This window comes from Diabrotica undecimpunctata, chromosome 1, assembly GCF_040954645.1.
Source record: "Diabrotica undecimpunctata isolate CICGRU chromosome 1, icDiaUnde3, whole genome shotgun sequence".
In the NCBI taxonomy this organism is placed as follows: domain Eukaryota; kingdom Metazoa; phylum Arthropoda; class Insecta; order Coleoptera; family Chrysomelidae; genus Diabrotica; species Diabrotica undecimpunctata.
In genome coordinates this window covers 188,231,628-188,303,716 of record NC_092803.1, presented here as the reverse complement: position 1 = coordinate 188,303,716, position 72,089 = coordinate 188,231,628, and the positions used below count along the sequence as shown (strand labels likewise).

The 72,089-nt window shown below is 32.9% G+C and overlaps 2 protein-coding genes across 6 annotated transcripts in view; one reads left to right on the top strand and one right to left on the bottom strand.

Moving 5' to 3' along the window:
• Window positions 1-7,055, top strand: part of LOC140432737 (epoxide hydrolase 4-like) — an 11,228-nt gene extending 4,173 nt beyond the window's left edge. Inside the window, exon 2 of the mRNA XM_072520818.1 lies at window positions 5,223-7,055. Within this exon, the coding sequence (XP_072376919.1) occupies window positions 5,223-6,221 (999 nt within the window). The 3' untranslated portion in view covers window positions 6,222-7,055. The remainder of the gene's footprint in view (window positions 1-5,222) is intronic.
• A 27,949-nt stretch (window positions 7,056-35,004) lies between these two features.
• LOC140432735 (death-associated inhibitor of apoptosis 1-like) lies at window positions 35,005-67,084 on the bottom strand. 5 transcript variants are annotated; one of them, XM_072520814.1, is made up of 3 exons: window positions 49,777-50,058; window positions 47,643-47,811; window positions 35,005-36,480 (listed from the first exon to the last, which is right to left on the bottom strand). In XM_072520814.1, exons 2-3 carry the CDS (start codon window positions 47,669-47,671, stop codon window positions 35,430-35,432), a joined length of 1,080 nt encoding a protein of 359 aa, XP_072376915.1. In that variant the 5' UTR covers window positions 47,672-47,811; window positions 49,777-50,058; the 3' UTR covers window positions 35,005-35,429. The 5 variants fall into 5 exon arrangements, with proteins under 5 accessions (XP_072376915.1, XP_072376918.1, XP_072376917.1 ...); XM_072520817.1 differs by lacking the exons at window positions 47,643-47,811; window positions 49,777-50,058 and adding an exon at window positions 66,940-67,084; XM_072520816.1 differs by lacking the exons at window positions 47,643-47,811; window positions 49,777-50,058 and adding an exon at window positions 61,284-61,443.
• Between the last annotated feature and the right edge of the window lie 5,005 nt (window positions 67,085-72,089).

Genomic DNA, 72,089 nt, shown 5'->3' with positions numbered 1-72,089 from the left:
GGATTCTGGAGTATTTGATGTTTTGTTCTTCGTGTAGGCCTCTCGTTTCTCTTTACATTTCTCTTTTATTCCTTTTCTGAACCATGGTGTTTTGTTGTTGTTTCTTTTGTTCACTATGACTTTGCGTTTTCCTAGAGCTTCTGTTGCTGCTTCTACAATATTGTTTTTAATTTTCTAATAGCTCGCGTTTATATCTTCGATGTCGTCTATTTGTTTCAGCTATATCTTCTGCGCTAGCCTCCTTTAGTACAGTTCTCTTGTAGAGCTGTTCCACAGTGATTCTACATTGAATTTTTCCTCGGTGATTTCCTGTAGAAAATGTTTTGGTGTTATTTTTATTCTTATTTTTGCTAGTACTAGTTTATGTTCACTACCTGCGTCTGCTGAGTGTAAATTTCGTATATTTAAAATCTGCTTTGGGTGGATTTTTCTATTAGTGACTATAAAATCAACCATAAATTTGTGCCCCTGGAGTTTTTAAATATATATTTATACTGGAAAAAAGAGGTAAAAGAAATAAATTAGACTTACTCACAATCAATTTAATTTTACTACCTAAGACGACCGGTTTCGCTTTCTAAAATTTGCAAAGCATCATCACGTCAGTAGTACAAAGTAAATTAAATGCTGAAATTATAAACAGCCCATATTAGGGTGCTGTCTTATAAGGATATAGATCAAAAAAGTTATAGATCAAAAAAAAGGTTTTAGTAATTATGCCAATATTACATGTCTGTGTTTATTAATATGCATAAAATTGCTTTAGCAGACAAAGTAACAACCCACAAATTGGTAAGAGAAAAAAATCTGTTGAATTGTAATAAATTAGAAATAAACTCCGGTACAAGAGTTTTTGTATAGTGATTGGTGATACATAGTTCAAACTATCCCGTATTACTGATAATGAGTGATCTTCGGTCAATGTTGTAACTGTCTGACAACTTAGGAGGAAGTTTCTTGAGGGGAGGGATGTTAACAGATGATATAGGAGTAAGGTATATGTTATTGTTTGTTGAAAGAAAATATGATGTTTTATATTATTTAAATTATTAAAGTTATTTATATTTATTAAAGAGATATATTTTGAAATGTGTGTTAAATTATTGAAAATTTTTATACAGAAAGAGGACAGCTATATGACAATGAATGAAAGTACTTGTACTATTTTGAGGGTGTGCAATTTCTTTGACTTTTAATTATCAACTTTTGAATAAAAGCATTTAATTTCTGCTAGGCAGAGAATTGTGATGTCAAATGTTAAAATAATAAACTAAAACACAATTAGGGACAAACAGAACACAATTAACAGGACAAAACAAACATAAAACTTTAAAAAAGGGGGCTTAAAGGCACTACATTACTTGCTAAGAGAGGAATTGGGTTTTTTGTTGTCTACTAGTATTTTAAGAGGTAAATTTGACAAGCTAATGTAGGTTAAAGTGTGACAGTTATTCTTCTATTTCTAAAGTAAACTAGTTTTTGAAGCTGTTAAACAATTAACTGAAATTGAAAATGTAAGCTAATGTGTATAATATTGGCATACTTTTAACAATCACTTGCTGAATTAAATTTAAATTTAAAATTTAAGTGTGACAGTGAAATTAATTGAAATAATTTTTATATAACAAAATTTGAAAATTTTTAAAGAACCAGAATTACAAAATAAATTTAAGATGAGCATTTGGTAACAAATAATAATCCAAATGTGTAATAAATATACAAAATTTTTTGAAAAAGATTTTGAAAATACTTATTGTAGAAATTAAATGCTTTTATTCAAAAGTTGATAATTGCAAGTCAGAGAAATTGCACACCCACAAAACAGTACAAGTACTTTCATTCATTGCCATATAACTGTCCTCTTTCTGTATAAAAATGTTCAATAATTTAACACACATTTCAAAATATATCTCTTTAATAACTATAAATAACTTTAATAATTTAAATAATATAAAGCATCACATTTTCTTTCAACAAACAATAACATATACCTTACTCCTATATCATCTGTTAACATCGTTTCCCTCAAGAAACTTCCTCCTAAGTTGTCAGTTACAACATTGACCGAAGATCACTCATTATCAGTAATACGGGATAGTTTGAACTATGTATCACCAATCACTATACAAAAACTCTTGTACCGGAATGTAAGTAGTATTTTGTTTATTTCTAATTTATTACAATTCAACAAATTTTTTTCTCTTACCAATTTGTGGGTTGTTACTTTGTCTGCTAAAGCAATTTTATGCATATTAATAAACACAGACATGTAATATTGGCATAATTACTAAAACCTTTTTTTGATCTATAACTTTTTTGATCTATATCCTTATAAGACAGCACCCTAAAATGGGCGTTTTATAATTTCAGCATTTAATTTACTTTGTACCACTGACCTGATGATGCTTTGCAAATTTTAGAAAGCGAAACCGGTCGTCTTGAGTAGTAAAATTAAATTGATTGTAAGTAAGTCTAATTTATTTCTTTTACCTCTTTTTAAAATGGACTCTAAAATGGACACAAGCAACACATTCATGATTTATACTGGAGCTTATGGTCGAAAAATATATTAAAAGCACAGAGATTAGCCATGAGTTCTCCCTTTGCGTTGACATGGTTTTCATTAAATCTTTGTTTTACGCCTGGAAGTATTTCATTTCCGATGCGTGCATTAAAGTCACCTATAAGAATTAAGTTTTCTTCATTTCATACAGGATGGTTTACAATTGTTCGTAGAATGCCTCTCGTTCCTCCTTAGGATTGCAGTCCTCGGGGCTACAGATAGATATGACATTTAATTTTTGGTAGTCCATTGTGATATTCATATGTATTATTCTTTCGGAGATATAATGGCAGTTATTTATGTTGTCTTTATGGACAAGTATACCTACGTCTGCTCGTGCTCGTTCTTCTTTCTTCACTCCACTGTATGCTAGAAAATATTGGTTATAATCTCTTTGGCCTTTACCTTTCTTCTTGGTTTCTTGGATTGTACAAATGTCTCTGTTTTTATTTATCAGTTCTTCTATTATCTCTTGGTCTTTATTGTTGAAAGAAGTAACGTTCCATGTTGCTAATCCGATTCTGGGCTTTTTTTTCCTTCTCGTTTTCCTTTTCTTTGCGTGGTTCGTCATCTTAGGTTCAGTTTAGTTTCGAGGCTTTATATCGGTTCTTTGAGCCTTGTTTTCTTTTACAATGGGTAGGATGCTAACCTGGCCCATCAACCCTCCTCTTTTATCCGGGGATGATGAATCCAATGAACGCGGCTTCTGAGCTCTCAATCCACCCAGTCCTCGCGCTCATAACATCCAGGCCGAGTTAATCTCTTAATAATTTTAAGACCAAGTTGTCTTAATAATTTTAAAGTTAAATGTTTTTCTACAAAGGGAACACTATGATTTAATAAACATTTCTTATGAACAATCATTCTGTCTACATTTGCTAATTTGTCAAATTTCTTACTTGTTTTGTACATGTCGTAAATAACATCACGAATACCACTGACATTCAACTCTTCTGTATTAAAATCGTAGACTAATTTTCGAAACCAAATTGAAGCGAAAACCTAAGAATTTCAAGGCAAAACAGACGTTGATAAAGACGTTATGAGAGACATGGGGAATCTAAAAATTGCATTCCACAACATATCTCCTCAACTAAGCAAAATTCTTAGCGAATTGGTTTCTAGTACTCGTACAGAGTATATCGGAATAAAAAGGAAAAGACAATTAAGATTTGATTTCACGTACAGGGCGCTTGCGCATCCGCTTATACGAAGGGCGCTATACGAAGCCATGTTAGAGTTGCTTCCTAAGACAGAAAAGATTTATTTCACGTTCAGAGTAATTGCGAAAGCCGTTTTGATGAGGCCTATTAGGCCGAAATACGTATAAGCGGATGCGCAAGCGCCCTGTACGTGAAATCAAATCTTAACTGTCTTTTCCTTCTTCTGTATTAGTTTGTCTTTTTCCAATACCGTTTATACGAGGTGATTTTAAAGTTAATTATTTTTAACAGCTTGAGAAATATTATTAACAGTAAATTAGTTTTAAGACTACTGCAACACACTTCTTCTTCTTCTTCTTCTAATGGCGCTACAACCCTTTGTGAGTCTTGGCCTGCTTAAAAATGTTCTTCCATTCTGCCCTGTCGGTTACTTTCCTTCGCCACTGCCTGATATTCTGCAACACACTAAAATACATAAAACATTTTAATACAAAATTATATATTCTAAATTCTTTAACTCTCTTTTATAGCATTTAAAAGTAAAAACATCCCGCCATTATTTCTTGTTCAAAATAATCTACGAAAGCTTATTAGCTATTATTAGCTTTCTACAGACTATTCAGTTGTTTTTGACACAGCACAATCACAATACACAGCAATAATTAATTTTAAAGCTATTAAGTTAAATTCAATATGTATTTATAAATACAATTTATAATATATAACATATTGTGAATCAAATTGTGTCAGAAATCAAAACATAAACAAAATTCTTACTCTAAAAAAGCGGTAACACTGCAAACAAATTTGCCAAATGCTGAACTGTCATTGAAATTTTAAGTATTTCCATAATAGTGGCATACGATTGTCTAATCTATTTGATTAAAATTATTTAACTTAAAGAGTATTAAACTTAAACAGTTATTTCATAAAATTTATATTATTAATAATAACAAATGTTTTTGGTTATTTAATTAATATAATTCTAAAATTCTCAATATAATCGTGATTACATTTTTCTGATTATTATACCATGTTGACGCCTATGAAAGATCGAGCAGTTCCCTATGGGTGTCGTATTATTGGCTGTCTTGGGGAAATTTTAACTCTAAGGTTGATGTTCTGGAAATTTTAAATACAAGTGACGTCACTTTGTATAAATTGTGACATACAACGTTTTTACTTTGAAAAATAGTATAAGAAACGTATAGGCAAAAAACGATATTTTCACTTTTGATGATGGTCTAAAAAAAACCAAGCAAAATCAGCTGTAGGTCTACAAGGATTTGTCATCAATCAAAGTATATGTCTATCCCCCATATACTTTTTAGAACATTCAAATATCTGTATGATATTTACTTAAAATCAATGATTTTTCAATGTTTTTGGCAGTTTCGGTATTTAATCGACGTACGGGTGTTGACTGATTGTTTAATGAACTGTTGATTTATTTACCTTTTAATTTAATTACGTTTCTTAATTTATTTATGTTTTAGGGAATAAAACTCCATTATGTGGAGGCAGGACCACGGGATCAACCATTGGTACTCCTGCTACATGGCTTCCCGGATTGCTGGCTTAGCTGGCGGTACCAACTACCTGCTCTTAGTCAGCATTTTAGAGTTGTAGCCTTGGATTTGAAAGGCTTTGGAGATTCAGATAAACCAGCATGGCGAAGCAGCTACAGAATCAAAATAATTCTTGAGGAAATTAAAGATTTTATACATGCACTAGGTGTCAGTGAATGTGATGTGATTGGACACGATTTGGGTGGTTTAATAGGTTGGTATTTGGTTCACCAGCATCCAGGTTTGGTGAAGAAGTTTATAGCAGTTTCTTGTCCTCACCCCAATGTGTACTGGAATAATTTGATTAGTGCCAGCAAGGTAGCCTATCAATGGCTAAATTTTGTTCAAATTCCATATTTACCAGAAATCGATGCTCTTAAAGAAGATGTTAAGATTATCAATCAATACCACAAGCATCTTCCACAAAACGATATATACCTAGAGGCTTATAAATATGTTTTTTCAAGGCAAGAAGACTGGACTGGGCCCATAAACTACTACAGAAATCTTCCATTCCTTAAAATTCAAGAAAATGGAGCACACATAACCAATACAGTTGTACTAATTACGGGAGCAAAAGATCATTTGGTAAAATTAGAGGGTATAGTGGATTCTACAGAGTATTGTGAGAAGTTCTTCATGAAAATAACAGAAAATGCTGGGCATTTTCCTCACCAAGAAAACCCTAGCAGCTTCAACCGGACTGTATTGAAATATTTAATTGAAAAAAGTGAGGTGAAAAGCGATAAAGAACTTGAGGGATCAAGGAAAAATCTCATGAAAGGTATTTTAGGAGCTGTAACTAATACAGTGAAGTATGGAAACTCTGTGTTTGATTCAGTTCACAAACGGACCACTGATGTCGTGAGTAGTATACCCACGATGGGTTTGTCTTTAAATTATATGCAGAGCAATGGGGGAGAGTAGCAGTCTTACGAGTTATTTTGTAAAAAACATCGTGTCATAGAAATTCTTCTTTTTAAGAAGTTTGTGCAAGTTTGTCGGTTATTTTAGATTATTCAGGTACTTAGATATGTTTTAGGTGACATATTACAGCTATTTTCAAACTAAATATTATATATTAGTTTATAACATATATTGCTGTCAATTATCCAGAATATACTGAATGTATAGAAAATTATGAAATCGAGATATATTTAAACATGTTTATGTTAAGATAATTGTTCTTCTCTTTTTCTTTGACTGGTCTCTACGCACTTTTGTTCATTTACATTATTCCAGCATGTTTTCGGCATTGTCAGCCCATTTCATCTAAGGTTTTTTTCCTACTGTATTCCCATGGGGGGTAACAATTTGTCTATTACATCTCTTACCAGATTGTCGATTTTTTTTTGCATAGGAAGCTGTATTTATGCATATTTTTGATAAATAAACCCAAGAATTTCTGCTGTCAATGTTTTCTTTTTTCTTTAAGTTGTTTAAGGTTTCTTTACTAACTAATACCAGAGGATTTTGATTTTTTACTGTTCTAGTTCTTTACTAGTTCTCAGATCTATCAGTTCTGCAATTCATTACGTCTATCCCGTGTTCTTAAATATTTTAAGGTGGTCAATCTGATTTGTTTTTTTTTTGTCACAGCAGATCCAGATTGCATTGTGAATGTTCAAAATAGATGTTAGCTGCTATCATATTTAGTGGTGCTGCACTATTAAGTTAAACATAGATTATCGCTAACATTATCGCTACTCGCTACTGTCGTCGTTATGTCTTTCTATTGTAGGAACGAAAACCTTTTTTCGATTTATTTTCTCGGCAGTCAGAGACGAATTTTATACTCATCTGGCAGTAATTAGGATATAGGAATGTAGTATTCAAAATATCATTTATTGACAAATTTGAAGACTGAATTTTATTGTAAGCCTAATATATTTATGTCTCGAATTAAGCCAAAAAGATATTTATCGTCTAGTTTTTTTATTGTAACACCAAAAAAGATTGATATTGGACAAAAATTAGTGTACCTGTTTGTTTTTTATTGTATATAAAATTATTTTATTATAAAGTTTGTTTTTTTTTGTATGATCGAATATCCCAAGATGCTTTTTAGGTTTATTGAATAAAAAAGGATCATTAAGTATATAACAATGGTAGATAATGAGAATTAGCTCTTCTCATCAATGTTGGATTAAATAATACGGGAATTCCTAAAAGTAATATGAGAGGAAGGCGAAAAAGGTCTAGTTGAGAAGAGTAAGGGAGACTGTAACGCAGATTAATAATAGTGTGACTGAAAATCTGTTCTTATCGATGTTGAATTAAATAGTGTGGGATTTCCTGGAAGCAATCTGAGAGGAAGCCGAAAAAAATCTGGTTGAGAGCAGTTAGGAGAGCCTACAACGTAAATTAATAATAGTGTGACTAAAAATCAGCAACATCCACTCTTTGCCTTTATCTCTATGCAAGGTCGGCTTACCCAATTACATTTCTCCATAAGTTTCTATTTTGAGACATACCAATATCAACCCCCTTTACCTGCATGTCCTGCCTAAGCTTCTCCCCACAGGTTTTCTTTGGTCTTTTTCTCCTACTCCTCCCAGGAACTAGCAGATCAGCAATTCTTCGTATTGGGTGATTAACTTCTCGACGTTGAACATAACTAAACCATCGTAACCTATGTTCTCTTATTTTAGCATCAATTGGTGCCACCCCTAGACTTCCGCTGATATACTTATTCTTAATTTTATCCTTTTTTGCCACTCCTTTTTAATTTTGTTTACCTTTCTTTTTACCTGTCCAACATTCAGTTCTATATATCATAGCTGGTGTTATGGCTGGTTTCGACTATGGCTGGTTTAACTGATCTATTTCGAGCTGCTGTGAATAGAATAAGATGGGTCATTGTGGTCGCCAACATATCTAGAAGATAGACACGTTTAGAAGAAGATGGTTGTTTTATAGAATTTTTTCTTCAACCTTATTGGAATTTTTCTGTCACACAACAAACCACTCGCTTCCATTTCATGCATCCATTCCTAACTCTGCTCTATTTATCTATATCTATTTCCCCATTACTGGCTATATAATACTGATCCTAGGTACTTAAATTTATTACTATTTACAATAATTTTGCCATCCAAAGATGTAATTTAATTTGTAGCAACTCCATCCTTAAACGAACTTTCCAAATACTCAGTTTTTGTCCTACTAAGCCTTTTTCCTTTAGAGCTTGTCTCCACTGTTCCAGTTTTTGTTCTAAATCGTTTTCACTACTTTGTGGTAACACTATATCATCAGCATATATTAAGCACCAGGGAACGTTCCCCTCTAGTTTCGCTGTTATCTGATCTAACACTAACGAGAATAAATCAGGACTAAGCACCGCACCTTGGTGTAATCCTATTACCATGATGTCAAATGATAATGTATGATCTCAGAGAGGTTATTGGATCCTTGAAAAATTTTACCTCAGTAGGTATTAATTGCACATCAACTAAATTAATAAAGTGTATCAGTGAATATATAGCGCAACCACAAACCACTCGCAAACTTAATAAATGTATCAGTGGAGCAGAGTGTTTTTCCACATAGCTTCAAGGTAGGAGTTGTAACTCCAATATTCAAGAGTGGAGATAATTCAGTTTTAGATAATTACAGGCCAGTTACGGGCCATTGGGCAGGCCATGTAGCGAGAATGCATGACTCACGATGGACGAGTAAAATTACACACTGGAGACCAAGTGCAGACAAACGTAGTAGAGGAAGACCACCTACACGTTGGGCTGACGACATCAGGCTTATCACGAAAAATTGACAACAAAGAGCACAAAATCGCAAAGAATGGAGGAGTTTAAGGGAGGCCTATGTCCAGCAGTGGACGTGATAAATTAAGGCTAGATGATGAAGATGATGATGAATATTGCAATATGATGAATAAGGCAAAATATGTGGTTTCTACAAGATGGCGCTCCACCGCATTACAGTAATGAAGTCCGAGAATACCTTTGCAGGCAGTATCCTGCTCGGTGGATTGGAAGGGGTCGTGACGCACCTATTTCTTGGCTACCCAGAAGTCCAGGTCTTAACCCCATGGACTTTTGCTCTTGGGGGTTTATGAAAGAGAAAGTGTAGTCTGTATCAATATAGGACGAACAACAATTGTGGGTTAGAATAATTGAAGCTGTAAATCAATTTCGTCAGAAAAATATGATTTTTCAGCACATTCGGTTTGCCTTATTAAAACGATACCGAATGTATATTAAAGAAAATGGGGGTCATTTTGAACATTTATTGTAATATCATATTTATAGAGGTTATAGACATTGTTTGTACTTGTTAATTCATTTAAGCCATTTATTTAGTTGCACGTAATTTTTTAAAGGTTAATGAAAAGGGTCGTAACTCAATAAAAACTATTTTTTGAAAAAAGTGATGAGGCAAACAAATTTTAAAAATAATGTGTTAAACTAATGATGCCTCAAAATTCATTTGATTTGAACGTACTCAAAAGTTTGGGGGATTTAGGGCTGCACACCCCCCTTAAAATTTTTCTGTGGGCTTAGATTTTGTTGTTTCTTTTTATGAAAAATGCTTTCAGAACAAGAAAGTAACGTGTCCATTTTTATTACAAAATGTCAAGTAGTTTACGAGATAATGCCAAAAAACAATTTTTATTTTGTAACTTCAAAGGGCTGTAACTTTTTTTGTGTACACTTTTGTACTTAGGTAAGTTGGATTCAATCAATTTATGTTTGTCCCCGGAATGCGTGATTTAATTTATGACATACCTTTTTGAAACACCCTGTAAATTAATAACATACATCACAGGTAAATTTTAAATCTCACGTCTAACGTAACTTTAGACACAGCTTCAGTAACTTCATTCTCGCTTCAATCCAGAACCGTTTTTCATTGGTCTAACATTTAGTCATTGCCGCTAAACCGTCTGAGATAGTGTAAGTATGAATCATACTCACAGTGTATTCGGATTTTGCGATTGATCAGGTACTTCAATACAAAAAGTGCATAATATACTGCAGGTATTATTTATATACATATTTATCAGCGGTAGAAGTGAAAGTGTTTAATGATGAGTGCCTCATTTCGATAAATGTGTATTAAAATTAAAGGATTTGTATTACTTGTTTTATAAGATAATTGTCTTTAACAAAATTGCAATAAACTAAAAGATTTTCATTTGCATCTATTGTGTAATATTTGATAGATTGAAATACAGGTTGGTTATTTAGTTTTTAACACAGTTTTAATGCATAAAACATCTTTTTCCATAACACTCCCTATGTGTTGTTTATAAATAAATATTTTCCAAGATACTAATAATATTGCAGCATCTAATATAAATAAAAAGTATACAATATATTAAGACAGGAAGCGTCAAAGGGTATTAAAATTTTCCACTCTTAAAACAAGATAAAACTTGAATTTCTGTACTCGCGTACGCTAATTTTCTATCATATTAATAATTATTAAAATTGTGTTGATGTCTTTATGAAGTTGTTTTATTGTGTTATTGTAATTCTATTATAAAGATATTTATATTATTTTATTATTATGTTATTCGATTGTTATGTTCGTTGCTACTTGTTCTTTATTTCTTTTTTATTTGTTTTGGTTTGTTGTTTTATCTTTTATGTCTGTTTTCTTTCTGCTCTGTAATATAGGTACAGTGTGGCAAAAATTATGAAGTACACTTAATAATTTGGTAGTGCTCGTTTCAATTTGTAAATAGTAAATACCTATGTCAATTTATTTTTCGCGTGTTCTACATTTCGACAATGTTGCTTTATTTTTTTTTATTGCCCTCTGTTAAAATATGACGTCATCGACGTTTTTCTTAAATAGCTCTTTTCATCAGTGGCGAGTGCAAGCGCGGCCGCCATGTTGAAACAGCGGCAATTCAATAGTTTCGTACTGTTTTGATCAACAATGGCTAGGAATGCAGTATTATCTCCACAATTGAATCAATCATGAGAAAAAATCGTTGATTGTTCTTCACTTATTTATTATTCCGTTGAAACCCCTGATTGTACCCAATTAAAAAGGCGGCTCAAATGCCACGGACTTCCACAAAAAGGAAAGAGAAGTGAGCTGATGGAGAGGTTATTCATACATTACTTGTTTAATATATAAATAATATCTATATTTTTTAAATTTAATTAATATCAATCGATTTTCAGTACTTATTACTATTATTATAATCAATAAAGTGCATAATCAATAAAATAGATAATTTAAGATTTTAAGGCTGAAAATGACAAATAAATTCATTAAATGCTACTTCTTCTTCTTGCTATGCCTATCTATCCGTTATGCTATCGTGCCTATCCGTTACGAATGTTGACGATCATCATGGCAATCTTTATCTTATCTGCAGCAGCGCAGAAAAGCTGCACAGATGTTGTATTTAACCAGATTCTGAGGTTCTTTAACCAAGATGTTCTTCTTCTTCCTGGAACTCGTTTTCTAAATATTTTTCCTTGCAGGATGGCTTGAAGGAGAGCATATCTAAATTCATTTCGCATAGTATGTCCGAAGAATTGTAACTTTCGAGATTTGATGGTGGTCAGTACCTCTCGGTTCTTATTCATTCTTCTGAGGACCTCCTCATTTGTGACTGGATCAGTCCACGGGATCTTAAGTATTCTCCGATATAGCCACATCTTAAATACTTCTAGTTTTCTGCATATATCTTCGTTCAAGGTCCACGATTCAACACCATAAAAAAGGACAGAGAAAACGTAGCATCGCAGCATTCTTACTTTTGTATCAAGAGAGAGGTTATGACTCGTAAAGAAGGCCCCCATCCGATTAAAGGTGGATCTAGCTTTTCCGATGCGTGCTCTAATCTCCTGGTTGTTGGTCCATTCTTCATTTATTATGGTGCCGAGGTAGGTGTAGTAGTCACTCTTTCTACAGGGGATTGGTTAACGTAGAGTTGACCTTCTGTTATCCTTTTCTTGCTAATTATCATAAGCTTTGTCTTCTTAACGTTTATTTCCTTTCTGCCTTCGTCTTAGTCCCCCTGTGAGTTCTTTAACTTTCCTTTGTACATTGTGACTATCGTACTTTGACTGCAGAGTCTCAATTTCTTCGCATATTTCCCTTGCTTCTTTTTCCTTGGCTTCTCTGATTTTCGTTCTTATGTCTTATTAATATATTTATGGTTTTATATTTGTGTGGGTCATTTTTGGCTTCTCTTCTCTCGTCCATTAGTTTCAGGATCTCATCTGTCATCCATGATTTTTTCTTCATTAACCTATCCGTTTATCTGTTTATCCTCTACATTTTGCACTATTTCTGTAATAAGTTTGATCGTTTGTTCTTCGTTCTATTGATCGTTTATAGCAATAAAAGTTTATAAAGCAATTCATTTTTCAGGGTTAAAATGCAATTAGGAAAACTTAATGTAATTTTCAAATAGTCTAGATAAACTAGTCCTTACATCAACCGCCCGAATACATATTTGAGGAAAAACTGAGTTTTGTATATAAATAATTATACATTACCTTACTGATTGATTTATCAATTTCTTGAAATTCTTGATAGCTTAAAGGATATGGATTCGTTTCTGTTGAACAATCTTCATCATCAGCCCATAATCGTCCACCGTTGAACATAGGCCTAATCAAAAATTTTCCATTCAGATCTATCTTCGCGGTTGCAATCCAGTTGGTGCATATCAGCTTTATGTCTTCCGTGGGTGGTCTTCCCGGGTTTCGTCTATCCGCTCTCGGTCTTTTTCTCGCTCCAAGATGTTTTTGGTCCATCTATTATATTTCACTCTAGCGATGTGTCGTAAATTTTTGCTACGTGTTTTATAATGTCCTCTACACCACTCTTTCTACGAATTTCTTCCTGTATAACACTATCTCTTAACGTTATGCCCAACAATGAACTGGCAACAGATCACTCACAGAGTTGCTCAATTCATCCAATGATCTGCAGGCAAAGGTTTTCTTCTTTCGGGATTAGAAGGAAAGCTCATTTAGTTCCGAGATTCTGTGGGCAGTTATCGGGTTGTTCCAACAATGTAATCTACTGAGGATGGAACCTATGAATGAATATTTTCGTCCAAAGTAGCTGATAACAATGGCCGACTCTTGTTTCCGGAATGTCAGCGGTTTACGAAAAAAATTCTTTTGGTACATACAATGTACAATTATTATTTACGTTTGAATAAAAGATATAATGACGTGTAACATTGGAAAATTAAAAAATATTATTTTTATAACATAAAAACATACAAAACAAATACATTTTACAGGTACGTAGTTGCGCAACTAGTGACTGGATGCAAAATATTAAAAATTTAACGAATTTATTGATTTACCAAAAATAATATATTAAATTATTATTAAAACATATATAATGTTACCTGTTTAACATTAAATTATCGAGAATAGCTATATTCACATTAATGACCTGTCAAATTCTCGTCGGACGTTCTAGCCTATATAATAATGTGACGTCAGTTCCGTCGTTGATCAGCTACATGTTAAAATATCAACATGTTTCATCCTTAGTATATTACCTCGTTAAGTTGTTCGGACATTTATTGGACATTTTTATTGAAAACTTTTTTGTCTTTGGAAATTTGAGCATTTTGACGTAACATTTAACAAATTTTATATCTTTTTTTAGTGACGTTCGTATCTCAGTCTCTATGACGCACCATTTTTGAGAAAAATCGATTGTTTTTTCATGTACCAATGCATACTTTCTCATTGAATAGAAATTCATTCCTAATTATTGTAAAAGATGGATATGGCAAATAAACAAAATAACTTTGACATTATTAAAATTGTTCCAGAAGTTTTCTTTTGTGAAGAGGTACTTGGACATCCTGTATATCTTATTTAGTATTTTTAAAGTTGTTCCTTTATTAGCTATCTCTTTTTTTATTTTTCACCTCTCTATACATTTCTAAATAGTATTCGATTTTTTTAAATTACTTCCTTTCAATTTCTTCGTAGTTCGGCTACTGCTGTTCCTTGTTCTTTGCTATCCTTCTTAATACCTTAAAATTCGCAGGTCTATAGTTCAAAAATCTCCAATATATTTGTAATTTCTCTCTTTACTTTCCAAGCCTTCTTGATCAATCCATTTATTTACTCTCCTCCTATTAGTCCAGTTGTCAGAGACGCAAATGACACAGAAGCTCTAAAAATCATTCGAACAAGCTGAATTTTGCTGAGAATCTTAATTTTAGAGCCCCAAAAAAGATGCAAAAAGTTTACCACTCCTACTCCCCGGATTCAACCTATAATGCCTACTCGTAAGGAGGGGGGCGAAACAGAAAAAAGGATTTACCAAAAATCTGGACGCCGTAAAAAAAATGTTTCAAATAAAAAATGTAAATGAGATAATTTTGAAAAAAAAAATGTTTATTAGCACTTTTTGTACAGAATGAACCCTATTTTCCTATTTTGCCGCAAATAAAGTCAGTAAATATAAAGGTGCTAAATAAATAAACGTTGCGCGGTTTTTGCCATTTTTTACGATTCTCATAAGAAAAAAAAATTATTGGAGTACTGCTTTTTCCTATTATTAGTTCTGCTGTATCTGTAATTGTTTTTTCTATTTGTTGCCACAGCATTTCGACATCATTGCTCTGGTTTTTTATATTTAATTGTTTCATTTTCTGTACGTAAGTTTCTCAGTTTTCTTCATTTTGCAGTTTTTCGATATTCCATTGTCATAATGCTTCGTTGGTTTTAAGTTTCTGTGACTATAGTCTCAACCTGAGGCTTTTTACAACCAGAATCTTAAATCATATCCATGTCTAGCGTCGACAACTACCTGGTCAATTTGGGTCCGTGTGGAATTGTCGTTATATCAGTATATCTGTGAAAAATTCATCGATTTCACGTAAAATCTTCAAAAGTGTTGCGAATGACAAATCCTTGAAGAGATACAACTGATTTTGCTTTGTTTTAAACAATCATAAAAAGTGAAAAATCTAACAATAAAACACTGAAAGCTTTTGTTCTCAACACTTCCACAAAATGTATTATAAATTATTATCACTACAGCTGTTTTGGCTAAAGTACATTTCTCAAGTAATCTATTTCAAGCAAGGAAGCAATTTAATTAAACCCAGCCTGTGAGAAATGTTCACCCCTAAGAATTACGTTCGGGTGTAACAATTCATTGTAGCGAGGTGTATTAACTCGAGTAAAAACAGGAGTCACTCCACCGCGCTCCAATGCTCCAGACCATCCCTTTCCCCCCTACAGCACTCTGACGCGCGATAGGGGCACAACTATCAGCCAAATGCTCTTCATGTGGAGGTCCTGGGTAATAGAACCCCAACATGGTTTCCTAACCGAACTCAAAACTCAGGACAGCGCATTGTCGCTATATTCCTGATATCTTAATGTGGCTTATCCGCGAACTAAAATTGCTTACTTGGGCCTCAAGTCTCCGCTCTGAGCTAGGCTCAGTTCGGCGACTTGGTGCTCAAAGGGTTGGGCCCTACGTGCCCGGGTTTTTGGGGTTTTTTGTTAGTTTTTTTTTTTGTTGGCTTGCGCCGGTTTTTGTTAGTATTTTTTTGGTGGCCGAGGCCGATTTTTTGTGTTTTTTAATTTTTTTTTGTAGGTAGCCCTGAAACAAAAATCATAATTAGTCCAATATCTATATCATAACAGTGAAAAATATATAAAAATATGAGACAATTTAACAATGTTAGGCAACCGGGCCCACGTTGTATTTTGCGATTGTCCACGAGTGTTTTGAGCTACGAACTATCTTCATTGTGCGTTTTTGTTGTTTTTTGAACTGTTTTCTCTCTGGTGTTTTGTTTTCTCTCTGGTGTGATTGTTGATTTTCTCTCTAGTATTATGATTTTATTCTACTATTTGTTGTTTGGATCTTTTGTGCTTCCATCTGTGGAAAGCGTCGTACCTCATTATCTCTTGCAATATGTGGCTGCGGATCTATCTCCGCGAACTTTGTCCTAGCTTTTTCTTTCATTGTGTTAGTCACTCTGATTTGTTGTAGTTCTCTAAAGAGGAATCTTTCTGCTACGTATCTCGGTACGTTGACTGCTTCTCTTAGGATGTTATGTTCCTCTTGTATTTTAAGTAATCTATTTTTGGTATGTGTTTACACTTTATAGTCTTTAACTGAATAAGTTGAGGAGGGGAGAACTGTTTGCCTCAAGTTGGTCATTCAGAATTATGTCTGTATTTTTTAATTTGTAAATTTCCATAAGATAGCTTAAGGCCTTTATTTTGGATGTGAAGAATTTGAAGTTCGTCATTAAAAGAATGATTATGATCTAAAAGGTGAAGTGCGTGTCGCTAGTATCTATTTTTCTATTATTGAAAGTCCTTTTATGTTCTGCTATACATTTGATAAAAGTTCTACCAGTTTGACCGATGTAAGTTTTTGGGCAGTCGCCACATTTAAGTTTGTATACACCACTGTGTAAGTGCTTTTTATTTTGGCTCTTGTTGTTTTTAATATATTTGCCTAAGTTGTTGTTTGTTTTAAAAGCTGGTGTTATTCCTTTCTTTTTTTGTGTTTGGCTAGTTTGTAGATATCTTGCCTGTATATGAAATCGAGCAGAAGGTATAGGTAATGGATTTTGACAAGAGATATAACCTTGTAAATAACAGGTAAACTTGTGTACTGCATCGGCATGACTCATAGCTCTTGTCAAAATCCATTACCTCTACTGAGTTTTTTCTCTGGTGGTGGAAATAGGAATTTCAGGGCTTTCTTATGTAATTTTTTATTTATTGTGTATTTGTTGTACCCATTGTTTACTGCTATGTGCTTAATGATATCCAGTTCTATTTGGTCTTCTTTATATTCAGTTCAGTTCTAGCCCGTGTAGTTAACTTATTTCTGTATGTAAGTTAATAATGTTTGTAGCCCTTACATGCTATCTGCAAACACGACTGCCATACTGAAGTACCGTCGCATATCTGATGAAATTTGCTCGGAGTACACATTAAAGAGAAGATGGATAAATACCTCCCTGTCGTACTCCGCGTTATATCGGTACAAGATCTGTTAACTATATGGTTATCATTTTTTATAGTGTTATATAAGGTAATTATCATTTATACCATTAAAGACATCAGTTTATCGTCTGTTTCCTATGTTTTATTCTGTCGAATTCCTTTGGGCAGTCTTTAAAACATATGTAGACATCACAGTTAACATATTTACATATTTGAAACAAAGGCTGAGTGGTAAATAGAGTTTCTTCTGTACCAAAGCATCACGGAATCCAAACTGTGTGCGTAATATATTATGCTCATCACTTTTTTTGTGTATCCTACTGTGAATTTCTATAAGAAAAGTCTTTTGTAGTGGGCTCATAAGACTTAAAATTCATTTTTTCGCATTGAATATTTTTGGTAAAATTATAAATGTTGATTTAAGCAAGTCTTGACGTGACAAGCTAAAATGGCATATATATTCTTCAAACGTTATGCATTAGCTTCCAAAAACTTTATTTGTAAACTATAAAACTAGTGTTTAACCAGTTAATACTCAGGCTTCGTTATGTAGACATTTAGTGTGTTCGAAGTGATCCTTGTGATTTTTTTTTTCGTCTCAATTATACAGACGATGAGAAGATGAACGAGTTGGTGGTTGTACGCTACCAGGTAAGTGAATCTTTATTGAAACTCAAATATATTTATTGGTTTGCTCACATATTAATTCTTATTTTTTGCTGAATATGATATGATACCATGTTTATTGTTATATCGATCTTTCATCAAGTTTTAAAAGATTTGTTTAATATATTTTAAAAATGTGAAATATTGTTAGCATAGATGTTGCTTATCACCATTACATTTTGATTTTTATTAAAAGATAGTACACGTCTGTTTCATGGCTTTATTGGCTAGTAGCTTCATTTCAATGTGTGTAGATTACAGAGAGTCCAGTCAGAAATTTAAATTTCAAACGTAGCTGTTAAAATCCTTAGCAGATCTGCTAGCCTGCATTGATCGGGTTAGGATATCGTGTTGGAGTTACCGATAGTACCCCTATCGCGCATCAGAGTGCTATAGAGGGAAAGAGATGGCCTGGAGCATTGGAGCGCGGTGGAGTGATTCCTGATAACACGAATCAATACACCTCGCTCCAATGAATTGTAACACCCGTATGTCATTTTAAGGGGTGTGCAAGTCTCTCAGACTGGGTTAATCAAATTGCTTGGTTGCTTGCTTCCTTGCAAGTTTGGACTATTTTAGTAGTTTCAAGCGTATGAAGTTCAAGCGTATGAAGGTTGGCAATCATCATGGCTATTCTGACCTTCGAGGCAGCTGCTCTGAACAATTGCCTTGAGCTGCAACCACACCATTCTCTCAGGTTCTTCAACCAGGAAACGCATCTTCTTCCTACGCTTCTCCTACCCTCTACTTTTCCTTGAATTATGAGTCTCAAGATGTATCTTTCGCCTCTCATCACATGCCCGAGATATTGCTATTTCCTTTCTTTTATTGTATTTTCCATTTTCCTCTCTCTGCCTATTCTCCTTAACACTTCTGTATTCGTGACTCTATCTACCCATGGAATCGTTAACAATCTTCTAAATGTCCACATTTTAAACGCGTTAAGTCGATTTATTGTATTCCGGTTTAATGATTCAGGTTCATAGTAGAGTACACTGTGTACATAGCATTAAATTAGCCTTATTCTGAGGGCTAATGTCAGATCTTTGCTGCATAAAATCTTTTTCATTTTCACAAAGTTGGCACGTGCTTTTTCAATTGTGATTCTTATTTCTGCCATATAATCGTTATTTTCTGTGATTATCGTTCTCAAGTAAGTATATCTTTTTACTCTCTCAATCTGCTGGCCGCCTACCGTTAATATTTCATTTGTAATTTCTTTGCTAATTTTCAAGAATTTGGTTTTTTTGATGTTAAGAGAGAGTCCGTATTCTCCACTATATCTTAATATTTTGTTCATTATTCTTTCTAAGTCTTTCAAGTTGTCGGCTATTATGACTGTATCGTCGGCATACCTAATGTTGTTAATTAAACTTCCGTTCAATTTTATGCCGACTGTCTCGCTTACCAAAGCTTCTTATATAATTTCTTCAGAATAAGCATTAAACAATAACGGCGACAGTATGTAACCTTGCTTGACCCCTCTCCTTATCTCCACCTCTTCTGACACTTCTCTTCCAATTTTCACATTTGATCGTTGGCTGTAGTATAAATTTGATATCAATTATCCCTCACATCCAGATTCTTGTTTTTGAGTACTTCTATAAGTCGGTCATGTTTTACCTTATCGAATGCCTTGTTGTAGTCTATAAAGCATACATAAAGATCTCGATTAACATCCAAACATCTTTGGGTCAGCACGTTAAAAGAAAATAGTGCCTCTCTTGTGCCCACTCCATTCCGAAATCCAAACTGGGAATCACTAATATCCATCTCCAGCTTAGCGATTATTCTATTATGGATGATTTTTAGCGCGGTTTTTTACATTCCTACATTCTTTGGCATTTACTTTCTTTGGTAGATATATAAATGTTGATGTCAGCATTTCACGTGGAATGATTCCTGTGGAATAGATTGTGTTCAGTAGTTGGACTAAAAGATCTATGTTTTTTTCATTGAACAGTTTTAGCAATTCACTTGGTATTTCATCTGGACCAGCAGCCTTATTATTTTTCATGGACTTTACTGCATGCATAACTTCTGACTTTGTTATTTCGGGTCCCTCGTCTTTACTCTGAATATCTTCATATGTATTTTACTGTCTCTGGTCATGGAATAATTCCTTTATATATTCTTTCCACCTTCCTAATTTTTGTTCTGTCTCCACTAAAATGTTTCCTTGTTTGTTCATTAGCATTCTTGAGGTTTTTTGTTTTGCTACCCCAGCTAATTCTTTAACTTTCTTATGGAGATTGAAGTTATCATATTTGTTTTGTAAGTCTTCTATTTCTTGTCATTTTCCAGCGAAATAAGTCTCTTTAGCTTCTCTTATTTTCCTTCTTACTTGATTATGCAGCTGTTGATACTGAGTTATGTTGATATTCTTTTGCCTTCTTATGTCCTCCATCATTTCCAAGATTTCTTCTGCCATCCAATCTCCTTTCTTGCATCTGGTTGTTGTGAGTTCTCTGCGACTTGGTTCGATAACTGCATTTTTAAAGAATTGCCACTGTTGTTCTACATCACCATCAATTGATTCTGGTGTGGATTTTAGGTTTGCATTAATTTCTTGTTTCAGTTTTTCTTTGACGTCTTCTGATTCTAATTTTTGTATGTTTAGTTTATCACTTTTGTAGCTTTTTTGTATCTTTTTTAAGTGAAGTTGGAATTTTGCTACAAGAGGATTGTGGTCCGACGCCACGTCTGCACCTGGGTACGCTTTCACCGATTGTATTGCGTTTCGGTATCTGTGGTTTATTAAAATATAGTAAATTTGGTTTCTAACGATTTTATCGACCGATTCTAACGATTATGGATGAGTTTACGGCTAGTTATAACGGCTTAAGACGTGGTGATGGCTCTGATTCTTACCAAATGAAAAACACTAATATGAAATGAAAGCCATATATTATGGCACTGCATAGGTGCCAACTGCTTTGGTGACCAAGAACTAAACAACAAGAATACAAATAAATTGTTTTCTGTTTTTTGGCCTGTACAAATTAGTGACAAAGTAGGGATACCGAAATTACGTTATATCGTTGTATTGATTCCGATTAAGACGTGAAAAGTTTGACTAATTTCTACTCCAATGCCATAATATATGGCTTTTATTTCATCAGAACAATGGCAAGCTTTTGCAAAAGCAACTAATGTTTCCAAATTTCGACAGGCCACAAAACAGAAAATAATTTAATTCATTGTTTAGTTCTTCGCCTATCAAAGCAGGTGCACAGTTAATGAGGTGCCACCTGCTTTGGTGGCACCTCAGTGGTGGCTTTACAGTGTCTGTTTTATAATTTAAAAGTTTTTTTATTTTTGTTAATGTGATACATCTCCAAAAATAATCTACTTTTGTAGTTATTATTCTGTGCCAAAAGACGAGCCTTGTTTATGACCAGTGTTTTCATAGTGCTCAACTACTGCACAAGTATTTTTTCCTAAGCGGCAATCACTTATGTTGTGTGGTCCGTTGTTTTGGCAGCGCTAGGCTTTCCTAATTTTATTTCTCCATAAGTTTCTATCTTGAATCATACCAATAATAATCTCCTTTATAGACTTGCCTAAGCATCTCCCTCTTCAAGCAAAGTTTTCTTTGGTGTTTCCCTCCTATTCCTCCCAAGAACTTACAAATCAGTAATTCTTCAGATTGGAATAGATATACAACGTTAAAGATGCCCTAAACATTTTAATCTATTGTACCGTTTTTAAATAAAATGAGCGATTCTAATTTATATAAATATATTTATTTATAAGTGTACAGCACAAAAATATCTCATCAACTAAGCTTAGCTAATATCGGAGCTACTTATATATAAAAGTTATTATGTACTAGAATATTCTGGAGTAGTCCACCTCTAATTTGTTTGTTTGACGGGTCGATCTCTCCCGCGATCGATACATCTCTGGAAGCTTCTTGTAGTCTGGAGATGCAACCGTTATATGGGCTACGTGGAATGCATGTTCGTAACATTATGTTCTCCCATTTTGACATCAAGTAGTGTCACCCCTAGACTTTTAGGGTCATCTGCTATTTGATATATAAATCAGTGTCACTGCTAAGTTATTCTCATATTGTTTTTGTTGGATTATGTACAATTATATGTTGATTATAAAACCTTATCATATAAGTTTTGCTTCCTTATTTCACTAATTTATTGATAGAGTCTTACTGCTAAGTTTCACAATGTTAGTAACGTTCTCAAATCTGCAATATAATCAAATATTATATACCTTGCTGATTTCATGAATTCCACAAGCTCCTGCAATCCAAAATACAACAACCTTGGCTATTAGATAAACTTCATCGGGAGCATTATTTAAACAAAAAAAAATAGGGCTAACGCAGAACTTTTTATTAATCAACAAAATTGCTGTTTTTACTATTCTATTTACAATTTCATAATATTTTCAATCAAATTTCTATTCAGCAGCAGTTTTTGTATGTGTATATTTTTTTATTTTTTATGTTTCCTCTACAAAAAAATATAAATTCTACATCAAATGGTATTTTGATAATAAGTGTGGACTTATCGAATACAAAATGACATATTTGTAGTCCGGTAAGTATCATTTGCAATTGTACTTGTCCATAATACACAAATGGTTTTTGTTTAAAGTAAAATTATTTTCCTTAATTATGCATAAATATTTAAGGTCACGTAAAATTGATTGCACAGATTTTGTTTTGCCTGCCAGAGGGCACTTTATTTCTACACAATATTTTCCTGAAACAATTCCATCAACATTTACAGCCAGCCATGGTACATCATGTGAGATAAGAATTCTCAAATGTTCAACTTTACTATGAGTTACTTTTTCATACATTTTTAAAGCAACTGATTCATACTTTTCCCATGTTATGTTGCAGTATTTCCTTTAAAATTGGAATTACACAATTGGTTGACTTTAAGTGGCCAATTTGGGTTTTTATTTTTACTATATGTAAATAAATCGTAACAAGTGGCTCCAGTTACTCTCAGACGCCTTAGGTTTTTCCACGCTCCTCCAGTTTGGTTTAACGTAGCTAAACACATTTCAACAGAATTACTGTAGCTTACTTCAACATTATTTGTCTAAAATATAGCTAAATCTTATTCTAGTACAGTGTCACTAGCCCATGTATTAGCAAAGACTGGTTGAACTTTATTGTTGCCAACAATACATAGAGTATTATTGGCAACATACATGGCATACATACATACTGTGACATAGAGATATCTAAAACATTTCTTCCTCATAGAACTTTGTGTCTTGATGTATAGGAACCACACTTAGTCAGACTTAATTCAAAATCTTCTGATCCGTAGAGTAATATCTTCAATATCCTAGTATCTGCTGGTTTTGCTAGACGCGTATATAGTTCTCGTCTTGCAGTGTTTTTTTTTTCATGTGGTAAAATTGGTTAATTGACACCATACTTTCATACACATTATGTTTTTTTTTTAATTTCCCCACTGTTACTTGATGTCTGTGGAGCTTAATTTTTTCAATTTTTTCATCTCGTATGCCTGTTAGTAATAAAAAGGAATTATAAACATGAAGTTATGGCATTTGCCTGAATTTTCAGCCTTACAAATGTACCATTACAAACACCATTTTTAATATTATTAGTTACTTCAATTTTCACTTGTATTTGATAGGGTACTCCTCTCAAATTGCTCGTTTGAAGGCACAATGCTTGTATCACTGCGGTTTTCCCACTACATGATAATATTCCACAAGTAATAATATGGTTGGAATCTAAAATTTCTTGCCCTTCATCTAGGGGTCTTTTAAAATTTCCTATTAATTATTATATTAATCCCTATTTCGTCCGCCATTTTTCAAAAGAAGTGCTGCCACTTGTAGTAGCTCAGTTAACTTGCCCTAAAATGGCTACTTGCATTGCTTCGTTATTTATGAGTCCTTGTCGTGTTATGTTTTTTATTGCAAACTAGTCCTGTTGCTCTAAATTTCTGCATCAGTTCAATCACATACTTATGAGTTGCATGTCGATTGTGGTGTGTTTCATTAAAAATTATAGCAGCAGATTTTACACAATTATTATTTTTATAGTACAAACCTACAATTTTGATTCTTTCTTGAAAAGTGTAAATAAAGACAAAGTGTCTATCTCATAAACTAATCAGTTCAAGCCAAATGTATTATACATTTTTGAAATCAGTACAAAAGTAGAATCAAAATATAAAATAAAAAAAAGTGTGAAGTAATTTAAAAAAAAAAATAAAGGGATGATACGGGAGTTGAGAGGGTGCATTTCACAGCAACCTTAAATATGATATAGTGTCTCCCCCTTCAAATATTAATTGGCATGTTTTTGCATTTTTCCTAAAAATTAGAAGTTCAAAAGTTATTTAAGGTGAATAGTTTTATCTGAAAAGCACTATATAAAGTAAGTATAAATAAAATCAGTTATTGTCGGAAACACAATTTAAAAATTCCTACCACTCCTTATTAATAGCTGAAACAAACAGTGCCAACACTATTGCAGACTAGTTTAATTTAAAAAAGAAGAATAATCATGAATAATGGAAATGTAAATTAATTTATTTTGATGCAAATCTCTCTATGTGTAAATACTAATCAATAAACAACGATAAAATTTCGAAAATAAACATTTAAACTTTTGTTTTAATTGATTTTATTATTATTGATTTATTTAAAATCCTTTACAAAAGGTATACTTATAATTAAAACACCCAATCGGGCTACATCACAATCACAAAACGTTTTCGGAATCTATATTCCATCATCAACATTTAACAGGTTTTTACCCAAATATTTAGTATTTAGCTCAAAACATGTACACCCTGATGATGTAATATCGATTCCGAAAACGTTTTGTGATTGTGGTGTAGCCCGATTGGGTGTTTTAATCATATACCTTTTATAAAGCATTTTAAATTAATTTTTTGTGATACATGGTATACAGCCAGCTACAGGAACTTAGTTTCCTTGTTGATTTTTCACTTTTAAGTTAAAATTCTTTGTTGTATAATAACTTCCACTCGAAGTCAAAATTTGACCAATAAGTATAGCACAAAATGAATTACTAAATTTACTAGACAGCACAACATATCCCATATTGTAAGATTATGTTATGCTAGACTGTAAAGACTAGACACAAATAAAGTTAACGTAATCGATTTTATTTCTCTAATATTATTTTTTAGTTGCAGTTATAAGTGAAGGATATGTTTTTACTCATAACTCCTTATTTTTCTAAATTCTCATCATTTTGTCAAACTAAACACTTTCGACAGTTTGTGTACATTGCACATATCTTTTATATCGGTTTTATTATTTTTTTGTTAATTATAAGATGTAAATTACTTTGACTCAAATTAAAATTAAATAAAAGCTAAATCACCAATGGCGCCTTAAGCGATGGTAGCGTACTCTTTTGACGAACGTTACTACTATACTAATTTTAGCGTTACCTATTCGAGATGATGAATCTAGCAGTAGTATTCAGCGGTTTTCTACTTGTTACTTGCGTAAAACTCGTGAAGATGTCACTACAAGTCGGTTTTCGCAAATACAATTACATACTATTTTATATATAGGGTGTTTCATATACACCGCATCATAACTATCATAGAAAATAATCGGAATTGAAAATTTGTACTTTCAACTGCTTGATCTTTACGTCTAAAATATTTGCCGATCGCTATCACTTCCAGTAAAACCGGAACTTCTTATCAGACTTGTATTTTTTATTTGTAATTATTTGTATCAACCATACAAGGTTATTAATTGGAAAAAAAACTGAACTAATTTCAAATATTTTTAGAATCTGTTTAGCATACTGGGCAAATTTTTGTTTTAAGTATCACACACCAAAAATTTATATTTTCTGAGTTATTCAGCTTTTCACACATGTTTTAACAAATAGAAACAAGAGTTTAGACATTTATATCTTATATAAGTATTTACAAACTGATATACACAAAAGGTAGGTATACACAAAATTCCTAAAGGCATACATTTATACTTAAATATATTGGTATGTAAAATTGGTACGCAATTTTTTAATAATACAATGTTTAAATCTCCCTTGCATTTAATTCCCTATAAGTATTTTTTATTGTTTCATTACTTAAAAGTTTTTCCAATGCTTGGATCATTATTGTCATCTACTAAGGCTTCGATTTCTTTTAACATAAAAGGATTCGCTTCCATAAATGGTGTTTTTGTATCGGTTTTGGCTAATTCGTAGACAACTTTTTTCTTTAAAGTTTCTGTAGATCTTCACTTTGATGGCACTTGTGGATCATATCTTTTATACTTGGCTCCAATGAGTTTATTGTCTATTATGAAATTTTTAGTATGAAGTATCTTCTTCAAGTGCCATCTCCGCGCGGAGGAGGTCGGCAATCATCATACATAGCTATTCGGACTTTTGAGACGGCTGCTCTGAAAAGTTCATTTGATGTACATCCGTACCACTCTCTCAGGTTGCGCAGCCATGACATTCTACGCCTCCCTATGCTTCTCTTTCCTTGGATCTTTCCCTGCATAATCAGTTGGAGCAAGGTGTATTTCTTTCCACATGTAATAATGTCGGAGATATTATAATTTTCTTGTTTTAATTGTATTCAAAATTTCTATTTCTTTATTCATCCTTCTCAGAAACCTCTTTGTTTGTGACGTGTTCTGTCCACGATATTTATTGTGTCCGACTTATTGATGTGTTCTTGCTTCAGGTTCCAGCTCTTATGACCATATTCTAGTATCGAAAACAGGTAACATCGAGTTTTTGTTCTCAGTTCAATCTGAGGTCTACCAAAGTTAGTACTAATTAAAAGTCTTTATTGCAGCGAACTGTTTTCATTTTCCAAACACATTTCTTACTATTTCTATCCTGACCCTTATTTTTGTTGTTTGATCATTATTTTCTGAAATCCATGTTCTCAGGTATTTATATTTTTCAAACCCTTCTCAGTACATCTCCCAAATGTATGTTTATATATTTGTTTACTTTGTTATTATCACACATTTAGTCTTTTTTATATTCATTTTTAGTCCACTTTTTTCACAGAAACTGTTTGTCTTGTTCTTCCATTAATTTTCCTTCACTTTCATATAATAATGCTTCTTGATATTGAATAGTATTGGAGATATAATCATCCCGTCCTAACTCTTCTCCTCATTTCAATTTCTGGACTAGACTTTGGACTAATTTTTCATGTCTTACTGTGTCAAATGCTTTTTTACCAACCAACGTAACCAATATGCACATCCATGCATCTTTGAGCTATTACATAGTTCCTAGTCTAGTGCCCATAGTTATATACGAGAGTAGATGAAAAAAATTAATAATTAATAAACTAATGAGAGTAATGAACGAGTATAGGTTAAAATATTTAGACTGTTGTCTAAATAAAAAAATCTCGCAGTATAAAGTCACCTAGTTGTTCCTGTATACAGTAGGAGAGGAAGATTTGGTGTAAGAGACGCCAAGCAAAAATGTCTGAATATGTATTATGGCGAAATGTGATGGAAGCAGGCCTCTCTTAGGGATCAAGGGCAAATAGATTGATATTATGAATGTTGAGAAAAAAGGGTAAGTTTTACAGCATTTTCAGGCCCCCAAGAAAGTAAAGGCATATATGGTATACATAAGCAAATGTATATACAACCAAAAATATTTAGTGTGGTACAGAAAAGACTTAGTTTATAGTCAGTTATATAAAAATTAGTCAGTGTTTTAAAATAGAAATTAATATAAAAGTAGTTAATTATATAACATGAGGTGTGTTTCAAATAGACCAGCTTCAGTCTGATGTTAACTGGTGCATAAGTTGCAAGAGTCATTTTTATATGTAATAAAATACTATAAGAATACTTACATATCTGTACAAGGAATTGTCTCAATGCATTATAAGTTTGTATCGAGAAAAATCCTTGTACAGATATGTAAGTAGTATTTTTACATATAAAAATGATTCATGCAACTTATTATGCATCGTATATTACGCATTAAATACTTTCGTATCATTTTTATATAACTGACTAGTTTATAATACTAACTACTACTACTACTACTAAGGATTTCCACAGTTTTCACTGTCTTCCTTCACTCAACCGTTTTCTCCAATTTTCCCTGTCATTCCAGTCTCCATCTCGCAGGGTTCTTTTCTCCATAGCCTCGTCGATTTCATCTCTGAATGACCTTCGGGGTCTTCCTCTCTTTCTTCTTCCAATCGGGCTCCATTCTGTGATTTTGTTTATCCAGCGTCCTCTGTCCGCTCTTCTGACGTGGCCGTACCAGGATAGTCTCTTCTCCTCTATAAAGTCGATTATGTCTGATTGCACTCCCATTCTCCGCTTAATCTCTGCGTTTTCAATTCTGTCTCTTTTTGTAAGTCTACAGCTTCTCCTCAGGAACTCCATTTCTACTGCTCTTATTCTACCTCTATTTCTCTTGTTTATTGTCCAGTTTTCGGACCGATATGTCAGGATACTTCTTGTCAGGGTGTTATATATTCTCTTTTTTGTCTTTATCGTAATGTTCTTATCCCATAACACTGAGTTTAGTTGTCTTATACAGTTTCTTGTTTGTCTCAGTCTGTTGTTTATATCTTCTTCTGTTGTTCCCTGGTTCGATATTATGGTTCCTAAATACTTGAATTTATCTGTTCCATTTATTTGTCTTCCCTCGTCTATCTCTAGGTTTCTCATATCCTTGTTTTCTGTTGTTAGGTATTCGGTTTTCTCTAAGTTTATTTCCATTCCGTTGTTTTTATATTCTTCTTCTAGTTTTCTGAGCATAAAGCTGAGATCTTCTTCATCTTGTGCGATGACTACTTGATCGTCGGCAAAACTTAAGGTGTATAGGTATTCGTCTCTTACTGGTATGCCCATTCCTTCGCACTTTCTCCTCCATGGTTTGAGTGTCTTTTCCAAGAATATTTTAAACAGAGTAGGGGACGTAGCACAGCCTTGTAGAAGTCCTTTTGTCTTCTTAAATGGATTGTAGGCTTTATTTCCACATTTAATAGCTACTTTGTTTTCTTTGTATAGTGCTTTAACTGCTTTTATTAGTGTTTGTCGGATTCCGAGATCATTCATTGCTTCCCATAATTTGACTCTAGGTATTGAGTCATATGCTTTCTTTAGATCAACAAAGGCCAGATGGACCGGTCTACCTTTTGCCATTTTCTTCTCTATCAGTTGTTCTAATGTGTACGTATGATCTAGGCATGATTTTCCTACTGTGAACCCTGCTTGGTCTTCTCCAATTTTTCCTATTATTTCAGTTTCTAGTTTTTCTTTAATAATTTTCCCGTAAAGTCTACCTACCGACGATATTATACTATATAATAATACTAACTACTTTTTATATAACTGACTAGTAACTAAGTCTTTTATACTTTACTTAAATTGATTATACATTCGTTCATATATACTATCTATTTCAGCCTTGTTTCTCGTGGGCCTGAAGATGCTCTAAAACTTGAACCGATTGCCCAATTTTTGTTTTAATAAAAACCCAAAAACCTGAAACAACCTAATACAGATTGTGAGTATAAGACCCCTTTTCTCTAACATTCATGAATATGCGCTCCCACCAGCAACCCTTTCACCAGATTGATATTCGTTGTTTGTGCATAGAATAGGAGAGAAAAAGGTGGTGTGACACATTAAGCTAAATATGTCTGAAGACGTATTATGAAGAAATGTAGTGGAAGCAAGCCTCGCTAAGGAATCAAGGGCAAGTAGATTATTAATAGAAACAGGCATGTTTTGAACACTTATATCCCATAAAGTGATCACTTTTATTATTTGATAGATATAAGAAGTATGATTGATAATTCATCAAAAATTCTATGTACTATGTATGAAAATAGTTTCATTTTAATTTATCTTTCTTCCCATATGCTCAAATCATAAATATCATCATCATTATGGCTTTACAACCCTGCGTGGGTTCTAGCCTCCTCAAGAATTTCTCTCCAGTCGTCCCTATCCATTGGCTTCTTCCGCCAAGCACGTATTCTCATGTCTTCATTGATGTTATCAAGGAACCTTGTTATAGGTCTCTCAAGGAGCGTTTTTTTAGCTGGGTCATTTTGTTCCATCCACATTACATGCCCTATCCACCTCAGACGTCCTATCTTAACACATTCATTGCCGATTACATCTATAGGTGTATTCCGTGGTGTCAATAGAGGCGCCGGCTACACCTATACAAAGCCGGCTACATGTAGGTGATTAATATACATTCAATTCAATCTCACTCTTGTGCGACTAGCACTTTAAGTAAACATTTTAATAGCTATAAGGCATGTTGACTGATGTGTAATGTTGGTTGCTTGCAACAAGTCATGGAATTTCGACTTTGAATGATTGATTGAATGCAGGTGACGTAATTTTGACAGTGTTTATAGATATTTGGTTTTATATTTCATTAGATAAACGTCAGGTAAACGATTATTCTGTTATTTTTGATAAGTTTGTTGTGTTTTATTGTTAAATAGTGGTCATTTTAAAATGGAAACTCAACCGGGATCTTCTGGCATTAAAAGGAAATTAACAAACAGGGAGCTGACTCGTCCACTAACAGTAGAAGAGATGCGACATATTTTAGAGGAACTAACTGAAACTTTACATGCTGACGGAACCCAACGGATTAGTCCAAAAATTTACAATTTATAGTGGGTCAAAGGATGCATTGGGCGGAACTGGTCATACCTCAAAAGTAGTTAAATATTTGTTACAGGAAAGGCTACACCGGGGACATTCGGTTTATATGGATCATTGTTATAATAGCTATAAGTTAGCTTCAGACCTTTTACAAAAAGAGACGTACTGCACTGGGACCTTAAATATAAAAAGAAAAAGTAATATACTCCATTCCACGAATATACGACTGTTTTAAATTCGCTTTAAGGTATCGATTTAAATGGTCCAATGTGCTGAATTGTACAATAGTAAATTCTCCCCATTTTTAAAATACTGTTATGACAAATATAAACCTTAGATTTAAATATGAAGTTATGATATAAATATAGAGTTAATAGTTTATAGAACAGTAATTCAGATTTTGAAGTACATAATTACTATCATTGAGTTTAGTATTGTAAACAAGTTGGTTTTTGAATTAAGTTATTTAAACGAAGTGTAACAATACTTAAGTGATCAAATAGTGTAATTTATTTAGTCGAATATTCGACTAAGTATAGTATATTCGATTTACGTATTTAAAAAAAAACAAAAAAACTTACTTATTCTCTTATTCTCCTAAAACTATCATCAACGATCAGATTCACAGCCATAATCAGTCGGCGATATATGAAACTGTATATAAATTTTCGTTACTTTTTAATATCTGTAACGACTTGTTACTTTAACTATCAATAGCCGGTATGTTATACCCGTTACTTTCGGAACTTTTAAGAGTACATCCCCTCAAAGCAAACAAATATTTAAAACTAACAAAGTGAAATATTAAATTCTTTTTTCTGGTTTCTGAACCATCGTTCTGCCAATTTCTTTTCATTTATATGTATTAAAAATAGTATATTTCCTTTTTATTACAGTTGTAGTACCTAATAAAGTAATAAAATAGTGTAATATCAAAGAAACCCGGCATGCCTCTTTGGTGTTTACATTTCACGGAAAGCTTACCCAAATGTCTGTCATTATATTTATTTATAGTAGTGTTTGTGTAAAAATTTTTGTTATTTTCGGATTAAATGTCACAATAAATTTTGCGTCTATCTGAACATCTATTAACTGAAATAATTTTAGTTTAGATGTCATACTAGTAGATCCTTTTTATTGGAATAATGATTAGACCAATTTACCTTCATACTTCTACTTGCACAGTAAAATATTCATTGTCGAAGTAATCCAAAACAGTCGTATATTCGTGAAATAACCTATACACGAGTCATTCAGCAAGCAAAACTAAAACCAGGAGAGAATAAGTCCTTATTTCGTAATGGCGTGCACATTGGTAAATGGAGAATCCAAACGCAATGTGATGTATATAACGAGTGAATACGGAAACGAAATGGGTGAATCTCGAAATAAAAGAGACCAAGTAACATTGAAACCACGCGCAATTATTAATTCTAATACATACATGTCAGGCATTAACCAGCATGATCAAATGCAGTCATCCTATCCATGTATCCGAAAAACATTGCGCTGGTATAAAAAAATATTTGTCCGTATATTACAAATGAGTAATAAATTCGGCTATTCTGTTCAACAAGTACTCAGGGCAAACAAAGAACATGTACGACTTTAGAATCACCAAAAGTTGACCCCAAGGCTACTGTAACCCTACACGAATTACAAACAATTGTTAAAATTACCGAGGAAGAATATAAAGCATCTGATCAAACATTGAAGAAGATGAAAAGAGTAGCAAGAAAATAGAGAGCAGAGAAAACAACTATGTACGTGTGTAATGCCTGTGAGGGTTCACCAGGATTTTGCGTTGAATATTTTTTTTTTATTTTTCATAAAGAATAATACATGTTCGTATAAATTCAAAATCACCTATAGGTGTAATTTGCACTGGCAATGAAATTTTCATTAGAGGAACTGTCTACACCTAGGTGTTTTTTCTTATATAACGAAAACCTATATTTTTAATAAAGTATAATAATAAACAGTGCTTTTATAGTTATTTATCCAACAAGTGTATTAATAAGGGCGATTAACAATTAAGATATATTAACGCGCGAGCGAAGCGAGTGCGTTAATGTTCGAGATTGTTAATCGCCATTTTAGTTCACGAGTTCGTTACAAAACTTTTCCGTCGACCGTACTTTTCAGAAATAAAAATATCTTAGTTTAAATTTTTATTTACTTAACGATAAATAATGACTAAAGGTAGAATAAGAGCAGTAGAAATGGAGTTCCTGAGGAGAAGCTGTAGACTTACAAAAAGAGACAGAATTGAAAACGCAGAGATTAAGCGGAGAATGGGAGTGCAATCAGACATAATCGACTATATAGAGGAGAAGAGACTATCCTGGTACGGCCACGTCAGAAGAGCGGACAGAGGACGCTGGATAAACAAAATCACAGAATGGAGCCCGATTGGAAGAAGAAAGAGAGGAAGACCCCGAAGGTCATTCAGAGATGAAATCGACGAGGCTATGGAGAAAAGAACCCTGCGAGATGGAGACTGGAATGACAGGGAAAATTGGAGAAAACGGTTGAGTGAAGGAAGACAGTGAAAACTGTGGAAATCCTTAGTAGTAGTAGTAGTAAATAATGACATACAATGACAGACAGTACTTACAGCGGCTACTTCATTTTAAATAATTTTTTAGTGGGAATATAAATAGGTATGTTTGGTTGCCTACACCACAGGTAACTGCCAATCACAGAGCGTTAAATTAATTTATACAAGCAATGTATGTTGTATTGCCTATAATGAAATCGTTCATTAATAGGGGTCATTAATCAATGATTTTGAGGGTGTTAAAATTAATCATAAATGGACGGTCGACAGAACTAGTAGCCAAACATTATTTCGATTTTATCCTAACCGGTAGCGCTATTGCGACTTTACTATAGTAGTAGGCAGTGAATGTGTTCATGTTTTAGGATATCTGGTTCTTGATACATTCTATAAAGTTACGCCTTAGATATGCCTTAGTACTTTCTTTCGAAACATCCAAACATGTTTTCATTATTTTTATTTAGAGTCCAGGTCTCTGAACCATATGTTACAATTGCTAGTCCGGTATATGCATCTAGAGTAAGTGACTATTACCCTGTAGAATGCTAAAAAATGACATTTTCAACAATTTGTATCACACTTATGTATTATTTATTTTATGGCAATCAAACTTTTTATATATTTTTCTGAAGCTATTGTCTTTTGGCATATTAAAGTAATTACTATTTTAATGGGAACAAGCCACAATTTTAATAAGTTTATTGACGTTTCAATTTCCATTTCGGAAACAGTTCTCAAAATAAATATTTGTATTTTGAGAACGATTTCTGAAGTGGAAATTGAAACGTCAATAAACTTATTGTGGCTTATTCCCATTAAAACAATAATTACTTTTTTATATTATTATAAAACTTTTGAAGATTACGAAGAAATTGTTCCTGTATTTAAAAGATGGCGCCAAAAATTACGGCTCTGTGGCGGGCAGTTAATCTCTAGAACGCCAAATTTGAAATATAAGGGTTTTAAAACAGAAGTACCCTTACGTGATAGTTTACCAGAAAAATTGAAACTTCTTAAAAAAAAACAAAATGGCAGACATATGAGAAAATTGTTCAAAAACTGATCATTATTTCAGTCACAAAAATTTTAATATTTTTTTTAGTCAAATTGTGGTAAACTGTCAGATAAAACCAAAACAAACAAAATGCATCAATGTTTACTAAAATCTGAAAACTTGATCCGGAGATGAACTGTCCGCCAGTTTTAAAAACATAGTTTTTCTCAAAACTTTTATCTCCGGATCTAGTCAGTCGATTTTAATAAACCTTTTCTCTATTATAGTTTAAAATTTTTTTAAATGGAAACGGTCGAACAAATGTCATGTTTTTGAACAATTTTTTCAAATGTAGAAATTTTTTTTCTTAAGAATTTTTAATTTTTCTGGAAAAATATTTTTTTCTAAATAAATGTTTCTTTATATTTCAGATTTGCAAGAAAATTTTTTGCCCCATCTTTAAAATACAGAAACAATGGAAAAAAATTTTTTTGTAATCTTGAAAGTTGTATAATTTAAAAAGCTTCGATTGCCATATAGAATAGATAACATTGTTATCTACTGTTATATAAAAATTGTTGAAAATGTGGCTCTTAGTATTCTAGACTGTAATACTTAGTCCTTAAGGCTAAGGCCTGGAATTATTTCCTTCTAGTGCTGTAACTGCAATTTTGACAGATGTTATCAATAGCAATGCAGCGAAGTATCTAGATTACCTACGTTTTCCATATTACTTTTGATAACAGCTGCTGTAGCTACAGATGAACCATAAATAAGATTTAATTCAAGACACTATAAACCTTAAAGACAGTCTTTAATTGTATTGTAAATAATGTTAAATGGGAGGCACAGCCTTCTACAACCTTATTGTTGGGAAATAAAACTCCAATATGTATTATAAATTACTATATTATGATCATTACTTAACATACACACAAACATACACCTAAGTTTTAATGTCAGATTTATAGTAAATTTCTGTAATTTGGATCTGCTCCTAAAGTGCAACTGGTCACTAGTAGGGATTACTTTGTGAAAGATATGGTTTGCAGTCCTTAATGTTGTGTAGTATCTATTAGATTTAAGCGCTTTGATAATTGTTAACCTATAAAAGCGTATTTTGTAACTTAAAATTAATAACTTGTTCGAATTTGTACTCAGTATAAAAATATAATTTTTCTCTAATGTAATATTAAAGAAAGGATTTTTATGAAAAGAATTTTTATTTAATTTCTTTGCCAAAACTCTAACAATCTTGACTAGATCTAAGTATGTGTGAAACATGAAATGTGAAAAACTATTAACAGAATAAAAATTTATGATAGGAACGCTCTGACTGTGGCCTCTAAAGGTTTTCTGCATACAGCACATGTTTTTAGTGCAGCAGCACAATCTACACAAGCAACAATATGTCCACAAGGCAAGAAAACAACACCAAGTTCGTTTTTATAGCAAATTTTGCACAAAGTTGTGTCAGTTGCGAAACTTTCCCTATCTGATTTTGTTTTCACTGTTTCACTTTTATCACTTGAAGATTCAGTAGCAGTCGGTTCCTCTTTGGCTTGAGTACCGCTAGGTCCAGGAATTGAAAATTGTGGATCAGCCTTCCTCTTTACTTGATCAATGAATTCTTTGCCCTTTTTCAAATTAAGAAACACGCACTTGCTAAACCAAAGGGCATGTTGCTCCCAAGGATCATCTCCTTCATCCCAGTCTTTTAATCCCCCACCACAATAAAAGCACACAGTTTGGTCTCCAGCTCCTGTGTAATAAAATCCCGCCTCAGCTAACTCGGAAGGCCTCTGTTTAATGCTTTTTGGCCAACCCTGGAATGTTGCTAACCGGCTTTCATATGTAATTTTGTCTTGATTTTGTGGACCCGTTCCAGGTTGAATCCCTAATTTTTGTAAATTACTTGTATTATCTTCAGGAACTGAATTTGGTAACAATTCTATGTTAAAAAGTCCACAAGTGTCTCTAGAAACTACAGAGTGATCGTGCTCAATGTTATCTCTTCTATTAAGAAACGGGCAGTTGGGATTCCAAACACGATGGTCATCCATTGGATTGTCTCCTGATACCCAACGGTATCCCTCTATCTTACAAATAGGACAGATAACGATGTCATCTTGACCTGTATATATAAAACCAGCTTGAGCTAATGATTCTCTTGACACTTGGGTGTTGGGCCAGTTAGTGAAAGATGCCAGTCTGTTCTCATACACTGAGTAGTCTTCTTGACGTGGTGAAGACACTTCTACTAATGGTTCTCTTGTTTTGGAGCCGTTGTCAGGTTGGTCTACACATGCAAAAGATATATTTTGAAAGTAATTTGATTGAACTACCGCCATTTTAGTACCATGGAATCTGCAACAAAAAATTAATTATTTAGTAAGTCATAATTGATATCATCATATTTATGTAAGTAAATGACTTGGTTAACGAAATAGAATAGCTACCAGGCAGTATTATATATGTTTTCGTTCTTTTTATAGTTATCAGACAATACAATAATGTTTTCGTCCTTTTTCAACTTTATACACAGAAATAGAAATTATGTAGCTATAAAAATGTAATAGAATAATGGAGACATAAACATAAATTAAACTATCTTTAGTTATTCTTTAATGAAATAAATACATATTTGTTGTGGATAATATACCAGTAGAAGCACAATAATTATTCAATTATTCTTGGTATAGACTAATTACTCAGCTTGGAAATATTTTGGAACAATTATTGTCAAAAAGATACAACACAAAAATTCCTATCCCTCACTATTAATAGCTCAAATAAACTTACTGTTGCACACTTCATCATCAATCTGGCTTTATAACCCTGTATGGGTCTTAGCCTCCTTAAGAATTTCTCTCCAGTTGTCCCTATTCTTTCCAAAGCAGTTACTCCCATATTTCTCATTTCATTGATGTTATCAAAGAACCTTTTTCTGGGTCTTCCTCTTCTTCTCTGATCATGAGTCTGTCCTATAAGGAGTGATTTTTTTTTTTTGTTATTTTCTTCCATCCACACTACATGCCCTACCCACCTCAAGGGTCATATCTTAGATGTTTTACAATATCTGGTTCCTTGTATATTACATAAAGTTCGAAGTTGTACTTCTTTGTCATTCACCACTCCATAGATTCTCACCTTCGTACTTTTTTCCTAACATGTTTTCATTACTTTTTGTTAATGAGTCCAGGTCTCTGAACCATATGTTAAGACTGGGTGTATTATTGTTTTGTAGAGTACCTTTGTATTTCTCGATATAATTGAGGATTAATGAGATTGAGCCAAAAACAGAATCTGTAGGCCAAGCTGATGCTATTGTTGCATACTTTTCCCATTGAAAAAAAAATTTAACCAGCTCAAAAATATTTACTAGATAGTTTGGACTGTGTTCAGTCAAGATAAGATAAATATTTTCCTTATATCAATTCTTGCAATATAAAATTTGCACAGTTCCAATTTTTTTATTATAAACATAATTCAATTTGCTTCAATACTATTCCATTATTCTCATTCAGATTGTTTGTTTTGAAGATTTTGTCAGATTCTAGTAGGTTTTTATTGAAAATAAAGTAAAAATCATTAAAATTTTTCATTTGATTTATAGTTTAGCTTAGGCATCTCCTGTGTGTGAATTTATATAGATAAATTGATAAAGTAATTAGGTATTAAGTTCTTCTATTAAATAAATATTATATTAAAATAATTGTAAAATCTTTAATTAGTAAAAAACTCGTAAACTTACAGTTCTATATTTATATTAAGCAACTTGTGGTTTTGCATTATCTAAATGTATATTGGTAAGGAGCATTTCCCTTGGATTTTTGTCATATTTTTAAAAAGTAGATTGTCACTGACAACAAATTATAATTATGAGTAGTGCTCTATAGCCAGTTTTACATACAATGGATGTATCAACATGTAGAACAAAAGTCAATAGTTCTTAAAAAACCAGCTGTCCATGACTGGTGAACCAGACAGCAGACGTGTACAAGTTTTAGGTAATCAATACAAAGTCAATTAAAGCCGTTTAGTAATTTTTATTGTGGCATAAATGAAGATATACTCATGTTCAAAAACACATTTACAAAAAAATATAATGATATAAAGTTGAAATATATAAAGCGAAAGTTTGGTTGCATAACAGTAGGGAGCTAGGAGCTAGCATATCCAGTTTAATTTATTGACAAAAAGTATGTAAATCAATAGATATGGAACAGCATTATTTATAAAAGCTTAAAGGTCAAATTTCAGTGCAAATTAACAAAATTATCATATCCACCATAAAAACAAGTAGTGGTTTCTGTCAAAGTCCAGTAAGTTTTAAATGTACAACACAAAGACGTACTTATTAACCATATCTCAGTAATTGACGTATTTATAAAATTAATTAAGATAAAATACGATTGTGATGACACGGTATGAGACAAGCAATAATTCTAAAATATTTTCTTTATTATGAAATGCTTTATAAGTCTCCCGTATATAACAGTAAACTTCAGTATATAACAGACTGCTTCAATCCAATAAAGCTGCAGTAATACCCCGCTTTAAATGCCAAAGAAATGAGAACAATTGTACTCGAAACGAAAAGTAGAAGGTACAGCTTGCAGACGGCAACGTTGTTGGAATTCAGAAACCATTCACGATTTCCAACATTCCTTCTTTCCTTGCCTCTCATACTCCGTACAGGCCAAGTATCCAGCCCTACCACATTCCTTTAAGATCACATCAATGACCGAGCGCCGGAAACAAGAAAAAAAGTACCCACAGGAGAGAGATAGAACGAGAGACCTACACTGGCACCCAGACGTTTCTTAGAAAAACACCGGCACGGCTTATCATATGATTATAATCGATACAACCGCCTGAAAATTAGTGTATATTTAGAATATAATCATGTAGAACACTCATTTTCACTTTAAAATAGCTACGTGGATTTATATGGAACACACAAGGCTGCGAGCGATCGCGACATATGGCTTCTTTGTGCAAAGATTTTCGCATACATCGTCTTAAACACACTAAATTTATATCACATCAACTCATACTGACCTGATTGATATTGCAGCTTGTTGAATTTATAATAACATTCCCATTTTTTCCCAATTTTTACTTAATTTTTAACACCCAGAACGAACTAAACTCACGAACTCAGACCCGACGATTTCTCACTCGATACTCGAACCTCGTACACACTCAACCATCCACACACCGCTGCCAGTTCAGAGCGTAGTTGCCGCTTTTAAACATTCTTCTGGTAGGTTTGCAGCGCAATCTCGTCTCTCACCAAAAACAGAGTCGACGTGGACTCTTAGCCCGGTTCATGAATCGAACATGCCATAAAATCGTGTAGTAGTATGAAAGATCGTTTCATAATAATGCACGATATTGTTATAAGGTTGATCACACGAAATAGTGAAATATGGCATGATAAGTTTACGTAAATATTGCTGATTAATTTTTAATATTTTGTCATTTCTATATCCTATCGCAATCAAGGACTGCTCCACTTTATAATGAGCATTACAGTTTGACATGTAACGAAGATGCTGAATTTAAGAAGACTAACAACTCGTGTCGTTTACTCTTACGAGTGTGTGGTTTATGCTGTTCCTTGGGCTTTTCCAAAATATTTTTCAGTGGAAGTAAATCCAATCATCAGTATTTAATATTTTTTAGGTGATTTTTTTCTTCCTCCTTTCCCGTTTCTGTATTTACTTCTAAAGTGATTTATTTATCTGGTCTTCTTATCTTGTTTTTGGTGTGCCTGTGAGAAAGGTATTGAGTAGGTAATTGTTTTTTTAATCTGTTGCTCTGGATTCCCCTTTTCTACTGAGCGCTTTCGTAACTATTATTTCGTAATTAATCAGTCTTCTGAGCTCAACATTATTTAACTGTATTAATAGAGTAGTGATTCTTACCATTTTCCACTCTGAGGGTCCCTAACTTCCCAATTTTTTGCAATAAATACATTGTTTTGGCACCACATGTTTTGTATAGTTTATCTTTAAGGTAAAGATTTCTTAGATTTTATCAATATCACCATTAAATATCACCCCTTTGTATTCGTACTTGCCGGAAGACATGCTATGTTCTTATAATCAAACATTATGATAAAAAAAGACGCATTTTCGGTGCGAGCCGCCTCACGGACCGATCTGTGAAAATATGGATTCAAAGTGCCGCACACGTATCGCAGTGTCGGCAGTGCGCCAGAAAGGGACAGACAGAAGATAGCAGACAGCAACTTATTACACATTTTTTAAAGGTCCTTGGTGTATGCCTACTGGCCCAACCCAGGCCCAAGACATTCATCACACTCGATTCTCGGTATGGGTGGAGGAGGAACGATTTTTTCTGCTTGTGTGTATGATCAAAAGAGAAATTCCTTAGCACATTGAACCAAGCTCGCGAAACTAATCAAACAAGAGCAGAACTAAGTTGAAAAGGCAAACATAGGGTAGGAAATCTTTTTATGAATTCTTTAAATATAGAAAGCAGAGTTTTCCGTTTAACAAATTTGCAATGGATCGTTAAGTTTAAAATTTTAATAATTTTCGAAAGATTTTGCGAAACTAGTCATAAGAGCATACAATTGACAGTCGCAGTCGATCAAATGGATGTATATCATGATATGTAAGAAAAACTCTGATTATAGATGCATCCATTGATTACCTTACAAACGATAATATCGTGTGACACTCAATTAACCGTGTGGGAGGTCAATCAAACATGGCTTGGCTCTTTAATTGATGCGTAGTTGGAAAAGTTTCTAGAAAATTGTGCTTGTATAGCTACTGATATACATGTCCAATTAAGGATGCCTGTGACATTGAAACAACTTAAAAAACATAATAAACCTTTTAAAAATAATAAGTATCGCATGCAATATGTGCATACATGCATATTAACTATAAAAAAAAAACAAGGTAACTGTCGAAATACTGGAAAAAAATAAGTTTTGATGAACAAAGTTTAAAAACATTTTAATTCATGACAAAGAAACCGTTATGAAGAAAATTATACACAAAATTGAGGAGAAGAGAAACTGAATAAGGTGAATAAAATGTCGTACAGGTACTGGATCAAGAGTCTTTGGGCAGAGATGTAATTACCAAATCTTACAGCTTAAGTCAATACACTACTGTGTTCCAAACTGAATTTTTTGCTTTGGTGACCTGGCAAAGCAAAAAAGAATCAACATTTATACAGATAGCCAGCCAAGCGGTCATTAGCCATAAAGAACCAACTCACCAAATCACAACTGGCGAGGAACTGCAAAGATATCAATGTGGCAAAAGACGATAGAGTATCTTTTATGGATCCATGTGAATGAATGGAGATTTTTGGGCAAAACAAGGGTCGAGAGAAACCTTTGCATCAGAAGCAATGGAGGACTCAAGGGCAAATCCAGAAAAAAATAATCAAGAATATTGATAAAAACCTCTCTGGGCAATTTGATGAACCTCAATAAACAAAGACTGCCTTACTCATCTTATGCAATATGTTGTGATAAGGCAGGAATTCACTGGTCAACTGAGGACTGATCCAGAAGAGACCCTAAAACTAGCAACTATTTACCTTCACCTGTTGAGGCTGCAAGTGTTATTGGAGTTTAATGGAAAAAAACAGGGAATTTTTACTTTAGATTCAAGTTTAAACTCTCTATATATAATAAGGAAGTTGGTGGAGTTTATTAACGGTACAGGACTCCTTGTTGAGTTTGTTTGGGTGTTCTATTGGAATATAAAGTGATCAATTCTTTCTATTCTAGCTTGCTGCCTTGTAAAACAAGAAAGCCTGAAATTAAATACAATATTTATGATTAACTTTTGCAAATAAAATTTCATTCTGTGGAAGTGGGAGCACAGTTCATATTTTCCAAGAATACTCAAAGAAAGAACATGTTTGACATCATTTATTGTTAAATAAATATTTAAGAACTATGGAAAACTTGTAAAATCCTAGTATTGTGTTAAGATTCCGAAATTGATCACAAAATAAATAAATATGAATAATTTTTGATAAAATTATCTTAATTGTTCTGTTTACAATTAAACCCAAATTCAAATATACTATCAATAAAATTTTATGTACTGGGTCTGGGTATCTGCCTATCAGAATGTCTAAAAATTCCATGCCTGCTAATCAAGAAAATATTTACATGAAAACAAAGCCTCTGAATGTGATTACGAAACACAAAATGACCAAATTGTTGATGTAAAACACTGACGCAGGAAGGAAATAAAATAAAGATAAGGCGCATATTTTTAACGTAAAAAAATAAGGTATACAGACTTAGATATTTGAAGGTTGCCTAATGTAATATGTAAATAAACATAGACCAGTGGCGCAGCACTTATAATGTTGACTGGGACAACTACTCGTTACATAAGATAGCAATTGATTTGAGTGTGGGCGTCTTTGTATATTTGTCTTATCCATTCTAAGCCGTATCTGACTGTACTTTCTCCCTTTACTTTTTCAATTTCGGCATTTGTTTTCATTCTTGGTTATCTCTTTCTTGTTACATTGGGGCTCAATATCGTTCTCATTATTTTTCTTTAAAATTTTAGAATGCTATCTCCATCTTTCTTGTTAATCGACGTTGTTTCCATCCCATACGTAACGACAGGTCTTATATAGGTTCATCTTTATTATCCCATACGTAACGACAGGTCTTATTAAGGTCTTATATAGGTTCATCTTTATTGCCTTATTTAGAGTCTTGTCTTGAGTTTTTTGCCATTCAGAATTCTTTTATCTGTTCTCTATTTTCCGGTTTTTTCTATTGTTACTCCCAAGAACCTTTCTGTGTTATTAGTGTATTTCTTTGTTGTGTCGTCCTTCCCAATGTCGTGATGTTTTTTGTTTTGTATATCTCTAGCCCTATTATCTTTGCTTCGTTATCTAAGTTTTCAATTGCTTATTTCATCTTTTTTATGATAAGTAGATAATCTGCATATTATTTTAGGCTATTATTTGAAGTTGATATGTAATAATGTTTTTGTTTACGAAGTTTGTCCTCCATTATTGCTTCTATCAGGTTAAACAGTGTCGGGTAGATAAAGTCACCATGTTTCACGCCTTCGTAATCTCCTTAGAAGTTGTTCCGTTGAAAATTATCTTTGCTTTAGACTCACTGTTCGCATAGGTCTTAATTTTTCTGAGATTCCAAGATGCTCTAACTCTTCCATCATTTTCTTCTGATTAAGTGTATCAAATTCTCGCATTTCTACCTATTCCCTTTTTTATAGATAATAGAAAGGCACTATAACACTATGTTCCATTCGTCTGGTAGTGTGTTTTGTGTCCATATTTATTGAATTAGCTTGTTTATTTCTTTGTGTAATTTTCTTTCTCCGAAATTTATTAATTCCATTACTGTTTCATTTTCTGCTTCTTTTCCGTTTCGGAGGTTTTTAATTTCTTATTTTACTTAATACATCAGTTTCAAGTATTTTATTACCATAAAAATAACTGTAAATAAAGATTAGTATAGTTATGAAATTCAGTTTATATATAGATATAAAAAGCCGACCATTTTTTTTTATGTAAACTTGCGTCCATTCTCAGAACTGCATTTTATCTCCGTCCCAAGATATTGGAAATACCCGAAATAAATTTCAATCAGATACATATTACGCCATGTAGCTGCATTATTTCAAACTACAAACAGTGCACTCACGTTTTGGAATTTTCCAAAATTGCCACAATAACTTGGGCTATAAAAGTAAATGGAATTCCACAAAAATCGGCCTACGAAATTTTCCATATGGTGTTTTATGTGTACTTTTAGGGCTTTCGAAATCACGTAATTCATTCAGAGATTTATATCGACTAAACAGGGCTGTATTGGCAATAAATGCGACCATTCTTACAGGGTAAAAAGTGTTTTTTACATAGGATAGATACAGCATGAACAATAATTCAGCGAGATACTATATATGCTGAATTCTGAAACTATTTTTAATTTTTCACATCATTAATAATCTTTTAATATTTGGAAATTATTAAAATAAATAAGAAGGCAACCAGAATATAGCCGCAAATGACGACCATGGAACAAAATATTTGGGTTTGACAGTGTTGCCATGATTTTATAATGTATATAATATGTTGTATGCTTCAAATATAAAGGGAGAAAGCTTTTAAAAAGTAAATTATAAAACAAGAACGAGTAAATATTTGTTTTTCGAGATTAATTACAATCAATTACTAAAAATTTTGTTCGGTAATTGTCCTTCGATAGATTAGCAGATAAATGTGGCAATCCTCAAACTACCAGAAATGAATTGTACAGTTTCCTTACTGTTAGTTTTTACTTTTTTTTCTTACTATTACTGTTTATTTTCTATGTTTAATTAATTAATATATATTGGATGCTATTTCCCAATGATTAAGGACATCGCAACACTACCAAATCCAAATATTTTGTTCCATGGTTGACATTTGCGGCTAATTCTGGTTGCCTTCTTATTAATGACGTCCGTTTTTTATACAGGAGAGAATAAACCATAACTTCCACAAAACAAATTAAGAAGAATGTCACAAGGAATTCTTCCCTGGCAGCTCAGAAACGTGAAATTTATCAAAAAACGAAAAATTCTCTCAAAATCATTATTTAGACAAAAAAAATCTAAGAAATTATGAAACTATATGTAAACAATAAATATGTAATACTAACATATATAGACAAATTATTCATCATCATCCAGCCTCAAGAGTCCACTGCTGGACATAGGCCTCTTCCTCATGTTTCCAACCTCGTCTATCTTGCGCCGCTCTCATCCAGTTTTTATTGAGTCTTCTTAAATCGTCAGTCCATCTTGTAGGTGGTCGACCGACGCTTCTCTTGTCTTCCCTTGGCCTCCATTCCAATAACCTCTTTGTCCATCGCCCATCTGTCATTCTGGCTATGTGTCCTGTCCATCTCCATTTTAGTCTGGCTATCTTCTCGATGATGTCAGTCACTCCGGTTTTTCTCCTGATGTCTTCGTTGGTTATTCTGTCTCGCAGAGTTATTCCTAACATAGACCGCTCCATTCTTCTCTGCGTGACTCTCAGTTTGGTAGCTGCTGCTTTTGTTAAGGTAAGTGTTTCTGCTCCGTACGTCAAGACTGGGAGGACGCATTGATCAAATACCTTTCTCTTTAGGCATGTGGGCAGCTCACTTTTAAAAGTTTCTCTCAGTTTTCCAAATGCTGCCCACCCAAGGCCGATTCTTCTCTTCAGTTCATGAGTCTGGTTATCCCTGCCAATAATAATTTCATGTCCCAGGTATTTATATCTATCTACGAGTTCTATTTCTTTCCCACCAATACTGATGTTCTGGTTGGGTACCAAATTGGTCATGATTTTTGTTTTCGAGATATTTATATTTAAACCTACACTTTCTGTAGCCACAACGAGTTCCTGTACCATCTCTCTTGCCATATTTGTCTATGGCAAGACAAATTATTAAGGGTGTTTAATATTCCTTTGACTCGCAGCTCTTACGAATGTGAAAATTGTATATATGGATTATCACCTGTGTTACTTCCTTATCAACTTAAAATTCACAGATTTGGATCCGTAAACTTATCTTGGATCCGTAAATCTTGATTGTCGTTTTCCTTTCACAGATTTGGGTTTACCGAATTAAGGCAGATAAAAAGTTTACCAGAAACTGGTGTCCTTTGGAAAACTGAGGAAGAAAAGCAATTAGGGATACGAAATCAAAAAGGAAGACACTCGAAAGAAATGATTCTATCTTCTATCTACGAATACGTATATAAAAACCATAAAAGACCATAAACCATATACAAACCATAAAACCATACGATATATATCATAAAAAGATCAAAACCTTCGATTTATTAAAAACTTTCGTTTCACTATTTACAAGTCCTATAGTGTTTTAATGTCCTAGTACGGATCTGATCTGCTAACCCTTCACGGGATTTTCAATATTCACAAATCCATCAATGAATCATCGCAGGGCGAAACTAAAACCACCGCTAGAACTGCGTAGTTTTTTATTCAACGGGTCCGGTACTTTACCGGGAACCATAAACATCGTCCATCTGTGTTGTTTCATAGACAATATACAACAGGAAGTGTCTCGAGAATAGTGAAGTCATTTTCAAGATTCATGAATGAAAATGAGGAGAGAGCAATGGGATACAGCGTTCATTTCGAGTTCGTAAAATTAGGGACCTTGTTATTGTTCTATGATAAAGAGATCCGACCGTAAATACAAAGGGGAGTGAGTAACAGCTGGTCTTACGATATTATTTTGAGCAGTACAGATAATTTTGTGTTCTAATATAATAAATATAACCGACCAGCATTAGTTTTATATAAGAAACATTGCATACTGAAATGTTTGTATTAAAAGGCATAAGAAGTTTTGAATGGTTTGACAACATAATTATTGTATTATAGTGGAACTATTGTAGAGTGTAAATGCTTATTTCTTACGTGAACCATTCTATCCTCTATAAATATTAATTTTTGAAAGATTGGGGATTATTTAGGATCTGTTCTACAGATTTCCATTTAAATGAGTGTTTTGTAGTGACCGTTCATTAAATGATTTCCCTTGTCTGTCCCATGTACAATGAAAGGTTGCGAATAAAAGTTACATTGGACAAACAGATTAAAAAACGCATACTTCTACAAAGACTACACAAGTCAAGAAAGAACAAACGTTCTGAGTATATTCTAATATAGAGTCTACATTCTACTAAGAATACAGCTACAAATTATGAAAGCAAATAATAAAGAAAACCTTCTTCTGTTTTTCTGATAAATATCTATCTATTAAACTCAACAGCAAATTTAAATTTATAGCAGAACACGTCCAACTGATAACATCAAACAAAATTTAAACAAAACGATACTACTTAAAATACTTTTACTGTAACAACTAAAAAACTAGTATAAACGTTAAAACAGATGAAAACAAAGAAGAGGAAAAGTTAACTACATAAAACTGATGAAAACAATAATTATTGTATTACGTGAAAATGACAATGTGGATTCTAATGTCAGGTGGTTTGGATTAGATATCTTGCTCCTCAGAACAAAATTTATCTGTGTCACTTAATATAGGAGAACTTAAATTGTTTCTCAAAAGATCTGGAAATACCCAATTTATTTAAGTAAATATGCAGCAGAAGACAAAATAGAGCTTTTTTTCACCACTTGGACTATTAAATGGACCTTGCTATGGTTAGTTCGTTTTGTGTACGGAAAAGCTATAAGTAATAACTTGTATAAAATGATAAAGAACAGCCATTGAAAATAAATTTTTATTTAAAGCGAAAAGAACAGCTAAAACTGAACTAAATAAATTAGGAAAAGAGTTATAGATGAAGTAGCCTCTTGATATGTGTAAACACTGCTCGCATATGATAGTTCCTGGCAAGAAAAGATTGTATTAGAGGTAATAAATATTTAGGTTTATTAATTCTAATGTTACACCCAAATCACCTGACATTAAAGTACAATTAACAAGTCCCAGTTTAGCTTACTTGAAGGTTGGAATTATGCAGAGTACCATCAAACTCTTTAGATATAAACACTCGATATCGAAAACCGGTATTTTTGTCTTCTCCCTTTAAAATCTGAATTTTGACAGTGTGAATGTTGGACGTATTCGCTTCCCCTGGTTACTGCGTCAAGCATTGATATTTACACATGCTAAAATTGTACAATTTATGTAACTGCTTCTTTATAAGGAGTTCCAAGTTTAAGTTTCGTCTTTAGGTTAGTTGTTTGAGGTGTCTTCATGCAAAAGGAGTTACACATATAATTCAATAATTGTTGTAGTTAGCATCATCAGTAAATATAAGAAAAGATGTATGGTGCGATAAAAAGAATATATATAACACATAGGAACTGAAATAGAACAGGTAAACAAAACAACTCTGGAGAGAAAGTAGCAGGGGAAATGTAAGGTTGTGGTAGAGTTGGTGAGCACTACATTTGTACTGATTAAATTTTGTAGGAAAGAAAATGGAGAAACAAAAAATAATGAATCATGAACAATTATTGAAAACAATATGAAACTACAAAAACATGTGGGATATATCAGACACCTCAAACCAGATTTATTTTTTATGGGATAACTTGGTCAATTATTACGATTAATGCATGATTATAAATGTTTTCATTAATAGAATAGGACATTTTACATAAATTTATGTACATTACTTGCAGTCTCAAAAACTTTAATGATTCAGCAATATTAACATACAATTTGTCTATATCACTGTATAATATTGTCATATATGTATTAGCTCAGTGTTTATAAATAAAAACAAAACATCCTGTCCAACAAGTCTAAAAATTAGAAACTTGCATAATAATTAAACAAAAATAAGTTTTTAATAATAGTAATGAGTAAGTAGCATCATTTTTATAGCTTAAATGAATAATCATTATCATAAAAAATAAATCCATAAAATTTTGGTACCAATATTGTGAAACTAATGTTATTGAATTAATATCAAGAGATTTTTATTACTTAGACGACACAATTTTTTCTTTTAAACCAGAGATTCAGAAAATTTTTTAAAAATATTCCACCCCAGTTTCTATCGATTTATGGAATGATGAATTGTATATAGGACTAAGCTCCAGGTGATACACTGAAAGAATTAATGAACATCTGTCACACGCTACAATAGAACATTACGAGAACTGTACAAATTGCATACATGGTATACAATTACATTATTTGTTGTTGGTTTTCCGTATAAGAGAGGGATTAATAAAATTTATTATTACTGTATTGTGTATAGGTAATATTATGAAGTAAATTGTGCATAGGATACAATCACCAGATCAGGCACACTAACACAAAACATCTGTCATATTTATAGTATATAATATACTACAAAAGTTGTATTGTTTTTTCTTTTAGATATGTTTTTAAAGAAATTAGATCTAATAAAGCCATATTAATGTTTATAAAATCAGTGTAATGGAATTAATTTGTTAAATTTGCTGGAATTTAAAAACATTAACTCAATTAAAAAAACGTTTAATACCTAAGAAATTGTATCAAATAATTGGTTACGAGGGAGAGTTTATAAAAGATCTAAGCAATTCATTGAAAACATTGAAAAGCATTCGAAAATAAAAGAGAAAAACTGATTAACATGGCACATAGCAGGAGTTTCAATCAAATATAGCACTTTTATCCTGGGCTTGGATATGATTACAAATTGAGTAAGATCAAAAATAAAATAAATAAATTATCTATTATATTCAGATGACTGTATAATACATTTATAAAAATAATCTAGGCAAAGGCAAAAATATTTAGATGGCACATATTTATTATTGCAAAACGAACTAAGGATACAAACAACACGCGAACATTTCAGTAATGAAAAAAGTGAATACAATTATAAAAACAAATATAAAGAAATCAAAAGATACTCAGTGCAAAAATTAAGAGAGTGGGGTGACTTTTATGGTCTAATAAACTTTTATTTTGTGTTACCAATGCCTCTAAACTATTATAGAACTTTAGACTGAACTTTTTACAATAGTTAGTAAAAACAAATCTGTATACAAACAAGTTTGGTAGTTAATCCCATAAAAAACAAAATATTTTTCTACAATTTCAAGTAAGTTGAATATTCAAAACAAACTTACAATTTTGTCCACAACCATTTTACAAAATGTGTCATGAATTCTTCCAGTTTAAAAAAATTTCCGAAATTTTCACACAGAAACAGTTCTGTTTCGTTAATAGGCCACTTCCTGCCAAACAGTTTTCGGTTCACACGATGTATTTTCCCTCGATAGAGTACCGTGAGAAACAAAACTATGCCGACCGAATGCAGTGGAAATAACGTTCACACACAAGTACGACTGAAAACGAATGAACTTACACTGAATGCGAGTGCACTGTGGGCTTGAAAATATCGGCCGTTGGGGGAGATCTAGCGAAATATAGTGCGCTGCAGAGCTTTAATGCGACGATGCATAGACGAATTTCATGCACATCTATTCATTTTTCAAATATTTACATAATCCTACGCCTTGCATTGGCCGGCAAGCAATCATTCATATTTTTGTTACTCTGAAGGTGTCGTTGAAGGTGGAAGTGTTGTATACGATTGGTCGGAAAGCTATAAATCGACCCCCACATTTCTTTTTTAACAGATTTTAATTGGAAACAGCCCTTTTCTACATATTTGTTGGTTGACAGATTTCTTTTTTTATTTTTTATCTTTTTGCAAAATCTAACTTCCAAATGTGTAAAAAATTACAAAATACATATATGGAAACAATTCTTCCTGTTTCTGATTATTATACAATAATATAACGACACCTGATATGAAATATATTGTACCTTCCTTTGCTTACAGGATGATTTAAAAAAAATTCCACCAAATTTTATTTCGTCCGGTTTTATATAGGTATATTTTGTAGTTTTTTTTTTAACTAGATTTTATAACTTTTCCTCTGCTTTTCACTAACTGTCATGCACCTTATTCTTAAAATTACTGATTCTGTCGGTTCTGATTTTAGTCGAATTAAAGTAACAAGTTTTTCATGAATTGTAGGCGAAGATCATTGTAAATGGTATATTTCAACATATTTATTTGATTATGTGCTTACAAAAATAGTATAACAAAACTGAAAATTAACAATAAATAAAAAGAAATTGGAATAAAATAATTATTTGAAGAAAATTAATAAATATGGGACTTTTATAATGTTACAATTCTATTTAAAGAGTTATTTTTTTATTAAACAAGTGTCGTAAGTATGTACAGCTGGTACCTAAAAAAACTGATACGACTCTTAAAGCGTATTTTGTGGAAAATTTAGCAGTGTAGTTTGAAGGATAAATACTTATTATTTACATACTGTCACTGTCACTACCAAATCTTAAAATTTGCCAGATAACTTATTCTGTTCCACCTCAAAAAACGATTCCACATGCTAGCAAAGAACTAAAAGCAAGAATTGTAACGAGATTAGAAGATGGTTGGAATAAAAAATGAAAAGAACAAGAAACTCTCGAAAGAATAAAGAAAGCAAGGTTCTGGAAGACCAAAAATATCTACCGCTCATGAAGATCATACGCTTTTAGAGAAATTAGAAGAGAATCCTTTTGAAGATGCGAAAACTACAAGAATTATGTCACAGTTTCCGGGAAGAAAGACAACAACTTGGCGCAAAATTAAAGTATCGCTTTTATATCGAATTTACAGGAAAAAACTGGAATATCTGGGACACATAATGAGAGGAGAAAAGTACTCTCTGCTTAGACTCATAATCCAAGGAAACATCTCGGGAAAGAGAAATGTGGGACGTAGGAGGATTTCCTGTTTGTGAAATTTAAGGGAGTGGTATGGGGGCAGTTCAATACAGTTGTTCAGAGCTTCAGCCAACAAAGTAAAGATTGCTGTGATGGTAGCCAACCTCCGATAGGAGACGGTACTGCAAGAAGAAGAATATTTACAGATGAAAAAATTTCTCAATTTTCTAAAAAGGGCAAAATTGGAGTGTATAGACCACATAATAATAGATTTAATCCTCTAAATGTTGATAGATATAGAGATGATCATTTTAGCGCCAATGTATGGGGACGGATTTCATCTAGACGAATGGGAATGGTATGGCGTATTGATGGCAGGTTTGTTGGGCAGGCTTATCTGAATATTCTAGATAATTTTATCCTCCAACAAGATAATATTATCCTGTACACATAATAAGCCAGTGGCTCCAGACTAATAACATCGAAACCTTACCATGGAACAGCTACAGTCCAGATTTAAACCCAATCAAGAATGTGTAGGGAGATATTATAAAAGGGTTGTATCGGCGTAATTTTATACCACAAAATGCTGAAGAGCTGTGGCACGGTATACAACAGGTTCGGGAAGAGCTCTCTGAAGAAGACAATTTCATAGTTCCCTTCACGCAGATGCAGTGGCGCACACAGGGGGGGGGGGGTTTGGCGGTTAACCCCCCCCCCCCCCCAGAGCTATTCCGACACTGTTACTCACAAATTTTAAGTACTCAAAATGGAGTACTTAAAATATTTAGTACATCATAAAAAAATTTTTCGGTAACCAAACCCCTCCCCCAGAGGAAAATTCTAGGTGCGATACTGCGCAGATTTACCGAAAACTACAAGCTGTTATCAATGCTGATGGAGATATATACTACAAAGTAATAATTTTATTTTTACATATCTAAATTTATTATAGTTTTGGTCTTCCAGACCCTCGCTTTCTTTCGATAGTTTCTTAGAGCCCAGTTATCTTTTAATTTGGTTACAATTCTTGCTTTAATATATTGTTGAGTTAAATCGTTTGTTTTATTCCTTAATAATATTAAAAATAATAACAACCTCATTTTATGTAAAAATTATCATTTATATACTCATAAAAGGCAGGAATTCAAAATAATATCAAAATTTAGACCTTATTAATTATTAAAATTTATGAATTAACATATCTAATCAATTGTTTGTTGTTTGTTTGTTTATTTTATTATTTGTCTATCATAATAAATATAATATAATGTCAGACCAATCAAATACACTGCTCCAAATGATCAAATCTTACTAAAGGTCAATTCAAACACATCAGTCACGTCTCGTCACAGTCCCGGCGCCGAACCGAACAATCCGTCATACAAAATATTCTTTAATAGAAATATGCCGCCGGCATTCACACTCATCAGTTGACGAACAGTTTCCCAGCAGTCAGGTTTCGACACGTCTATCGCCCGGACGATTTTATAATCTCAGCGACCAATTTTTTGGTTTTGCCAGGAACATGACGGGCGGTACAAGTAAACAAAATAAAATTTTTGACGAACAGTTAATAGAATGTTTGAGAAAATATAATGTTTTATATGATTTGTCGCATGCAAAATACATGGACATTAATTTAAAAAATAATATTTGGCAGGAAAGCAATTTTTTGATATCCTAAAATATTGATGAAATTTTACATCATCATGAAGCAGTTCTTTATACAGTGTCACGTATTCTCCTTCGGTATCCTTTTTTTTCCATTCTTCTTCTTCCTCGTCCAAACATATAGCAATTATTGCTAATTCTTCATCCGAGAAACTTTCCGTCTTTTCAACAAATTCGTCGCCGAAGACTGATGCATTTCGGGTGTGTGCGAATAGACGAACGAATAGTTCTGTGACCAGACGGGACCGGTTCGGCGCCGGAACTGTGACGGGACTGATGTGTTTGAATCGACCTTTAGAGTCCTATCATTTTTTTACGAACCATCTGTACATCATACAAACTAAAAATAGTAAACATTAAAAGAATATCTACTATTTATTTATTACAAAATGAACATTAACTAATTATAAAACAGTTCAAAATAATATTTTATTTAAAAAACAAAATTTTACCCCTAGCAAAATTTTATTCAGAATGATCAATATTCATTCGAATATTGTATTTAATAAAAACTGCAATATTGATTTGGAATAGCTTTACTAGATAGAGCACAGCACAAGGCAACACGATCTTTATTGGGAAGCAATCCGTTTATATGCTAAAGAAGTAAAACTTTCAGTTTCCATAAATCTTGTAAATTTTTATTCCTAGATTTGATACTCGTTTTGCTCACTTCTGGTTTTCATTCTACAGTATTGTGCGAATTAATGGAATCATTGTGACTTTTTCAATATTCACAGTTGGCAACACTGTCCACACATTTACAACTGACCAAGCATTGAAAACATAACCTTACTTTTCTCTGTCTTTTATTTTAGGGTGTTTCAGGAAGGGTGAAAAGATTATCATGTTAAGTGAACACACTTCTATGACACTAAGAGAAATCGGAAGAACATGTGGAGTGATTCGGAGGGTAGTAAGCAAGATTTAAAACTTTTTTGTAAACGAGAAACGGGATCAATGAATGTGAAAAGGTTAGGAACATGTGGAAGAAAGAGAAAAACTACACCAGCAGATGACAGATTTTTATCCCGAAAGAGCAAATCGGACCCAAGAAAACATTCCAAAAGCTCAAACAAGATCTGGCAACATCATGTGTAGTGATTCATGACTCAATTAATCGGAAAAGAATGGTAGAAGGGCAATGCGTCCACAGAAAAAACTGCTTCTAACTGAACGAATGAAGAAACAAAGGCTATTGTGTACCAAAAAACCCTAATTGGACTGTAGAAGACTGGAGAAAAGTCCTATTTACAGATGAGACTCACTTTATATTTCAGGAACAGCGGTCGAAATTTGTCAGGAATTCTGACAATGAAAACCTTACACCATCTCATATTGATCAAACCGTAAAACATTCAGTCAAAAAATGTTTTGGGGATGTTTTTCATACATGGTGGTTGAATATTTGATACCAATCGAAGGCATGATGAACAGCCAAAAATACAAATCCACGTTGGAACAGCGTTTATATATACAGAACTCCAAAATTGTCAACCCCAAGGAGGAGCAATTCTTCAACTGGACTCTGCTCCTTGTCACAAGTAAAAGCAAATGATGGATTTTTTTTAAATAAGAAGATTAATGTTTTAGATTGGCCCAGTAATTCACCAGACCTCAACCCCATTGAAAATTTATGGACCATTTGCAAAGCTAGACAATTGATGTTTACCTTTATAGTTTTGTCAAAATATAATTTTTTTTCTAAATAAACTGTTTTTTCATTAAAACAGCCTATGGTTCCATTAATTCGCACAGTACTGTAGGTTTATGAACGATAATTGATCAGAAAACATTGATAAAATATTTAAGGTGTTCTTTACTATAAAAAAATTTAACGTATTGCATTATGGACCAGAAAACTTTTATCTATATCTAAATTCCAATTTGATCACATGTTTGTTATTTTTCTTTAAATAATTATTTTCTTTCTATTTCTTTTGATTTTATTCATCTATTAACTTTATCAATTTACTATTTTTATTTTAAAAATAGTTGGCGCTCTACTATTCATTCAAATCTTCAATTAACTAAATACCCCCTTTAACCTTTATTTTTCATTTTCAATCTTCATTTAGTTCAGTTATATTTCCTGTACATATTTGACTCCAGTCTGTTCCATGTCGCCGACGTTTTTTTAATGTATAATACTTGTACAAACATATTTGAACCATTTTCCCATAACAAATGAATGTGGAAACACGTACATTTTGGCGTTTAAATTTTATCATTAAAAAACACAAGACTTTAAAGGTTTATTGGGGTAACCGTTTTTTAGAGCATACAAAAAGCTTCAAAATGACGATTTGCAAAAATTTATATAAGGTACCTATTGGTTGTTTAAATAATTACAAAAAAGAGCAAAATTTTCAGCAAAATATTTTCCAAAAATGTTCCCAATAGAGCAATTTTCTTCATTCTCTTATTAATCCGTTGGAACACGAGCAGAAACTCCTAATAAACGCAGTACCAAATCCCAAAGGTGCTTTAATTTTGTTATAAATAAATAAATTTATCTTCAAGTCGACAAAGACGAAGACGCAACTGAACTTCTAAAAGCCATAAGAGCAAGCTATATTTTGCGAGAATGCAAAAATTGAATATCAAAGCTGCACTTCCCATCTTTAAAACGCTTTTTGATTTTTATCGATAGGACGCTCTGATCAAAAGATATCGAATTTTTACAGACGAGTTGATATAAATTTTATTTAAAATTGATTTCGCGTGCATAGATAACCTTCAAAATCGCCTGTCGATTCAAGCGTTGTTTATGAGAGAACGGTTCATTTTACAGCAAAAGTGCTCATAAAAATTTTTGTTTAAAATGATCTCAGATACATTTTTTAATTGAAATATTGTTTTCTACCAATTGTTTCCGTTTTACCCCTTACGAGGAGGAGTGGTTTTAGGAGAAATTCAGGGGGTAGGAGTAGTAAACTTTTTTGCATTTTTTTTGTAAAGTTCAGCTTGTTTGTATGATTTTTAGAGTGCCATTTTCGTCTGTGACGACTGGAGTATAAATAAATTTATTTATCTATAAAAAAAAACTAAAGCATATTTGAGATTTGTTAATACGTTTTGTAGACGTCTCTATTCAAGTTAGATCGGTTTAATAAAATAATGAAGAAAATTGCTCTGTTGGAAGTCGATAAAATACAGTTTTATAGGTGTACCGATTTTGAACTTTGAAATTCAATTTTCTTCAACTTTTGTACTTCATTAAAAATGTCAGCTATACTTAATTTTTAAAGCTTTACCGACGACTCTTCTAAAGCTCAAATAGAACCATATTTTTTACATGAACTATAATAATTCACAATTAAAATGGCGGAAATTTCATCCCTTAATTGTTATAAACAAATAAGCTGTGATATTATCAAAAAATTTGGCTAACTTTGGCCTTAATTGACCTAGGTCAATTTTTTTTTATATAATGGTGAAGAAATATATGCTTTCTGAATACGTAAACATAATTATTTTATGAATAATAGCAAAAAAAGTTATTCTATTTGTTTATAAGTAAGAAATTAGCATATTTTTGTAAAATTATTTTTCGATAATAAATATTTGTATCTTTCATTTTTTTACTATTTTTAAAGAAGAAGACTCACTCTTTCATTCTAAAACCAAAAAATTGTTCTAACTGCATTTTTTTCTGACTTATGTTCTTGCAAAAAACAACTTTTTGAGATAAACAAATAGAATAAAATTTAAACGTTTTTAAACTTTTATTACATATTAAACATTACAAGGCCCAACTTTGAGGAAAATTTCGAAGTTTAAAAAATTTTTAAGTTTTAAAAAAATTTATTTATTTTTTTGAAATTTGCCCCTTTTTGCATTTATCTTAACGACAAATACGTATATAAATTTTGAAAATCGTCATTATGAAGCTTTTTGCATGTTCTTGGTTATGCCAATAAACCTTCAAAAACTTGTTTTTCGATGATAAAATAAAAACGCCAAAAAATTACACTAATTTGTTTATAAATAAAAATTTTCAACAAATCGTTAGAATATGTTTTTATAAGTATTATACATCAAAAAAACCTTTCAATACCCTAGCTTTTTTTAGTGTCACGAACAGGATATATTTTGACCTTATTACGTTGGACTAACTGTATTAATATCTGTATTTATCTATCTATATAAGGATTTTTACAGCTGTCGCCGCCTTCCTTCTTTCAGCCAACTTCTCCAGTCCTTTCTGTTCTGCCATTCTCCATCTCTAAGGTCTCGTCTTTCCATGGCCTCGTCCACTTCATCCCTCCATGATCTTCGGGGTCTACCTCTTTTCCTCTTTCCTATTGGGCTCCAATCCGAAATCTTTGCTATCCACCTTGTATGATCTGTTCTTCTCACATGTTCATACCAAATTAAACGTTTTTCTTCGATATAGCTGAGTATGTCTTGTTCTACTTACTGCCATTCTTCGTTTTATCTCCTCATTTCTGATGCGATCCATTTTTGTCACTCTGCAGCTTCTTCTCATGACCTCCATTTCAGTTGCTGTGATTTTGGAGCTGTTTCATTTATTTATTACCCAATTCTCTGCTCCATAGGTCATTATACTGCGTACCAAGGTGTTATAAATTCTCTTCTTTGTATTTCTGGTAATCTGTCTATCCCACAGTACCCCGTTTATTTGTTTAATGCATGTTCTTGTCTGTGCTAATCTGCTGGGTATCTCTTGCTCGGTGGTTCCATTTTTTGAGAGTATGAATCCTAAATATTTGAATTTGTCGGTGCCGTTAATTTCCCTATTATTAAATTTGCATGTCCTATCGTTCCAATTCTTCCTCCTTGTTTTTTTTAAAACCTGATGATCATTATAAATGTTTCCTAATTTGTTTGACAATCCTAGCTTTTTATTTTATTTCCTTGAAAATCAAAACAACTACTATACCTTTTAGTTCCAAAATATAATCTAAATATTTGACGATTTTATCTAATTTTTGTGTGTGTATGTATAACACAGTTAAACGTTAACAAAGCAGTCAGTAATCTACCTTGTCTAGCCAGCACGTAAGTTTGTTTCTTCGAAAAGTAACAATGAAATCACATTTTTCGTTAATATTTATTTGTTCTAAGATTAAATTTAAAATTCACTTAAATTCAAACAAAAAATATTTACAAAATTATTAAATTAAATTTCAGTTGATAATAATATTATCTTCTGTGTATATTACACACATTTTGTGCCCATTATATATATATATATATATATATATATATATTTTGCACCAAATATTGGGTGCCTTTTAATATATAACTTCTCTTCTAGCAGATTCTCTTCTTCTTAGTTTAGGGGAGACAAGTTAAATCTCTGGCATTTGGTCATTTGTACCAAACCCTGTTTTTTTTTTCAACAAACTCCATTAATCTCCAATAAGTCCTGTGGCCTCAACGATGGCCAACAGTTTCCTCATTGGTAGTTTAAGGATCTCTTTTGGTTCAATCCTCAGTTGACTGAGTTATTTTCTGTACCATGGTTCATTCACCTTACTTATTTTGCATATGTGTTTTCTTAAACGGACAATATCCACTCACCAATTTCGGTGACCGTTTTGATCTCTCGTTTATTGAGGTTCATGAAATTCTCCGACAGTTTTTTATCATATTTCTTAGTTTGGATTTACCCTTGAGGGGCTCCCCATATCTTTTGACGATTCCTTATCAACCACCTGTGAACGTCGTTTCACCTACAGATATATAGCGGAATGTATTAATTTTTCTCTTAATAACTTTGTTACTTACATAATTATGAGTAAGGGAAGCACATGGTTGATATGATTGTGTTAATCATTCTCCAGGAACGTTCGATAGATGAGAATGACCTTAAAATCATAAAGAACCTTTATATGAATCAAGTGGCATCTGTGGGAGTAGGATTGGAATCTACATCATATTTCTCAATCGAAAAAGGTGTACGACAGGGTTGTGTTCTGTCACCCCTCCTTTTTAATCTTTACTCTGAAACGATTTTCGATGGAGCCTTAAGTGACACTGAAGATAGAATCAAAATCAACGGAATCAACAGTAATCTTCGCGATGCTGATGACACAGTCATAATAGCTGATAGCCAAGAAGCGCTACAACAACTAATAGATAGAATAAACACTGAAGCAGAAGGACTGGGCTTGAAGATTAATATAGACAAGACAAAGGTAATGGTGGTTAGCAGAACACGAAATATGCAATTAAATATAAGAGTAACAATAAGAACATCCAAAAGGTCCCCAAGTTCAGATATCTCGGTAGTTGGATAACTGAAGATCTAGATCCAGACATAAAGATACGTAGATTGAGCAAGCCAGAAAAGCATTTACTAATATGAGAACCTTGCTAAGCAGCAGCAGCCTTAACTTAACGCTTCGATATCGCTTTGTTACATTTACTCCATACTGCTATATGATGTAGAAACCTGGACCATAAAGGCCAATGTGAAGAACCAATTGGAGGCCTTTGAAATGAGGGTATTTAGAAGAGTACTTAAAATTCACTGGACAGACCACACAACAAATGTCGAAGTATTGGGCAGAGAACGAGAATTGCTGCCAACAATAAAAAGAAAAAAACTGCTTATCTGGGTCATATATTTCAAAATTCCAGGTACCAGTTCTTAAAGCTTATTATGGAATCGAAGATAGAAGGAAAACGGGGCATCGGAAGAAAGAAATACTCATGGCTTAAAAACATAAGGAATTGGACAAACTTCGATGCCCATGCACTCTTTAGAGCCACACAAGACCTATGCCAGACTTGTCGCCAACATCCACTAATTGGATAGGGCACCACAAGAAGAAGAAGCACATAAATAAACTACAGCAAAGGGAAATACAGTGAATAACTTGAATTTTAAGGGAACATTTATTAGGATTTTTGTTTGTAATTGATTGCAATAATCATGCCAAGTTGTTAACGAACTATGTATCTTGCACTGTTACTAAGTAAAGTTGCTTGCATCGTCTCTTTAAAGAGTCATATATTTGTAATGGATTGGACATCACTACAGCTGTTTCGGCAGAGTGCTTTTCTCAAGTGAGCTGTTTTTGGTATGCGTCCAATATTTTATAGTCTTTAACTAACTAGGTTTAGTAGGGGAGAACTGTTTGTCTCAAGTTGGTCATTCAGAATTATATCTGTGTTTTTTAATTTGTTAATTTCATTAGATTCTAATAATGATAACTTAAGGCCTTTATTTTAAATGTGAAGAATTTGAAATTGCTTGTTAAAAGAATGATTATGATCTAGAAGGTGAAGTGCGTGAGTAGAATCTGTTGTTCTATTATTGAAAGTATTGTTATGTTCTGCCATCCGTTTGTTAAAAGTTCTATCCGTTTGACCGATGTAAGTTTTTGGGGCAAACTTATGTGGCGACTGCCCAAAAACTACTGTACATTTTTCTTCATTACGTAAGATGACTACTGCCTGTTTTTTTCATGACGTCATCGTTCCAGGTATGTTGGCATATCTGGGATTTGTCGAAATCAAAACGTCAAAACCGCATGTACAATGTAATTTTTATAATAATCACTTGTGGTTTAATTCCATATGAGTACTATATTTACAAATAACTTTTAATTTTGAATCAGAATCTGTATATTGCAGTTGGCTACCAAAACTAAAGGATATCGAGTAGAAATATATGTTAATTGTAGAATAGAATAGAAATAAAACATACGAAAATTCAAAAGGTAAACAATTAAAAACGTTCAAAAGGTACATTTGTGAAAGTAACAGATGATACATGAAAAGCATATAAGAAAAATAGCTTATCCTGAGCTTATCTAAATAAAAAATTGTAGAACCAAATATATCAACCAAAGATGGGGAAGACAATATCATCTATGAAAGGGTACAGAGAATGATATAATTGATTTTCTTCTCCAAAGTAGAAGATGAAGAAGTAGTCCGAAGATAGAACAAAAAGAATAGTAAAAACGAGACATGAGAAAGGTGGACAGAATAAATTCGAGAAAGGTAGCGGAACAGGAAAAAATTAAAAAGAGTTAAGAACTGGAAACACGCCAGAATTTTCAGTAACGTAATTTTATTTTCATTTTTTTTTGTCCAATATCTTCTCAAATATCGATTTCAGGATTTTTTTTGCGTTAAGTTTATGTAAATCATTTTTGTCAATGTATAAAGTATAAAGAAAGTAAAAATGTATCTACAAATGAAAAAATATACGATATTAACGAATATTGCTTACCTCACTTTAATAATAAAGTTAAGAATAAATCCGATAAAGAAATTGCACTAATATCACGCACAATTTAACTTTTAATTTATTTTTGCATCAGTTTCAGTATTGAAAAGAGAAAGATCAATCACTAACCTAAATAACCCAAATTGGGTACTCAAATGTAGATTTCGTTGCCTTAGAAGTAATATATAGATATTACTATCGAGATCAAGATTTAGATAAGTTAAGCATACTTCTAATCACACCAAGTAGATTTTGAATGCCTCTTCACAGAAAATGAAACTAGTATAATCATGTCCGAGTCAAATCTTGTTCAAAGAAGTCGGCAATGATATCCAAAAAACGTGAAATTCCTGAGACGCCGAGGCTTAAGGATGTTTCTTTTCATCAAATAGTGACTAAAGCTAAAATCCCGGAGTGTAGATATTTTAAGAATAAACAGATACCATAGATAAGAAACGTTGATAACCGCTGGTAATTTTGGTTCGATTAGAATTATCTGATTTTTCTCAGAAATTAATTTTACATCATTAAAGACAATATACTCGAATCAACAGGTATATTTAGATGCCTTAGCTGTCGCCCTTTGTAGTAAGTTTTTACAAGCGACTACAGGGGTTATTACGGAAATGTTACTAAGTTGGTCAAACTGCAGACAATTCACTTATTGTACATTTTGCTAAATTCTAAATGACATTGTACATCTTTGCATTCTGACAGACTTACCATCGCATTCACTTTTCAATCTCAAAATCATCATCATTCAAAATTGGTAAGCCTGGTTAAAAAGATTTGCAAAAAGCGAAAATACCATTTCGATTTTCGAATGGAATGGAAATGCGATCTTCTTATTAACACAAATCTACAACGCGGTATTAAGATTAGGATATTTTCCTTCACAATGGAAAGTGACTCAAGTTATTTTAATCCATAAAATAGGCAAACCTTTACAATCCGTAACTTCATATAGACCCATTAGTTTATTACCAAATATTGCTAAAATTCTCGAGAAACTAATAATAAAGAAATTTGGTTCTTTCCTAGAAGAAAAGTGCTTAGTTCCTAACTACCAATTTGGTTTTTGACAAAAACACGCTGCATTTGACCAAGTGCACAGAGTTCTTAATATCATAAACCAGGATTTGGAGGAAAAGTGCTATTGTTCTGCAGTCTTCTTCTTCTTAGACATACACAAGATTTTGATAAAGTGTGTCATACAGGCTTGCTGTATAAAATTAAACAACTACCATCTGAATACTATAGGATATTCAAATCCTACATAACAGACAGATATTTCCAGATAAAATACGGTACGCTGGTAACAGCATAGAAACCTATAAACTCTGGCGTACCTCAAGGTCTTGGTCCACTCTTATATCTATTATACACGACCGACCTACCCACTTCTGATCAGTGTTCCTTGGCAACATTTGCTGATGGCATCGTCATCTTTTCGTCGCACACAAATTCGATCGAAGTGTCTAGAAAGTTACAAATCCACTTAAACATTTACAACTAAATTCTGACATGTCCACCTATAGTGCAAAATACCTTAGTATTTATTTTGATAGACTACTTACTTGTAGAAACCACATCTTCAATAAACAAAAGCAACTTGGATTCAAATTGAGACAACTTTACTGGCTACTTGGAAGAAGATCTGAACTATCACTAGAAAATAAATTAGTAGTGTATAAAGTCATTCTAAAACCCATCTGGACCTATGACATTCAACTGTGGGAATGTGCAAGCGAATCCAATATTGAAATCCTGCAGAGGTCCCAATCGAAGGTCCTTAGGTAAATGAAGTCATACGTCATGATCTCTCACTAAGTGTTGTGCGCGAAGAAATAAAAAAGTGTAGTGATTGGCATTTAAAGCGGTTAGACATTCACCCAAATTCTAGTGCGGTAAACCTACTGGACAACAGCAGAGAAGTGAGAAGAAAGAGACACACACCCTTGGACTTATCAGATAGATTTCATAAGTAAATTGTTTAGAATATAAGATTTTTTTTTAAATATTAATTTTAATTAAATTTAATAAGAAAGGTACCAGCACTGGTAGATATTCTTCGCTCATGTTAATTTCTCTGTTTGAATTATCAAATTTGATTACTGTCCAAACAGGACAGATGGCAAATCTTTATTGAGATGAAACAATTTAAAAAGCATTTACTGTTTTGATTGATTTATCTCTTACTAACTTCCACAAACTATCAATATTGAGTTAAATTGCTATCAGCAAGTCCTCGTAGACGCTTCGTCCCAGGACTAGCAACCTCCAGTGGAGTCTCACGTTGCCATGTTATCTATTCCTGTTGTAACTTAAACATCTTAGTTATAATAATGTAACTCAAAGTTAATTTAACAACATTTAAAGGGTTTTTACCCATATATTTAGTGGCTCAAAACGTGTACATCCAGATAGCACTGATGATTCCGAAAACGATCTGTGATGTAGCCCGATAGGGTTTTTTAATATTATACTTTTAATAAAGGAATTTTTAAATAAATTTTTTGATACTAACTTCTCTGTATTGTATACCGACAAGAAATAGTATGAAAATTACTGTGAGTATGCTTTTACCTGTGGCTCCATGCCATTTCTGCCGCCGCCACTGTTTTCCACGTACCTGTGGGAACTTATAAATGGCACGTAAGTGAACGTAAAGCAGGAAGTCTGAAATTTAAACTAAAAATACTCAGCAGTTAAACTCAAACCATTAAATGTCTGCCAGTTATTAGCATGTTTACGATATATAGAAGGAAAAAGTAGTCAAAAAAAAATTAGAAGATTAGAGTGAGGCACTTTTTGTTTGAAACGAAGCAACTGCTATTATTGCCGGTTTATTGATGAAATTCCTTGAAAATTTCATAGGATTTAACGTTTCCGTGTGCTTTGTAGAATATATTAAAGCATTTAACTATGTTAAATGGAGTACATTGTGGGCTACTTTGGAATGAGGAGTCATAAAGCATTTAATCCAACTGTTCACAAATTTTATGAATTCACAGAACCTCCGAAATCTCATCAGACTTTTAAAACGGAGGCTGTCATCAAGCAGTGGTGTGCTTCATTTCTTATTATCTAATAAGTATGTGTAAATAATACGGTAACTAATAAAACAATTTCTTCTTATTCTTCAAGGTTATGGAACGAGGAAATTCTTCGTCTGCTCTGAATAGTTCTGCCTTTCTTTTTTTTTTCAACATAACACTCAGTAAATCTTAGCGCAGTTAATTTCTCATTATGTCACTTAAACATTATACTTAGCGCTTCTTTACATTTGAAACAATTTAAAATTTCTCTGCGAATCTTTTTATGACTTCACATTTTGATACTGATACACCTAGAATATTGTCAACTTTCTTCTGTAACACATGTCAACAGCCTCCAGTCATTACGTGATGCCTCGCCAAAATACACAGCGAAAATACTTACATGGCACCGAAGAAGGCGAAACTTTTTATATCTTTAAGTATAAAATAAAAATAATTATGTATTAAATATATGGACATTTTTCACTTTTGGTCCCAGTGAAGATAGCCTCAAATGAGCTATCAATTAAGTTTCACAGAACGAAATATTGCGTGGGTAGTGTTGCCGTCTCCTTAAAAGGTATATGTTATATGCTTCAAATACAAAGGGAGAAAGATTTTAAAACGTACATTTTTAGTATATTATTTTATGTATTCTTCAATTTTATAACTTATATAAAACACGAATAGATTAATATTTGTTTCTTTTGATATTAATTGCAGTTAATTATTAGAAAAAATCTTTGGCAATTGCCCTTTGATAGGTTGGCGGATAGATTTGGCCATGGAGTCAGAACCCTCAAACCACCAGTTGCCAGATTTCAACAGATGTCTTTTTAACTTTATTATTTATACTGACATTTTACTATTTACTTTTAAAAACTGTTTTAAAACTATTTACTTTCCCTTTTTTGATAATTCTAAAGTATTAATTTTTAAATACATTATTGCTTTTGCTTGCAGATTTTTAATGTAAATTTCAACACTGCAACACCGGCAAACACCAGTATTTCATCCTGTCAAACTCATTTGAGGCTATCTTCACCGGGACCCAATGTGAAAAATGCAATAGTCCATTGCAACTATTCCAAGGGTTCCAAAAAGATTTAATTCACAGATCCTTGTAGCTCTTAAAAACCTCTACAAAATCGTTTTTGAAGAAACACTCTATCGTTAAAAATGAAGGAAATACGTTAAAAAAACCAATTAATTTTTTTTTATATTATAATTGTTTTACCTATAAATGTAAATATTTTCAACTATTTATGTAAATGTATAAGAATATATGGTGCCTTTTTATGTTGATAAATTTTTTTGCATTTAATTATACTTTTTTCAATTTATATCTATTAAATTAGTTTATAAAAACTGTAATGTTGTAAAGGGTGATTTTCAAAAGTTGAAAAGTTGCAAAATTTTGGCAAAAAATTGTTTTCACCTATAGCACTCATAACAATTGATTTTTAAGGGTTGAAAATTTATGAAATTGTATTTTAAAGTATAAAAAAATCACTATTTAACTAATCCAAACCAAATTTCACTCATCTTAAGATTTGTAATGTTATTTTACAATTTTTCAAAATTAGGGGTAGTTTTCACCCCTAAGAACAATCAGGGTTCATCGGCATGACATAAACTATAAAGCAGAGGGTGAGTTGAGCTTAAATCCAAATTTTTATCCAGATCCAAGGCGAAATCATTTTTTTAGAATTAGTAATTTTTTTACATTAATCTCTAACAAGGGTTGTTTTTTAAGGGTTGAAATATGATGGAACTCTATTCAAAAGTATAAAATAATCATTATTTAACTAATTCAAACCAAATCTTACCCATATTCAGGTTTAATATGTTATTTTATAATTTTTGACAATTAGGGGTAGTTTTCACCCCTAAAACCCTTCAGCGCACTTCGGTTCGATATAGATTTTGATCCTTGGGTTATCACCTACCTTCTGTTAAAATTTCAACTGAATCCATGCAGGACGAAAAAATTGCGAGGTTTTAACTTTTTTCGAGCTTCATTTCCTGAACTACAATGAGAATTCAAACCAACAAACATTTGTGCCATAGATCTTGTTTCTTGAAATAAGCCCAAAATACTTATTGGGAAATGATAGAACAAGGTATAAATTTAAATTTAGGTCTATAATGGAGGTGAATTCAAAAATAATATTTTTTAGTTGTTTTTTTGAGTCTTGAAAATGGTAATTTTGCGTTTTTTTCAGCTTTGAATTGTTTATAACTCAAAAACGATCAAGTTTAGAAAAAATTACAAGAGACTTATTTTGTTCATGGCCCAAAAAATTCAAAAAAAATTTGTATGAGCCAAAAAGTTCATTGTTACAATTTAAAAAAAAATGTTAAAAACTTTTCGCCTGGGCAACCTCTTGCACCTTATTTTGGAGTATCTCATGAAAGTGAATAAGTATGCAAAAAATCTCATGGGAATATTTTTCCGAACGAACCTGAGCTTTTTGTCTTGTCTAGATTGTTACATAAGAATTACATAAGAAAAACTGAAATTTTACGTATAAAAAAGTTTGTATACATACAATTTATAAAAAAACTTGCCAAAATAAAGCGTTTTTGTTTTAATTTAAAAACCAGACGTAAATACTCACATTAATAAACCGTACAAAAACCAGACTCTCCCACCTATTTTTAAACCACTTCCCTATCGACTAACTATTATTAACAATATTAGTAAACAAAGATATTTCCGTTGCAAAGATAAATTGGAAAACAGTTGCGGCACTTCTTGCACTAACCATCCAAACGCTACATGACCGAATGCACATGCACAGACAATATTTGGACCAAAGTCTACTGAGTAAGTTATCCGAGTTCAGACAGAGAATGATTATTTTTATTTTGAGATATAAATAAGTTTTCCTTGATTTTATACAGACGACGTACTAACGCTTTATACCTTTTTTTTTGTAGATCGTTGCGGAAAACACATAAAATTAGTTATTTTAATTAGAAAATATTCTTGTACGTATACTTTTTACACAAATGTTCTCTATAATTATGAATTTTTCAAGATTCAACTCAGTTTTCCAAATCCTGCCCACGCTAACCTTATTCTTCTGGTAATTTCGGCAGTTTGATTTTCTTTTTTAACTTTCATTATCTGTCCCAGGTAGACGTATTCGCTTACTGTTTTTAAATTTATGTCGTTCAACGTTATTTCTCTAATGTTCGGTGTATTTGTCATTATTTTTGTTTTTTCCAAGTTCATCTTAAGACCTACTTTTTCCGAAGCTTAAAATAGTTGCGTCATCATGGTCTGTAGTTCTTCGAAACTTGTAGCAAATATTACAATGTCATCAGCGTATCTCAAATGACTCAGTTTTCTTCCAATAACACTTATTCCTTTATCTGCCTAGTTAATGTCTTTGAACACGTCTTCTAGTCCAAGTGTGAATAGCTTTGGTGAGATAACATCTCCCTGGCGAACTCCTCTGTTGATTGGTACAGCTTTGGTTTTCGCATCTATTTGTATTTTCATTGTAGCTTTCTTCTGAATATTATGTATGAGCATTCTGTATCGGGAGTCTATCCTACAATTTTGTCAAGAAGAAAACATGAGAATTACCAACACATGGTTCCAACTCCACCCCCGTCGCCTTTATACTTGGAAATCTCCAGCCGATAGAGCTCAGAACATAATAAGAAATCAAATAGACTTCATTCTTATTAACGGTAGATTCAGCACAACTGTCAAAAGAGCTTGCACATACCCTGGAGCAGATGTCCCTTCTGACCACGTACTATTAGTGGCCTTCATAAAGATCGCTCTTTCATGCAAGAACAAGCCTGAAACTCAACAACATATAGCACTGGACAAACTGAAAGACCCAATGATACAAGCAGAAATAAGCAATGAAATAAACGCACAAATTCAAATATTGACGACAAACATTGCCGAAGATCTAACACCAACATGGAATACGATTACAAGTGCTGTAACAGACATCATGAAAAACAACTTAGGGTACAAACGAAATAACAAGAGGCAAAAATGGATGACAGACGAAATACTATTACTAATGGAAGAACGACGAAGACACAAGAATAAACAAGATGGCAGCAATATGTATGAAAACATTAACAGGCAAATAAAAGCAAAAATAAGAATAGCAAAAAATGAATGGCTTAAGCAACAATGTATCGATCTAGAACATTTACAACGACAGCACGACGACCGTAATTTACATAAAAAGCTTAAGGAGACTGCTGGAATATACAGAAAACGAAGACCAACTACCATAGTTAATCAGGATAACCAGATAGTGCTGGGTGAAAAGGAGAAAATTGATATATGGGAAAATTATATCCAGGAGCTCTTCCATGACGAAAGACCCATGAGTGAAGTTTATACAGACGACCAGCTGACTGGCCCTTCAATCACCAAAGAGGAGATAGAAAAGGCAATATTAAATTCAAAAAACAATAAGGCACCTGGACCAGATGAAATCCCGTCAGAAACACTCAAATTACTGGATGAAAGGGGAATTTCAGCACTACACAAAATATTTAACTTAATTTATGAAACCGGCTGCTATCCTCAACAGTGGTTACGCTCTACCTTTATTCCCCTGCCCAAGAAAGTCAATGCAAAAAGATGTGAGGATCACAGACTCATTAGCCTGATGAGTCACACTTTAAAGATATTCTTAAAAATACTACATCAAAGATTATACAAAAAATGTGACTGGGACATCAGTGACTCCCAGTTCGGGTTTAGGCAAGGTTTAGGAACACGAGAAGCAATAGTAGCAACACAGGTGCTGGTCCAAAATTGTTACGATCAGAAGAAGGATGTATTCCTATGCTTTTTGGATTACCAAAAAGCGTTTGATCGTGTCCAACACCACAAGTTAATGCAGATCCTCAAGAAAGTTGATATAGACCAAAAAGACATAAGATGCATTGAAAACTTGTACTGGCATCAAACGGCACAGTTAAAAATAGACAATTCTATATCCAAACCCATACATATAAGAAGGGGCGTTCGACAGGGATGTGTGCTTTCCCCTCTTTTATTTAACATTTATTCGGAAGCCATATTTCAAGAGTCTCTGGAGGATGCAAAGATGGGAATCAAAGTGAATGGAGTACTGATCAACAACATACGATATGCTGATGATAATGTCTTAATTTGTGACAACATAGTCGATCTTCAACAACTTGTCACTATAATCGGAGAATACAGTAAGCGAATGGGATTAGAGATTAATACCAAAAAAACCAAATTTATGATCATCTCCAGAAACTTGGATGCACTTGAAAACTCCACCATAACACTGAATACTAAGTCCATTGAAAGAGTGAGTAAATTTAAATACCTGGGATCGTGGCTTTTTGAAGACTGGGCATCGGACAGGGAAGTAAAATGTCGCATTGAGCAAGCTCGACAAGCTTTCGTAAAATTCAAGAAGGTACTGACTTGTTCAGAGTTCGATCTTCAACTGAGACTAAGGTTTACTAAGTGCTACGTGTGGTCAGTGCTGCTATATGGCGTAGAGGGCTGGACACTCAAAACGAGGGATATAAACAGATTAGAAGCTTTCGAAATATGGCTCTATCGCCGTATCCTAAAAATACCATGGACAGCGAAAATCACAAATATAGATGTCCTTAAAAGAATAAACCAAGAACGCCAACTTTTCGAAACCATCAAGAAAAGGAAAACGGCGTATCTAGGTCACATCATGCGAAATGAAAAATACCAGTTCCTCCAACTTATAATCGAGGGTAAAATTGAAGGCAAGAGAGGAATGGGACGCAAGAAAATGTCCTGGCTCCGAAACATAAGGCAATGGACAGGGATTAACGACATACAATCTCTGATACATATTGCAAGAAATAGAGAATTAATGGAAAATGTGATCGCTAACATCCATTAGTGGATTTGCATCTAAAGAAGAAGATCCTGCAGTTGTTCATAGCTCTCTCTATTGCCCAAAGTTCTATGGAGTTGATTGCCTTTTTCATAATCAACGAAGCCAATGTATAAGTTCAAGTGATATTCATTGGCTTTCTCTATTAGCGTTCTGACTGTAAGAAGATGATCCGCTCCACTGTAACCTTTTCGGAATCCTGCCTGCTCTACCGGTTGATAGCTTCGACGTTAACCTGTTAGTTATTACTCTCATAAACAGTTTGTACATTTGGGGCAGCAGGGAGATTGGCCTATAGTTCTTCAGATCTCTCCTGTCTCCTTTTTTGAAGAGAAGTATTGTCAAACTGTCATTACAATCATATGGGACTTCTCCTCTGTGAAGACATTCGTTGAAAAATTTTTTCAATCCTTCAAGAATACTTTCACTCCCCTCCTTCAACATTTATACAAGTATTCCATCTGGGCCCGGAGCCTTATTGTTCTTTAGTTGTGCCATAGTTTGTTTTATTTCGAAGACTTCGTTTAGGGACATAGAAGTCTTGAAGTCTGAGTTGACATTCGCTATCTTTCTCTTAAGATATTCCTTTGCAGTTTTATCTGGGTTCTTGTTTGAAGCATATAAATCACGGTAAAATGTTTGAGTAACTTTTAGAATTTCGTTTTTTTTCTCTTATTTTTTTCCATCTTTATCCTTCAATGAGATTATTATAGGCTTTCCTAAGTTTGATCTTAAACATTTCAGACCTCGGTTCTTTTCTATTATTTTTTCTACCTTGTTTTTATTGTAGATCCTTAAATCTTCCTTTACTCCCTTCTTTATTTGTTTATTCAATTCTTTGAAACCATCGGTGTTTCACTTTCTTTCGCTTAGAAATGGGCGTCTCTTTTCCATCAACCGTTTTGTTCCATCACTTATTCTGTCTTCTTTATTTTTCGTTTTCTTTGCAACAGTCAGTCCTGCTTTCAAGAGCTTTCGTCGCATTTCTTTATTAATTGTGTTCATGTCGGAGTATTCTTGTTGATAATGTTCTACAAATTCTTTTCTTTAGACTTCTCTCTACTCATCTCCCTTCTGTCGTATTTTAGTTTGATCTATCTGATTACAATAATTATGTGGCCTGTTTCTACTAGTTTTCGTCTCTCTAATATGAATCCTTGCTCTTAAAAGGCAATAATCGCTGCCAGTTGTGAATCGATTGAGAACAGTTATATCTTCAAAAATGTCTTTGTTCCCACACAAGAAGTAATCGATCTCGTTTTTCGTCTTTTTATCGGGAGATACCCACGTCCATTTTCGATTTGCTGGTTTCTTGAAGCTCTCATGGCATAAAAATTTTGTTGTTCTAAGAAGTTATATAATTTTTCTCCTCTTTCATTTCGTGTGCCATAACCATGCATCCCTATTTTAGTTTCAGTATTTTCTTCTTTTTTACCTAATTTTGAGTTGAAATCTCCCATGATGGTATACTTTTTATCATTTTCTAGTTCGCTCTCTTTACTCATTCTGTGTAGAATATTTCAAATGTCTTGACTGTCTTCAGTGATGCTTCAGTTAATTCTTTAATTTCGTTTCTATAACAGCTTTTCTTATTAGACCCTAATATGTCGCGTAGTCTTTTCCCTTGGATTCTATTCTTGTGTACTATTATTAGTTGAACATTATCTGTAATATAACGTCGGTTATCCGTGGCTTTATTTTGTCATTTTTGGTCGAGGCATTGGTTTAATATTTTTCTCCCAATGTTTTCTGAGTGGTTTATTTCGATTTAAGCATCATTAAGTACTCCTAACTTCTGACTGAATTAAATAAACTTTGGAGAACCATCATGTGCTCATAAGGGTAGTATGAGTTTCTTTAATGTC

Excerpts from the sequence above, each read along its gene's own strand:
- LOC140432735 (XM_072520813.1), bottom strand. The coding sequence starts at position 49,811 with ATGACACATTTTGTAAAATGGTTGTGGACAAAATT. Across the intron at positions 36,481-49,776 it reads AAATGGTTGTGGACAAAATT|ATTCCATGGTACTAAAATGG; the intron begins GTAAGTTTGTTT and ends TTTTTGTTGCAG.